This window comes from Drosophila mojavensis, unplaced genomic scaffold (genome assembly GCF_018153725.1).
Source record: "Drosophila mojavensis isolate 15081-1352.22 unplaced genomic scaffold, ASM1815372v1 contig_74, whole genome shotgun sequence".
NCBI classification, from domain to species: Eukaryota; Metazoa; Arthropoda; class Insecta; order Diptera; family Drosophilidae; genus Drosophila; species Drosophila mojavensis.
The window spans coordinates 23706905-23778993 of NW_025318899.1; the positions used below are offsets into that span (position 1 = coordinate 23706905).

At 44.6% G+C, this 72089-nt stretch overlaps 2 protein-coding genes across 2 annotated transcripts; one reads left to right on the plus strand and one right to left on the minus strand.

Annotated features, from left to right (window-relative positions):
• Positions 1-6632: 6632 nt before the first annotated feature.
• LOC6583447 (transcription factor mef2A) lies at positions 6633-37087 on the plus strand. The gene is made up of 3 exons (XM_044009772.1): positions 6633-7646; positions 23670-23720; positions 34355-37087. Exon 3 carries the CDS (start codon positions 34469-34471, stop codon positions 36836-36838), a length of 2370 nt encoding a protein of 789 aa, XP_043865707.1. The 5' UTR covers positions 6633-7646; positions 23670-23720; positions 34355-34468; the 3' UTR covers positions 36839-37087.
• Positions 37088-45766: 8679 nt separating this feature from the next.
• Positions 45767-46752, minus strand: LOC6583448 (histidine-rich glycoprotein). Its single transcript, XM_002009080.4, has 2 exons — positions 46667-46752; positions 45767-46604 (listed from the first exon to the last, which is right to left on the minus strand). Exons 1-2 carry the CDS (start codon positions 46670-46672, stop codon positions 45948-45950), a joined length of 663 nt encoding a protein of 220 aa, XP_002009116.2. The 5' UTR covers positions 46673-46752; the 3' UTR covers positions 45767-45947.
• Positions 46753-72089: the final 25337 nt, after the last annotated feature.

Genomic DNA, 72089 nt, shown 5'->3' on the forward strand with positions numbered 1-72089 from the left:
ATGCTGAGCATTTTCTCACGTCGCTTAAATGGCTTAATAACCGAATGCATTTGTGGCTTAGCTTTAAGCGCTGGTAATCGCTCCCCCTGCCCCCAGTGAGCGGCTCTTGGAATGCCCACGCAGGCTGCGCTGCCGCTTCCGGTCGGTCTGCGGTCTACACCCCATCAATGGCTCAACACAGCAAGCTAATGAATGAGTCTTTTTCTCTCTCTCTCTCTCTCTCTCTCTCTCTTTGCTGTATTAGAAATGCCATAAAACTGCTGCAATTGCGTCTGCTGAGCGCATAAAATTGATTTGATTGCCTTTCAGGCACTACCAACACCCGCCCATGGAAATAAACTCGAAGATTGACTCGGCCACGTCGATGGCGATGCAGATGGAGATGTTGATGCTTGGGAATACTAACCGAAATACGCCTCAGCACTGGGCTAACTGATTTGTCGTTTCCTAGCAGGTTGCTTGTCGTAAAGCTCATATATAGGCCGACAATATGCAGCCGCATTGATGGGTCCTCTCTCTCTCTCTCTCTCTCTCTCTCTGATGAGGCTGAACCTGATGGAGCTGCTGGCCCCCGGCCCAGTCCCAGTTCCAGTCGCGAGCAGCTTCCTCAGCGCTCAGCACATTTAGAGATTAACTGGTTTTATTGCTCGATTGGCTATAATATCTTTTATTTACGAGTCTGAAGCTAATTTGAATTTTCTACGTTTTCTTTAGGCGCGTTTCAAACTCGGCTTCGAATTCGCCTTCGCAGTCGCCTTAGCCTTCGCCTTTGACTTTAACTCTGACTTCCAACTTCTATTTCTACTCGGACTTCGCTTTTTACCTTCCACTTTGATTTCTATTGATAGCTGTGAGGCCAAAGCTTGACCATCTCTCGATCTCGATGGTTTCTCGGTGGGTTTTTTTTTTCTTTCGATTTTCGGTATATGCATTCCCACACTTTACAGGTGAATGGGCAAACGCCAGGCGTGTGTGTGCATGTGTGTGTGTGCGTATGCGAGAGAGTGTTCATGGGATTGTGATTGAGAAAGAGTTTTATCGCATGATTGTTATATTTTATTATACGGCTTATATATTGAAATGCTTCAGCTCGGACCGATTGGAGCGATTGGGCCTTCGTGTGTGTTTTGTATGTTAATCGTTTATGAGCTTAAGCTCATTTTTTTTTTCTTTCCTCCATGGGGAGATAAACAGACGGACTGAGCGACGGGCCCAATAGTTTAATTTGTATTTGAATGAACAGTTGATTTCATGCCAAAGTGGCAAAAGGCGGCATCAACAGCCGACAGCAGCAGCAGCATCAGGCAGCATCAGGCAGCATAAGCAGCATCAGTTGAGAGAATGTCGACAGCATTTCGGAAGCAGCATTCACTAAATTTGTATAGTTTGTGGGAGTTGTTGGGCTTCTAAGACTTTAATGCGTGTTGTACAACAAAATTAAGCTGCTTTATTGTCTGGGATCGAGGCATGAGCATAAATTATGCATTGGCGTTGGTGTCTCACTAGCGCTGCAAAACGAAAGACTTAGGCAACAAACTTGATTCCAAAGAAGATTTCGTTTAGCGTTCTTAACGATAATTGTTATGATGCTTAGGTTGAGGTATTTATAGAGAAGCAAGCTATGAGGTTCTATATGGGGCTATCTCTATGCCGTAGAAAATGTGTCAAGTATATTCGATTGGAAATTAAAAGTTGACATATTTAAAATGTAGATGCCGAAAGGTATTTAGAAATATCTAATACAAATTTTATTCCATATGAATATGATGATTATATATATTTGTTGCTTAACTATTTATAGAAAAGTTTCACTAATGCGAATATAATTAAGCCAGTTGCGTATGATTATTATGGAAATGAAATGAAAAGTTGACATCAAAAGTATTCAAAAACAAGTAACTGTGGATGAATGATTATTATTATTTGTTATACGTATTTGTAAAACAGTTTAATTGTTGTGAATATAATAAAGTCTGTTGCAATTATGGATGTTGCAATTAAATTATAAATCTTCATAAATTCAGAACAGAAAGGCAAAAAATGATGATGATGATTATTATTATTATTATTATTATTATTATTATTATTATTATTATTATTATTATTATTATTATTATTATTATTATTATTATTATTATTATTATTATTATTATTATTATTATTATTATTATTATTATTATTATTATTATTATTATTATTATTACTATTACTATTATTTATTTTATCTATTTATAGAACACTTTGTGAATTAAGACTGTTGCAATTATAGAATATAACTTTTATCAGAAATCCTCATAACTTCCTAACGAAATCTAATCGTGAAATCAGTTCTATAAATAAGTTTTCGACGATAATCAAATAATATGTCAAGAGGTCAGAAAAGCCGTAACACTTAATTGAACAGGTTGCAGTTGAAGCCGGCTTTTATTTACAGTTGCTGCGAGCTGCGGGCCATTCACTCATCTTCATTGTGGCTCTTAACTGTTTTAATTCAGTTGCAAATAATTGCTGCAGTGATCTCTGATCTGTGATCTCTGTTCTCTGGGACGCAGCAGCTGCTTATGATAAATCATAAGCCACACGTGTTTTCATTAAAAAAAAAAAAAAAAAAAATTCAAATGCCGTGCAGTCAGTCGCTGGTTATCCGTGAGAATCGGAGTCCGTAGCTAAATCTTGACTGCGCATTCGCATGCAAATTAGATTTTTTAATTGGCGCATAAAAGGCGGCGACAGCGTCGAGAGACGGTAGCTGCTAGCTGTTCAGTGGAAGCAGGGAAGGGTGGTCGGGCGGGGACGGTGCTGGTGCCGAGTGCTGAGGGCAGGCAGTTAGAGCATTCGCATTGCAATTGACCCCCAGGCTGGGAATTTCGCGAAAAGCGGCAATGGCACAGCTCTCCATTGAGCCGTTGGCGTCGTCGAGGTGCCACAATGCCATTTGCTTTTATGGTTATTGCATCGGGCTGGCTGCCTCTGCTGCATCAATGCAAATCAATGCGCCAAATTGTAGTCAACACTGTCGCAATGTTGGCGTTTTTAATTGAGAATTCTATGGCGGCCTCCTGGCCGAGGCTTAGTTTTAGTTTTAGTTTTGTATTTCGCGTGTTTGGGAAAGTCAAAAGCAGACGCCGCGGCGCAGTTTCCGTTGCCCTCCCGCCGCGCTGCGCCACGCCAAGGCCCGGTAGGATAGATGCTGTCGAGAAAGAATGAGCATCATTAAAATTAAGGAAAAAGGAGCAGCATGACATGCGAAGCGGTGCTCAGGTAAGGCCATTCAGGGGTGGCTGCTGAAATCGCTGGGCTGGATCCGATCGCCTTGGGTTGGGTTGGGTTGGGCTGGTCTGGTCTGGGCTGGCTTGGGTTGGGTTGCCTGCGGCTTAGAATACGCTCCTTGACAGGCGGACCGCGGGCGGCTTGCTTTTGTTCAAGAAAAGTTTGAAAGACGTTAACCGAGATTGCAAGATTGTCGTTTCCCGCCAAAAGTTAGGGGGTTGCACGACAGGGATCGGCGGTGGTGGGTTGCTGGCTCGGGTGGTGCCGGCGGTGCCGGCGGTACCGGCGGTGGCAGTGGTAGTGGTGGGCCAGCGACAACAATGCTCAAGCAGAGAGGGTGATGCCTGCCCAACCGTGGGAAGATTTCCAGCACAAAAAGCCGAAGCACAAACAAACTCTGAAGGCATTTTCAATGGAACATTTCGATGCAGCTGCGCAAAAAGATGCCAAAAAAAAAAAAAGAGAGAAAAATAATAATAATAATGAGCTCTGCTCAAGATCGCCGTCGCAGACGCCGGGGTGTTAGTGTTTGGATTGCCGTGCTGCATTGCCCGGCGTAGGCAATTGCGACACTAAAATGTACTCAAGTCGACTCCAAAAATATGCATAAAACAAGCAGCGCAGCAGCTGCGACGACTTCATCAAGAAGAAATCGGCAAATCAACAAATCAGCGTCGCGCCAACGCCAACGCCAAGAAATGTTGTTTGCTGTGTTGGTTGATTGGTTATTGGCTGGCTGCCTCCAGAGCGTCGCGACGGAGGCGTAAGACACGAATAGTATCAGCACTCGGATTCGTATTAATGCTGATGTTGCTGTCGCGAATTGGCTGCCAGCTGCTGCTGCTGCCACCTTCGCGCCGGCCAACTGGGCCTACACCATTTTGGTTTTATTTCGCGGCTCGCGGCTCGCGGCCTCGTCAGCGTAAATATTGTCGTTGTGCTTGTCGCTGTCGTCTCATTTCAATAACTTATTGTTGTAGTTGTTTCACACCAATCAACTAACACTAATAACTCACACACACACAGACGCACACAGATCTATCTGCATAGCTACACCTACAAGCGGATTGCTGTTGTTGTTGCTACACGAAAAATTTTTGTACGAATCGCGTAAACGCGTTTTTGCGTTTCGTTTATTTTCCCTGCCCACAATTCACACACATACGCAAACACACACACACTTAAGCAGAGCGCTCACTGGCATTGCTGTGTGTGTGAGTGAGCGCTCTTGTGTTGGTGTGCTACTATTCGTTCATTCACAAAACGTGGCCACTGGCTGTGTGTGTGTGTTTGAGTGGCTGGCATGCTTTTGGCTCGGCTCTGTTTCATTTTGGTGTTTGTTTTGTAAACACACCGCACACACTCACACAGTCACACAGTACCAACACAACAGCAGAGGCCGTCGGCATGCAGCTGCGTCGCGTCGTCGCTCACTCACACATCTAGAACTCTCACACACACGCCAACTGAGAGCACGCGCTCAGCTCAACTCTCACTCGCTGCTGCATCGGCATTTCAAGTTCAGACGCTCGACGCTGCCGCTGAAGTTTGCCGGCATTTGACTGAGCTCTTTTTCTGTGTGTGTGTGTGTGTGTGAGGGAGGCAAGAGAAGAGCAAACAATGAGCGACATATGCGTGTGTGTGTGAGATAAAGAGCGAATAACTATGAGAGCATTTTGCTGTTGTGTGAGCGTGTGTTATTTTATCCGAATGAATTTTTATCCGGCAGTTGATTGTGATTTAAGAAAACAATAATTTTGATTTTATTTTCAGCTCTTAATATGCTGCGATTGTCTTTTTATAGTGAGATTATCATATTAAATTAATATTTTATTTTCAAATATATAACTAGGTGATTTTTGTATTTTCAATTTAAACCTGAGATATACTTATTGAATATTTGAATTAATAAATAAAGATTGAATCTTATTTCAAAATTATATATATTATATATGATATACCATGAAAGCATGAAATAAAAACATTTGAAATAATTTAATTATTGTTTGAATATAAGTCGAATTTAGATGTAAGTAACTTTAAGTAAGTAACTTTAACTTTATCATTTAACTTGATAGAGATAAGAGCCTCATATTGAACATATGTGAATGTATTTCAATTTATGCCCACATAATTATAATTATATTAATTAAAACTTTCATTTTGGTCTTGTCATATAATATTTACTGTTTATTTTTGCCTTAACCGCTTTCACAGAATGTTAAATAAATTTGTATATATTTCTTGGTTAAAGTACATAATCTCTAGTATTGAATTGATTGGCTCGTTTCTGCTCTCATTACGTAATCTGTACTTGACTTCTATACGCCCCCATCCTCACCTTTATATCTATGAGCCATTCCCCAGCCAATCCAACTCCAACGCTTGGAACGCTCCAAAACAGCGAAGCAGTAACAACAATGGAAAAGTGGGAGGCGCCTATTCGGAGCTCGCTTTCGCAAAAGCGAAAATGCAACGAAGTCTCCTCATTGGTATAAAGTTTGAGCAATTAGAAACCCACGCAGCCATAAATAACAACTACAACTACAACTACAACGACTTGCGACTAGCGTGGGGGCAGCAGCAGCAGCAGCAGCCAAAGCCAACGCCGCAGCAGCAGCAGCAAGAGCATGAGCACCACCAACACCAACAATGACCAGCTGCTGTTCCAACAGCAGCAGAGACTCGCCAGTTGCAGCCACAAACGCCAACAACATCAGCTGACAGCCACGAAGTGGAGAGATAAAAATGCAAAAACAACTATGACAAAAATCAGCAGGCAGCTTTTATGTTGTTTTGCACGTGCTGCAGTCTGGCTGAGCCAGTCTCGGTCTCTCACACTCGCTCTCTGGCGCGCTCTCTGGTTCGTTTATCCGGCGAATGAGACGCCAACAAACACACACAGACGCACGCTTCTGTGTGCTCGCTTGTAGCTGTGTGTGTGTGCGGCGTCGGCAGCACAAGCAGCTGCGACGTCGTTGGCAGCCAATTCTACTTAGAAAGGCCGCTGGCTGCGCCAGTGTCTTGCTGGGCAGTGTCGGTTCAGGTTCAACGTCAGAGCCCCGCACGAGTTCGCTGTCGCCAAAGTGCCGCAAAAAGTTAATAGAGTTTCAAGCCCGGTTCGAAAGCAAGTTACCAAAAGCCCCGCGAATAGCTGCCTCACTTTTTTTGGTTGGCCAAATTGTGCGTGCAATTGCAATAACTCCCTCCAACGCCCGCTCAGCTGCTTTGGCTGTCGCACATAGACGCTCGAGCTCTTGCTCTCTCGCTCTCTCGCGCCCTCTCTTTCTCGCTCTCCTTCGCTGTCCCTCTCTCTCACACTCTCCTTATTGGTGATGTATGCGTGCGTGTTGGTGGTGCAGCCGAAGCCAACGACGACGACGACGATGCCAACGACGACGACGACGACGCAACGACGGGAAAATCTCTTTGCGTTGCAGTGAAAATTTTTTCGTACGTTTTCGTTATTTGTTATTTGCACGTTGACGCGTCGACAACAAGAAACGGTACACGGTACGTACGAAGTGTATTAAACGAACACGCGTGCAGCGGCTACACTAACAACAACAACAGCAACTACAATAATAATAATAATAATAACAACAAGCAGAACAACAGCGAGCGTTAAACGTTAACACGCGTCAGTTATAAAAATAATAAATAAATTAAAGAGAAGAAAAAGAAAAGCAAAAACAAACAACAAAATATTACCTATTTATTGATATTCAATTTTTAGTCACTCAACTTGCTAAAACTCCACTCTTAACTCAACCTAACTGCGATTCACTACAACAACAACTACTACAACTACAACCAACACAACAACAACAACAAAAAGTAACAACAATTTTTAATCTAATCAATTTTTGCTCTCTCATTCAACTAAACTTGCCAAATTTTTCTAAGTAATCAAATCACAAATATTTTACATAAGAAATTCAAAGGAAATATAATAAAATCATAAATATATAAATAAGTGCATAAAGTCGCAATTGAAGTGTCTTAAAGAAATATATATATATATATATATACATACATATGTATATGCTATAAAGAAGATTTATACATGCAAAGCTTGCCAAGTTTGAATTATAAATAACAACAACCACAGCAACAACAATAAAGTTATTTAACATAATTGCAATTCTTTAAAACACAACACGCGTTCAGCATATAAGCAAAAGTTTGTGATATTTTTTATGATATTAGCAATTAAAGTATACAACATATAAATAAAGAGAATTTTGCCTAATAATAATAACAATAATAATAAATGTGCAACAGCAACAACAACAACAACAACAACTATAAGCAACGGGCAGCTGCCATTGGATAATGCTTGGATAATGCTTGCCAAAGCGCCCTAAACGAAAGAGGTAAGTCTCATCTAACTATAGCTAAATGATTTTTTTACTATAACTTTCAGCTTCGTTTTATTGTTGTTGTTGAATATTTTGTTTTTTGCCGACGGCAACGTCTTTTAGGCTCAGGCGCCAGTCGCTGATTGCCTCAGCAGAAAGTTGTTTTTGTTGTTGTTGCTGAAATGTGTCAAAAATTTATAGATCTAATTACATAGCCAATTGCGGATATTGTTGTTGCCGGCTCTGTTGCTGTTGCTGTTGCTGCTGTTGTTGTTGTTGTTGCCCTGGAATCAGTTAACAGTCAAATTGCAACTGCAAACAACGCAATATCAGATAGCACCAGCACCAGCACCAGAGTTGATATATGGAGCTGGCAAATAAATGAGTGTATATGCGTGTGTGTGTGTGCATGTGTGTGATTGTTGAAGTAGTATAAAATAAATCAAAAGGAGTTAGGCCAGTCGACATTGCAACACCTACAACATATTGCAGTGGCCTCACTGATAGCGGCTGCTATCAATAAACCAGCCCCCAAAGATGGGTCTTGCGGTTGCCCCCGCTGCTATTGCTTGCGATTTGATTTGGTTTGACGTCAATCGTCAGCAACAAACACTGGCAATGACAACGACATTGTGTGGCCAGCAAATTGACGCACAAAAACAGCATCAGCAATGAACAACAACAGCAGCGATGTACGCACATAGGCAGATGAGAGAACCGGACGTGTTGCTGGCGTGCAACAGCAACAGCAGCAGCAGCAGCAGCAGCAACAGCAGCTACAGCAGCAACAATTCTTGCAGCCCTTGAATCTTACGCACAATTAATGCGAAACACTTTTAATTGCCATCAAATGCCATAGGAAAGAGGAGTGAATGTGAACTATGCCAATTGGCTACACCTTCGGCATAAAAATGGCCAACGGCCGACTGACAAATTTGTATGCACGCGCTTCTAAAGTGCAATATTAATTAATTCCAGCGACAACTGCTCGATGCACGGTGCAACAGTATTTCTGCTGCTCTGTATGCGGCAGGAGTTGCTGCTGCTTAGAGCGGGCAATTAAATTGTATGTCATTCATTGGTAATTTATACCATTTAAAGGCAAGCAACAACAGCAACAACAACAACAACAACAACAAGAGCAGCAACAACAACAAGAGCAAGAGCAACAACTCTCTCGCTAGGACGCTGCTTCAATGCAGCTGCTGATCGTTTTCCTAGGTCCTTTAGCTACTGTTCTCTCTCTCTCTCTCTCTCTCTCTCTCTTTGTCGACCTCTCTCTCGCTCAGGCAATTAGCATGCGTGCGTGCCACAGGTCGTATGAGTAACGATCGCAATGTTATGATACTTTTTGGTGGCTAAACAGTTGATCGATCGCCCGTTTGAGCTGATCGCTCGATAAATGCAACTTGCCATGAAAAGTGCAGCCCATAAATGGGCATTAAGCTATTGCACATTTCTCAATATGTCGCGCGAGTGTACCAAGTGATTTTTTCTCTGTTTGTTTGTCTCTTTTTTTTTTTTCTTCTTCTTCTTATTTTTGTATTTGTTTTTCAACTCGTCGATGTCGATGTCTGGCTTTATACGCACCGCGCCTTATAAGACAATGACGACGTCTGCCGGACAGTCCGACCGACTGCTGCGTCTGTTTGGCATATAAAGCAGCCAGCGGTGCGGCTAGCCAGCGGTGCAGCTAGCGACAGCGACAGCGACAACGACTGCGACAGCACCCGCACCACAGTCGACGCCATTTTAAAGTGGCTAAAAGTCGCCGGCGAAGCCCCCGATTGAAACCGCATTTAATACACTGCCACTGCCACCCTCGGTGCGTTTCATTGGCATTTTCGCATTTACATTTTTCACAAAAAGAAACAGAAACAGAATCGCTGCTATTCCAGGTATCGAATAGAAAATACCCTATAAGACGCTTTTCGATATCTATAAAAATATTTAGTTAAAGCTCAAACTGTTTATATCTGCAATCGATTTCCAGTTCATAAATTCCAGATTTATAGATCAGGATTATTGATTATTTTTTATTATTATTATTATTATTATTTTTCATTTAGATTAGTTTGATATATACAAAAATCTATAATGATATGTCATCTATGATACTTAAAATGAAGACAGAATCAGTTTAAGAAATCGTGTCCGAATATTCCTGAAAGTAAATTTCATTTGTATTTATAGAGTATATAATATTATTTTTATAAAATATAAATTTTATAGTAAATCATTCTAGACTCAATATTTTATATGGCTCAATCCATCAGAATTAAAAAATTTTTTTTTTTTATAAAGTTTTGCTTACCCGATTGGTAAGCAAGGTATATAAAAGTCTGGAGCTCCATTTCGTGAATTAATTTATTTAACGCAAAGCCTTAAATTCACAATTTTAATGCCCTTAACAAGAAAAAAACAATGAAAAGAAATTTATATATGTATTTGTATCTATATATATGTATAGTATTTATATGATATACAGGAATAACAAAAGCGCGCTTTGAAATTGAGACATCGGGCAGAGCAGAAAAAATAAAATAAATAAAAAATAAAAATAAAATGTTCACAATACACAAAATGGAAACAATTAAATATATATGAATGTATGTATATATATACAAGAAAATTTAGAAACGAAACAAAGGCGTGTGTGTGTGTAACTGAAAAAACAACAAAAGCCAGCAACGTAACAAAAGCAACAATAAATCGTAACGAAACGTAGCGAATACTGAAATTGAAGAACTTAAGAATGCCCAAGTTGAAATAAAAATTGTGGCGCGTTAATTAACTTTAAACGATTGAAAACGAATTGATTTGGAGAAGCCATTTGATTTGGATTAGTTGTGCTTGCTTGGCCGGACTCTGGGTTCACAAGTCGAGTTCGAGACCCTAAAGCACACGGTGCGATCCGCCGTATAAAGACTGAAATTAAAATTTAATCATCACGTGTGCGTTAAAAAGCGGGACAGACCCGACTCCGAGACGCTCGATCTGTGGCAATGTCTAAAACTAAAGTTGTTAATTAGAATGCGTTAAACAATAAAACAAAGACAGAGAGAGAGAGAGAGAGAGGGATAGGGAGAGAGAGACCCAATGGGGATTTGGATCTGAATGCAGAGCTGGTCTAGGTGGAGGTGGCGGTGGAGGGGACGCTGCGACAGTTGCTAAGAGATTAACACCTTACGGGCGGCAGACATTTGATAGGGCTCGATTGGAGCTTGGGCCAAGACTTTGGCCGTCGACTTGAATTCAGCTTGATTGTGGTCCATTCGGGTGTCATTACGGCATCCGTTGTTATCACGCATTTGATAAACGTTTTGTTTTTCATTAGTGTGTGGCCCGTAGGCCAGTTTCAGCTCCCAGCTCCCGCTCCGCCGCTCCAGCCGCATGGACTAATTCAGATCACACCCCTTCAATTAGCAGCCAGCGGCGAATTGCCGGCAACTCTTTCCAAATGTAATCTGAAGCAGCAATGTTGTCGGCCATTTTCTCGAGCGGGACTTGTGGCGAGTGGGGCGCAAATGTTCTCAAGCGGCCTGCCTGGTGGTTTTCGTGTTCCTCATATTTTATTTTCTGTCAGCTCCTGATAAGCAAAGTGGTGCGCCTTACTACGTCAAAAGCGTCGCGCGCTATCAGCGGCTCTCACTTAGCATATAAAAATATATACATTTGATTATAAAAATATACATATACAGCTCGATTTTTAATATGCATGGACTGTTTTTTTTTCGTATTTCTTAATGGGAAACCACACGCAGAAATTGTACTTGAACCGCACTGATAAACATATCTGGCTCTCAAAAATAATTCACATGCGATTTGTGCCGTTGTTGTTGGCTCTCATTTAGCTAAACGTGCCTCAGCCTGGAGGTGGACAGCTCTGAGGTACTTCAGCTACGGCCAGAGAGCCACATCGTCGGCATTTGAAAACAATTTTATTTAATCTCAAGTAGTTTCAATTAACGTCATTGGACTACATAGATTGTCGATTATGCGACGCGTTCGCAATACCAATTAAATTATACATATAGACAAATATGTGTATATATAGGAAAGGAAATATAAATATATTTGAAGAATTATATTAAAAGCTCATGAGATTGCGACCACCCACCAAACAGCAACAACAGCAAATTGAATGAAACGTTTGCACACAAATTAAAAATATATTGAGAATAGCAAAAATAATAAATAATAAATAATAACAAACACAAACATAATAATACTCGCTCTTGGTCAGCTTATCAGTCGATAGAGGACCATTTACGTCACAGCGACGCGCAGTTCATGAATTTAACAATTGATTCTTGAGAAATAATTTCTTGAATCCTGCGTTTGCAGTGTGTGGGTGGTGATAAGCCGCTGGCTGATAGGGCGACACCTGAGCCACTCGCCCGCTGCCGAGGTGGGGGTGGCTAGTCTCCGGGTTTATCGCGCGAGTGTCGCGGGCCTTTGGCGGGCAGCCCAATTAAGAAATTTACGATTGGCTCGTAAACTGCGCAAGGCGAGCGTTGCATAAAGCCCATAACTGACTCATAATATTCATGTGGCAAGTGGCAAGTGGCAGGCGGCAAGCTGCAAGTGGCAAGTGGCAAGCTGCATGCGGCAAGCGGCGCTTCATTAGGCCAACATTCAAACCTGTTGCTCGCACGCAATGCTCACCCAGTTGGTCACTCGGTTCAGTTCAGCTCAGTTTCTGTTTCTCTTTGTCTCTCGGTCTCTCGGGCTCTCGGTCTCTCGCTCCATCTGTCTATTTGTCGCTTAGCACATGCAACTGTCTGCACTTAGCGCTCGCTGTCGCCAATTTGAATGCTCTGCCCATCCCGCTCTCTCTTTCTCTCGCGCTCTGCCCCTCCTCCTGCTTGCTCGCTCGCACACTTCAGGCCAGGCCAAGCGTTGCTTATCTTTGGCGTTTTCTTGGCTGCAATTTTGTTTTTGGCTTTTCTGAGCGCTTCGCATAATATTTTAGTGCACTTTATAAGCACAAATGCCTGTCGCATAAAAATTAATTGTAATGTTTGTTTATGTGCTCGGTAAATGTTAAACAAGTTTTGTTTGTTTCCATTATTTTTCTTTTTTCGCCACACGGCGTATGAGCAATGCGCCAAATGCAAACTTCATAGCGTAATAAACATTTTTAATATGCAACTGGACAATAAAAAGTAAAAGCAAACGCTAAATTAAGATATGAACAAAACTAGTGTATTACATAGTCAAATAATCCAATAAATGAAATAGATAAAAGCTCGCGTAGACGACTTGAAGAAACTTGAGACTGAGACTTGATATGGGCGAACTAATTATGAAAGCCACATGAATATACCTACCTACTATTAATGTACCCATGTGAAATATATTCATTAGATAGCTGAAGCTTTTAAATGCCCAATAATATTGTTAATATATTGAGAAATTGATTATAAGAAATATTCCGTGAAGAAATATCAAAGTTCTAATTAATAATATGTGCATTACAAATCATTAATGTACTTTCTATCTATAGGAAATACTCCATAAGTGAAATGAGCAGAGAAATATGAAAGTCTTTAAAATTACTATATTATTATATCCCTAGGAAATATTCCTCCTGCTCGAGAGCAGGGGAAAGTCTTCTCTCAACTACGATTTGAGCACTAATCACATTTAGTTTGTTGGCTCGGCTCAGCTAATGTCATAGGCGCATGATTTATGATGAGTCAATTAGTTTATAATGCAAGGTCTTCCAATCTGATTTTCGCTCTGTCTGCGACTTACTGACTTCCTCGCCGCTAATTAAGTACATAAATCCTCGCAATTTCAACAACTTGAAATTTATATTGCTGTTACTGTTGCTGTTGCTGGTGTTGCTGCTGTTGTTGCTGCTGCTGTTGTTGTTGTTTGTTGATCTCTTAACAAAACACTGCAGCCGCTTAATTTATGTAATTCTCATTGTTGTTGACATATTTGACTTTCCTTTGCCGCCTCCAAAAAACAAAAACAGAAAGACAGAAAATAAAACAATAAAGCCCGGCCTTGCTTTTCTTGTTGTTGTTGTTATTGTCGTTGTTGTTGTTTTGTTTTAAGTACGCGCAAATGGCTGACAAAAATAAAAAATATCTTCATGCCAACAAATCCATTACAGTCAAGTGCGCACCACCACCAACAACAACAGCAAGAGCAACTAACAAAAAAAAGCTAAAAACAAATACCAAGCAAATAAATAAAAGTAAATGTGTGTGTGTTAAGTTAAAAAAATTAACCGAAATTTTATTAGTATTTGCGCAAGCGCAGGCAATGCTAAGGCAAATATTTGACAGGCAGCGGGACTGACCATAAGATGTTCGCCGAGCAGGAGGCACGCAGCGAGAGCGAGATAGAGGGAGAGGGAGAGCCGGCGAGTCGGCATGCAATAGCATATGCGGAGAGGGGCGGAAAGGGTTTTTGAAGACGCAACGCTCAGCGGCTGTAGCTGGAGCTGGAGTGGTCCATGACCAAATCGCTGTTTGAGTTTGTTCGAGGCGGGCAAGCCAAGCAAAAGGCAATTAGAGTTGACACTTTTGGTTTTGGTGGCTGCGGCTGTGGCGGCTGCGGCGGCTTGGCTCGAAAGGGCTCGCGACTCAGAGCGCAGACTGCAGAACGAAGAGACTCTGGCCAGTTTAAAGAAGTTGTCGCTGACTTGTGTCCAGCCTCAGCGGCTGACGTGCCCAGGGACAGTTTAATTCTCACTAGGCAATGGGGCACTTAAAAACCATTTTCACTTGAGACGTGACCGCTGCTGACGTTGTCGTTATTTTAGTTGCTGTTGTTGTTGTCTAATGCTGCTTTGTTTTGTTGCTGTTGTTGTTGCTGCTGTTGTTTCTGTGCTGTTGCTGTTATTTATTATCAATATTGACGCAGCCAACAGAACAAAAACACAGCCAAACTCCAGCAACAACAACAACAACAACAACACGAAATCTGTAAAATACCACGCAACATTGTAAACAAAATGTAAGCCGCTTTATTGTTGTTGTTGTTGGCTGTAGACGCGCCTAAAACCCAACAAACCTGAGAAACTGTCACTAAGCCATTTTCGTTATTCTCTTTGATTTGCTGCCTGCGAAAGAGCTAACAAAAAGATGGGCCTCCCCTTTGGCCACACAATGGCCAGCACAGCTCCAGCTGGCCAACAACTAATCATAAATTTGTCGCGCGATTATTTTACAGTTTGGCAGCCGCCTTTCAGTGATATTTCAATGTGTTTAGTCCGGAGTCCGGACTGAGCCTAGCTCTGCGCTGCGCCGCTGCGCCGCTGCGCCGTTGCGCCGCTGCCCTCGGCTGACTTATGGGCTCGAGAGATGATTGGAAACGAATGCCAAATGAATATGCAAATTATAGTTATTATTATGTTTATGTTTATGCATATCTCTATGGCTGTGGCGATGCTGCGGCTCTCTTCACTTTTGCTACTCTTGCTGCCGCTTTTGTGCGCTAATTGTCGAAAGAAAGACTCGAATTTGTTATATTCAAAGCGACTTTTAAATGCTGGCACGTGTGCATAAACTTGGCCATAAATAAATCACAAAAAAAAAAAACGAAAAAATTACTAAAAAAGAAAAACTGAAAAAGTCGAAAATTAAGCAAACGGCAGTTGAGTAGCCAAACTTTACTGTTTTTTCTTCCTTTTCCATATATACATATACACACACATACACATGTACATTTTTTAAATATTTATTTTGGGTCCCAACTGAAAGCTCAAGTTGAGCCGCTCGCAGTCGCCGCTGTCACCCCAATGTTTCAGAAACGGAGAACTAGAGCGCTATCTGCGCGGCTGGCCACAGGAAAAGGGAAGCCTGTTGAGTGGCAAACTGATTTCCGTTGACAATTTATACAAAAAGCAAAATACAATAAAAAAAAAAACAGAGAGACACTCACACGGCAACAGCAACAGCAGCAACAACAAAAAACAGCTACAAAAAGAGAAGAGAAGAAAAAGAACCCACAGCAAGAGCAACAACCACAGCGAAATGCGGTGCGCCAAGTAAAGTTTTAAATTCCAAGGCATACACGTTGTTTGTTTTTGTTGATTTGCTTGTAGAATTTGTAGCAACAACAAAAATGCATTGCACTGGGCCGAGGGGGGGGAGGTGGCGAAATACATTGACAAGCGAACAAGCGAGAAGAGCTGAATTAAGCAATGCGAGAGGCTGAGGCCAGCGACGCAGTCGCTTCTCACGCTCGCCACGACAGGACGGAGGACACGCCGAGCTCGTCCAAGCACACACCCACACCCACACCCAGAGCCACAGGCACAGTCACAGCTTCAGCCACAAGCCGCAGCTATCATGACAGCTTATAGCATAAATTTCTGACCCAGCTCGAAAGAAGAGCAAGTTAGCGCTGCTGTGGCGGTTGGGGCGTATGCGACTGGGGGATACGCTGCCCAGGTGCTAATGGCCGGGCAATCAGTAGAGAAACATGTTGCCACAGCGAGTCAGGGCATCGAGTGTCGTCGGTCCAGTCTTGGCTGTTTATCGGCTTTTTGGCTCTGCGGCTTTGGCTTGGCTTTGGCTTTGGCTTTTGCTTTGGCTTTGGCTTTGACCAATAAAGTCTTATTATATACTCATCAATTCAGCAGCAGATAAAAGTCAAAAACTTGAGATACGTTTGCCTCGATGTCGTCGCCGTCGCCGTCGCCGTCGCCGTCGAACCACCAGGCAGATAAATTATAATTAAAGCAGCCGCAGCTGAAGACCACTAAGTTGAAGACGCTGATTCTGATTCTGATTCCGATGCTGATTCCGTTGCCGAGATGCTGTTCTGATGTCAGAGCGTATTTAAAATACGAGTAGAACAACCTGCATTCAAACGCCGACGCCACACGACCAGCGGATAAACAAAACAAATAAACAGCAACAGAAACAGAATCAGAATCAGAATCTGAAACGAATAAGTAGACAGAGACGAAGACGACGCGACGTCGAATTGAGCTTCAGTCGGCGCAAGAAACACCTGTCAAACTGGTCCACACACACACACACACACACACATACACAATACAGACGACGCACACGCGGAGCTGTCGGAGGGCCCAAAATATCTGGCTGCGGCCAGGAGGAGCCCAGCTCAGCGAGTTGAAGGGAGAGCGGGGCAGAGCATCAGGCGGGGGGCACAAACGGCAGTTGGGATAATGACTTGGCAAGGAAGACGGCCAGTGATTTGGCTGGAACGAAACGGATATGCAATGCGGCCCATTAGGGGCCCTGATTAGCCGGGGCATTGATTTAATTGAAACTAAAACGGAAGTTATTACGCCTCGCCTCGCCGAGGCCGAGGTCTGATTTGATTAGATGATGCTGCAGAATTCGCGTCATGCCAGGCTAATTATGTAAGATTTCTGCTGCCATGACGCTGTTGTTAGCCAGTTGCCCGCCTAAGCAGGAAATGCAGCATTGCAATGCAGTCAAAGAGCCAAAAAAGAAAATAAAAATGCCAACTCAGTTGGGTTCTAAGCAGCTTTCGAGAAGAGATACCTATTGTACCCCTAAGATATTAGATATACGGCTGCCATATAAATGGTCGTGTTGCGCGCAATTTTGGTAAAGTCTTTTGGACAGGTCTGGTGTCATTTGAGGCTGAAGTTTGACTTGTTTCAATTAGCAAACACGCGAAAGGCAGCCGGCGCAGGGCTTACAACTTACTTGCCATGTGTGTCTGTGAGATGCAACGCTAACTAGCAACGTGCAACGCGCAACGTGCCACTAACAACTTACAACTGCGCGGCAATCAAATTACAAAACTTATCGCATGCAAGCGAGCAGAAAATCAACGAGCAACAAACAGCAGCAACAACAACAGCAAAAACAACAGTAAGGAGCAGCTCATGTCTCTGGTGTGGATTACCTGGCGCCGCAGTCACTGTTGCTGTTGCCGTTGTTGTTGGCGGCGGGGGTGTTGAGTAAAAAGTGAAATGCCACTGCCACTTGCCACTTGCCACAGAAATGCAAAACAACTGCAATGCGTGCGTGTGGCAAGGAAAAAGTTAACGGCAGCAGGCAGCAAAAGTTGCGCCGCCTTCGCCTGGGCTCGACCTGCAGGAAGTCGAGCAGAAGACGCCGAACGAGGACAACTTGGTATGTCTTGACAGTCGACAGGAAGTGCGCAAAATGCCACAACTTGCGAATGCAAAGTGCAACCCCCACACACACACATACACACATACACACACACACAGAGACACAAATGATTGCCGCATTATGCTAGGCTGAAAGTATCTTTAAAGTTGCATGTTGAACGCGTGTAAACAAGCTTGTCGCGCCGGCCTATAAAAATATTATTAAATTAAAAGTTGAGCCAGCTGCTGAGGCTGCTGCTGTTGCCTTGAGGTAGGCGGCCACATCGAGGCGTAACTCCACCCACCCGACGGCAGTCGAGCAGGAGGCATGCGCAAAAATGCAGCCTGTGCATAATTATGGAGTCAAGACGTTGCCAACGTGGCGATTGCAATGGCGATGACGACGATGACGACGGCGACGGCAACGGCGACGGCGACGATGATGGCTTGGCCAGGCTGCCTGGTCATTAGCTGTTGATGAGCCGTGGCCACTGCCGCGCAACAGTGAGAAACAGTAGCCAATGCCACTCGGCGGCAGCAGCAGCAGCAGCAGCAGCAGCTACAGCTACAGCTTCTCCTCCTCCTCCTCCTAGCCTTTTGGCCATCTCTGTCTGGCATAAATAATTATTAGCAATTGTGTGCAGCTGCAGGTGCAGCAGCCAGCAACAACAAGCAAGCCTGGCATAGTACTTACTGTTGATATTGCACTGCAATTTCAGCATTTTGCACTTTAGCTGCGCTGCGCATAAACAAAAGACTTAAGCAACGAACTGCGTCCAATTGGTCGAGGGCTGGTCGAAAATTTGAATTCGACTTGACCAATAAAATGGCCACCCAGATCCACTCGCCAAGCAGCTGCAGCTGCTGTCCGTCGCCTGTCAGGTAGCCCCAGCAGGGCTGGGACGCCGCTGCAGCTGGACGGACAGCGCTGGCCCACGTTGTAAACGTCAAACAGAAAATCCACTCAAAGTTTTGAAGCAGCAGCAACAGCAACAGCAGCCACAGCAGCAACACAAGAAAATTATTAACTGACATTTTAATGATGATAATGATGATGCCGTTGACGTTGGCGGCGGCGGTGGTGGCGATGGTGGCGGTGCTGGCGGTGGCTGCAACTGCGTCGGTGGCTAGACATTAAAGAAGAAGAAAAAACCCTTTTGCGCCCCACCAAAGCACAGGTAGAGAAAACCATTAATGTTGCTGCTGCTGCGGCTGCTGCTGCTGCCGCTGTTGTTGCTGTTGTTGGTTGTTTGTTGATGTAAGCGGCGTGATTTTTATCAGTTGGGGCTCTTGTGTTTGCCCAACTGGCGCCAGTTTTTATGTATTCTACTGGCCCAAAACAAAAGTCGAAAGTCAGATAACTTTTCAAAATGTTTGTATGGCTGAGTATGCCTCTCTGTGTGTGTGTGTGTGTGTGTGTATGCGTAAAATGCGTTTTCAATTGCAGTTTTTCAAGTGTGCGCAAATCAATTGGCTATGAATTTTAATTGATTTTTGCCCGACAGCAGCAGCAACAACAGCAACAACAACAGCAGCAACAACAACAACAACAACAGCCGGAGCAACAGTTGAAAGTTGTATTTCATTTTCTGTTTCGTTGCGCTTGTAAAGGCTCGCGCTCAAATAAAGCATGAAAATAAGTTTTGCCTGCCACACACACACACACACACACACACATACACAGAGAGATATGTTGTGCAACTGAAGCTGCAGGCGAATCGCGGCTAATTTCAGTAATCTGCAAAGAATGCTGCAAAAGGCACCCACAATTCGCTGCAGAGACTGAGACGGGAACAGAGCTCAGCCAGAGACTGACACAGACAAGCACACACACACACATACACATACATTGACAGACAGTTGGACAGACAGTCTGTCCAGACATGTGAGCGTCTGTTTGCAACCTGCTTAATGTCATGCAGCGGGAACAGCAACAACAACACCAAGAACAACAACAACAACACCAAGAACAACAACAAACGGCAACCATAAGCAACTACAACGCACTGTCACTGTCATGCATCATCATCATTGCAGCCCGGACTGGAGCCGGTTGCTGCTGCTGCGGCTGCTGCTGCGGCTGCTGCTGCTGTTGTTGCTGCTGTTGTTGCTGCTGCTGTTTCTGTATTTGAAAATTATTGCATGTCCAGTCTGCAGTCCGCAGTCCGCAGTCCGCAGTCTGTGGTCCGCCGTCTGCAGTCCGCAGTCTGCAGTCTACAGTCTACAGTCTGACTCTGAGATTCAGGCTCATGCATGCAAAGCCGAGAAACTGAGAAGGCGAAACACTTGCAGCATTGGCATGGCCAGTGAGTGATGCGATTATCTGCAAGATTCGCTTATCTACGGTGATCCATCAGCTGTGTGGCACTGAGGCACTTGCGAATGTCAGTTGAGTGCTTTGCCCCGCCATTGCCGTTGCCATTGCCGTTGCTGTTGCAGTTGCAGTTGCCGTCGTTGCGTGAAAAAATGCGTAGCCTGCGCGGGCGTCCGCCATATAAATTAGAATGTGCGTTGTTGTTTCTCGAGTATTTTATTTCTGCTCAAAAAAAAAAAAAAAAAAAAAATGTATATACAGATATATATTTACTCATTTTCTTGCTCCCACGGTTGAGCTGAGCAGCACCCGCTAGCAGCGGGTCAGCGGGACTGCTTGCGGTTGCTGCTGCCAGGAAGCGCTGGTGGTACAGTAAACCACAGTAGGGGTTTTTAGTTGTTTTTCGTTGTTTTTTGTTGACTTTGATTGAAAGTTGACACAGCCAAGCGTTGAAAACCACATCCGTGGTGGGCAGCAGCAGCAGCAGCAGCAGCAGCAGCAACAACTGCCAACTTAACAGCAACAGCAACAGCAACATCATCCATGTTGCTTGTATGCAAATGCAATTAGTTTTTGATTAAGTTGTAGTCCCCAAAAAGATGGCAGGGCAGTCTCTGGCTCACTGTATGCAGTTGGCACAGCGCACCAAAGTACACTTAAGTGCAAAAGCAAAGCGACAGACCGTTAAATTGTTGCAATTACCAAAGCTAGCTGCTGCTGCTGCCGCCATGTTTGAGCAGTCTCTTTGTGTGTGTGTGTGTGTGTGTGTGTGGGTGTGTTTGCTAGACTATTGTTGCTGTTGCTGCCGCTGTTGACTGGGCCAATTGTTTAGCACGCGCTGCTAATTTTGTGCTGCTGTTGCTGCGAGGCAGGCAGCAATTTCTAAGTTGCATGTACGCCTTGTTGATTGTAGTAGGTGGCTAGGCCGGCATGGCCCAGCCTGCCTTGGCTTGGCTTGGCTTTGGCTTTGGCTTGGCTTTGGCTAGCCACTGGTCATTATAGCTTCTCTCAGCTCAAAGTGCTGCTCCAGTTTGGATGGAGGGTGACCGAAGCCGCGCAATCATGTTAATAACAGCTTGTATTGCTGCCGTGGCCGTAGCTGTTGCTGTTGCTGTTACTGGTTGCTGGTTGCTGTTGCTGCTCGCTGGTCAGTTGCGAGTTCTGCATGTGTAATTTATGCCCGTAGCTAATTGCATTTGAAAGTTTAAATGCAAAAGTCAAACGGTTTTCAGATATGCACAAAAGCACAATCGCCCAAAACCGACTCTCACAAAGAAGCAGAAGAAGAAGCAGCAGAAGCAGAAGTGAACCGATTTTCCCTCTCAGCTCATTTGAAATTCCAATTTCAATAACGCTCAATGATGGTTATCGGCAGCGCTTAAGTATGCGTTGCCGTTTGGCTTTTCTATTTTTATGTTTATGATTTTTGAGTAGGCGTTGTCCGCAGCAGCAGCCAGAGCTACATAGCATTGCCTTGTACCAATTTACGCACATACTGATGCGCCGGGCCAAGGTTCAGGGCAGGGCACGGCAGGGCAGGGCAGGCCGGTTCAATGCCTAGATAACGCCATGGGAGCCATCAGCTTCATTGCGTGCTGCTGCTGCTGCCGCTGCTGCTGCTGCTGCTGCTGCTGCTGCTGCTGTTGTTGTGGGTGCGCGATAAGACAGGCGAGTCGAAGCCAGAGTTTATCAGCGAGCCGCGCACAGCTGCGACTGAAAATTCAAATACTGAAAAGCTGAAAACTCTCAAATGCCGAACATTGAAAATTGTTGTGCTAATAAATTCATGTCGCAGCGAACAGAAATCGGCGCGCTGCTGTCCGTCCGTCCGTCCGTCCGTCCGTCGGTCCGTCCGTCTCTCAGTCTGGCCGACTGCCTGCAACATTGCTGAGATATATGTTTAGAAACAAGTTTGTCGGGCGGCATATTTGTTAAGGTCGCACAGCTGCGCCGCCAGCAACTGTTGCTGCGGTAGTCATTCCACATAAATAGCTGCTGTTCATGTGGCACATGGTTTTTGTGCATATTTCTTGTTGCTTTTGTTGTTGCTTTTTGTTTTTTGGCTATTTGCTCACCCGCATTGGCAGCAACCGCAACAACATGCCATGTTGCATGCCTAATTGCAACAGGTGGCAAATGCCAGCAGCCGCACTTACACACACACACACACACACACACATACACAGTTACTGTTTGCGGTTACAAGGGTTGCTGTCGCTGTTGCAGCGGTGCCGGTGGGGGGAGGTGAGTGGGTGCAGCAGCAACATGTCGCTTTTGTGCCAGCAACAAGCCAATTAGCAGCAGCAGCAATTCGCAATTGTGAATTGTCAATTGTCAGAGGCAAAATGCAAATGTGGTGCGGCTCATGTTGACAGTTCTGCTGTGTGATTAGTAAATAATAGTACACATTAAAACAATTGTTTATTGTTCATTTGATGTCTCTCTGCTGTTGACCAAAAATGGGAAGAACAACAAGCAGCAAGCAACAGGCAGCAGGCAGCAGGCAGATGGCAGGGGGCAGGGGGAGGCGAGCGGTAAGCAGTTTATGTTGTCACTTGGCTCTGGCATTTGATTGGGCTTTGATTTGTTGCTACTGCAGCTCAAATAACTAATGAGTTAAATATTATAATTTATTTAAAACTGGCCACGATCATTAATCAGCCGTGGAACATGACTCTGTGGCTTGCGCTTGGCATTGGAGCGGCTTTTCAGGCTTTTGTTGTCTGTGCGCGGCCACCGTTTTGGGGGCTGCTGCCACGCCCCACTAATTGGCACTAGCAACTGTTTAAGTATATTGGCAGTAGTTTCTTTTCCTTTTACTTCTTCTGTTTTGTGGGTGGCAACGCTTCTCAGTTCTGCTCCATCAATCAATGTCCAGTTGCCAAATTTGTGGCCCAAAACGGCGGCAATGTTGCAATCGGCCCGGCCCGTCCCGGCCCAGCGACATCTCTCGCAAATATATGCAGAAAGTTTGTTAATCAATAAAAAAATGATTAAAATGTAAAATTCATAAACGACTCGCAAATCTAAGCCAAAGCCACGCAGTCTGCGTTTTAGCTTAACTAAAAAAAAGTCGAATAAAAAACCATAAAAAAGCAAACATCATTAAAAACTCACAAATTTGCAAAACCTATAGAGAGTTGTTTGTGTGTGTGTGTGTGTGTGTGTGTGTGTCCGGCTGGCATAAATATTTATACAGCTCCGTAGAACTATTCAGTCATAAGTATTTTCGAGCTTGATTAATGATGTTTGATTTGTTTCGAGCTGCTTTAATTACTGCGGCAATTAGCAGCTAAATGCAATAGAGTTTTGTCGGCTCCGACGATTTGTCATGAGCATCAGCGAAATGTTAACACATTTCATGTTACACGCGGCACACATGTCTTTATGGCCCAAGCATAGGCATCAACATGGACATAAACATAGCTATGCACATATATGTATATGTGTGTATGTATATGTGTATATTAAAAATGAAGCTGGCTCGTAAAGTGCCCATAAAGTGGGCAGCGCGCTGTAAAAGCCATGCGAAAGTTTCTAGAAAGTTGTACCACGATTTTAGAGCAAACACTTTTATAGCTCAGCCGAATTACAGTTGTAAATGAAGCGTTAATAAACCAGCCTCTTTCACTCTTCCTTTCAGAATATGCCCGAGGCCATTGCAGCAGCAGTCGACACATCCTAACTCAACGAGGTAAGCACACATCAGAAGCTTCCAAGCAGCAGCAGCAGCAGCAGCAGCAGCTGCTTTTTGCTTTGTTTTGTTTCGTTGTTTTTGTTGCATTTGTATTTTGGCTGACAATGGCAACCCTGGCCTGGCCATGCACAGACAACGCTGGCAACCTTCGCAAGCTCAAAAACAAATACAAAAAAAAAAAAATGAGAAAATATCTGAAACGCATTTTGAATTTAATGCGTGCACTGCAGGAGCATAAAGTAGGCAGCTGACAAGATGAGAAGGCGGCGCAGGAGTCGGAGGTGGCTGAAGCGAAGGCGGGCAGGTGGAGTTCTCATTCGTATCGATCATATGCGCCTGTCCGGCCAGCAACATTCAAGTGTCGTCTTGCGTTTCGCATGAATTTCGCATCGGCAACGGCCGCGTCTCCCCTCGCCCGATCGCCCGCGCCTCTCGGTCTGGCAGTTGTCTGCGTTCAGAGTCTGCGCCTGCGCCTGCGTCTGCGTCTGCGCCTGTGTCTGGGGCAGCTTTTAGTTGCGGGCGTTGCACGGCAGGCGACCTTCTAAGTCGGCCGCTAAGGAATTGCAACTGCCATTGAAAATGAGTGAAGTTGAACATTTTAGACAGATTGCCAAGTTTTGTCATAAAAACGCGGCAACTTCGCTGCAGCAGCAGCGGCAGCAGCTGAAACTCACTCGATGTTGTTGCTTTTTGAAGATTAATTGCTTGCGACAGTTTGCAAACGATGGCGACGTTCAAATTGTAGCAACAGCAACAGCAACAACAAAAACAGCAACAGCAACAACTATTGCAGCTGCCCCTTCGAGCCATAAAAATTGGCATTTTGTGGCTAAAATGAACATGACGTCAATGCGAAACGTTGTCAATTGCTTGGCTTAGAGTGCGACCTTTGGCTGGCTGGGCGATTAAGGCCGCGCCGCAGCAACTACAACTTAATCTCAGTCGTCGCTTGTCGCTCGTTGGATTGGCGCTTTTTGCCCGCCAGCTAATTTTTAATTTATTTGTTGAAATTTCTTTTGACACGCCCTAACAAAAGCTACGCGCTTTTGGTGTCATCACAATTGTTTCTTCTTCTTTTTTTTTCGTTTAATTTAAAACCGTTTTTTGCAACAGTTTTTGCTTTTGTGTCTCAGGTGGCTTGGTCGCTTTTATTCATAAATGTATCTCGGCATGAAATACAGCTTAATTAACAAAAAATCTGAAGAAAACCTGCAGCCGCTGGCTGGCAGAGCGCAGTTCCATTCATGCATTCACTCCATTCAGACTCTCAAGTGATATTCAGTGCGTAGATTTATGTTGACTAATTTGTCATAATATTGTTTCCCATAATCGAGTGAGTCGAGTTCGAGAATTTCGTTAACGAATCGTGCAGCAGTAAAAGCGACACAAATTACAACAGCCCAATCAATGATAATCAATTAACACCTGCGACTGTCTGATACAATAGCAGCAGCAGGAGCAGCCACGAGTTGAATACATTAAAGTCTCCCATCTTTAGGTCTTGGCCGGATTGGAAATCAGTAAACAAACACATTGAAATTAGCATATCAAATACAACATAATTGCGCGATAATAACCAAACATGAAGCGAAACCTGTTCTATGGGACTTCTATTTATCGATCTTCATTATATTGTCTTCACATTTCTCTATTATATATGGATGGAAACATATCGATGAAATATGTTAAAGAACTCATTATTCAAAAATAACATTGTTTCATTGAATTGGAACTCGGCTGCGTCTCTCCGCTCCCCCCGACTCCTCCGACTGCGCACCGCACCCTGCTCCTCCAACTGTTGGGTAAGCCAAAGTGACAGCGACAGCGTCTTGTAGGCAATCAAAATGCAGCATGAAACATGTGCAACTCCCAATAGTTGAGAATATGCGTTGAGTGTTGTTCTTGTAGGTTGCCAGTTGCCAGTTGCCAGTTGCTGGTTGCTGTTGCTGACTGCAGCCGCCTTCCACCTGGCAGGCTGAACTGCGAACGCAAATTGAAAGAACTTGTTGGCTGCTTTGCCTGTTGCCTCTTGGATGTTGCCTCTTGGCTGTTGGCTGTTGCCGGCTGCCTGCTGCACGCAGTCGTCGACAAGCAAATTGAAAGCTTTAGTTTTGCACTTGCTTTGCGGTCAAAACCCAATACGCCAACAACAGCAACAACAACAACAACAACAGCAGCAACAGCAACACTAGTGCACGCTTGTGGTGTTGGTGGTGCTAGTGCCTGTTGGTGGTTACAACTATTGATTACAAGTTGCCAATCGCTGGGTCTCACATTACCCAATACAACAAACAGGCAACAGTCAGCAACAACAGCAACAGGCAACAGCAACAGCGACCTCGATGCGGGTGTTGCAGACAGGCGCAGAAAGGCTCCAATAACAGAGAGCAACAGCACCGAGTGGAGGCTGTAATTAATGCGGGAGCCTGCGCTGACATTTTGAGAAATTTATTGCTCCAAGTGGATTTATAGTCTGCGACATTTTATAGTTTTGCCTTGTGGTCGCTGCGATCGATCGGAGCAGCGAGCGAGTAATGTTGCCAGCAACATGTTGCCCGTTGCTGCCGTTGGCTGGTGGGAACTTGTGCAGCAGCAGCAGCAGCAGCAGCAGCAGCAGGAGCAGCAGCAACCCTTTAATGCGCATCATGTGCGCGCGCGCATATATAATTTGGCTACCCGATAATGATCGGCCTTTGGCATAATAAATTTACAGCACCGGCACATAGCGCTGAGGCAACTTTCAAACCCAAATTGTTGGCGGAGTCCAGAGCTGGCGAACTCATCCTTAAAGTGGGCAACGGCCAGCCGAAAGAGTCGAGAGTCGAGAGTCGAGAGCCGATAGCCGAGTGCTGAGTGCCAAGTGCCGAGTATTAAAGTACCAACGGATCGGGCGAGCATGTACCTGCAGTATCGAGGAGTATCTCTACCCTGCAATCTATATTAATTTTTATATAGCCCGAGACTGAACGGCCTGCTGGCTGCCTCCTGCCCAGTGCCAGTCACGCTGCATACTTTCATAAATGCCAAAAATTTCACCTGCTTTCACAAAGATGATTAAAAATAAATATGCAACGACGTCGACGTCGCTGCCGACGTCCGCCTCGCCGCTTCGCCGCCTCGAAACGAGTGCAGTTCTTGTGCCGCCGCGCTGCATGATATACGATAATTTCGTTCTGATAATGTGACGGACAGCGGGCGAATGTCCAGCCTCAGTCGCCATCGTCGTCGCAGTCCCCGTCGCAGTCGCAGTCGGCGCAGCAGTTGCAGCCTCACCTGACCTAGATGGCAATGCGTGAGTGTTGAGCCAAAAATCGTTTAAGGCTAATTGCAAAGATCGCTTTTGGTTGATAAACGAGCAGCGCAGCGGCGGGGGGACGCGGGGCGAAAAGAGTTGGCCAGCGATTGAGATGCCTCTCGGCTGTGACCCAAAACCTTTACGAGGCAGCACACAAAGCCCAGCTAAACAAATACGAAACGCGTAGTTAATGATGATTGCCGGCCCCCAAAGGTTAAAATTAAATAATTTTTAACTTGCTGCCAACTCGCGTCTCTGAGCCCAGCTCAAAATGGCGGGCGGATCGCCGCAGCAGACGCAGCAGACGCAGTCGAGTAACCATTCATTCATCCATTCATTTGCCTAGCCATGTAATTAGCATGAAATGAGTAGGATTTCGGAGATTTTTAGTTAAATATTTCAAGAGTTCGACTTGCTTCGCTTCTGGCGATCGCGTCAGTGGTCTATGTTAATTTTTCTTTTTTTTCCCCCTTTTTTTTTGGCGCTTTGGCAATTAAGCAGAAAATCGTGTAGCTAATTATGATAAACATTTCACAAAGCTGAAGCTGAAGAAGAAGCAGACAGCAAGGAGGAGCAGCAAAAAATGGCAACAGGAAATGAAAGATAATAGATGAAATGCCAGCAACACAAAAAATTAAGCAAATATTTGAAAAATTCTAATCAGTTAAAATATTTCAGAATTATTGTCAGAAAAAAAAACAAACGATGAAATAATATAAATGTTATCAATCATTTGGAGATATATATAAATATTATATGCATAAACTGTATATATATATATATATCTATATACAATACTTTAATTATTTATATTCCCAGTATTTTATTTAGTAAAACTGAAATTTTTAAACTTGTTTAATTTTTGATATTTTTATATTTCATTTGCTTACTCATTTATTCTCTCAAGAACACTTCGTAGAGTATCCCTCCTCGCTTTTAATTATTTTAATGAATGATAAACATAAAGTAGAGCAATATATTTATAAGAATATTCCCTTGGAGACGCACGGACTTTCATCACGAGGAGCAGAAACTCGCCTTAGCATTGCGCTGCGATTAGGGTCTATGAATCATGTTTTGTAATTTCGAACTGTTTGAGGTTGCTACCACATTTATGGGGCGTTTAGCTGGCTTAGTGCATGGGGAGTGCGAGGGCTTTTTGCGGTGTGTGGAGCTGGAGCGCTTAAGTGGTTGCAAACCGGTTCGCAGTTAACCCTGGCCAGAGCCAGGGCCAGCACTTGCAGCTCCTTTGGCCCATTTTATTCTCATTTGGACGACCGCAGGCGCCGCAGTTACTTTGGCCCTGGCTGCAGTCGTCGATAAGGCGGCAATGGTTTAATTTAGCTGAACAGGCGATCAGAAGGCAGCTACAAAAAATGCAACGGCAGCAGATGACGACAGGATCGTTGGGCCCGGCCCACGTGCAACTTGCCTACTGCAACTGCAACTGCAGCCGCAGCAGCAGCAGCAAAAACAAATGTGTCTGTATATCGTAACTAAATTGACTTTGATCACGCGATCGCCCGGCCTTTGTGGCAAACGGAAGTATGCTAAGCAACTTGTTGCTGCCACGCCGGCAACTTCTAGCAGCAGCAGCAGCAGAAGCACTAGCAGCAGCAGCAGCAGCAGCAGCAGCTGAAGGTGTATATTGCAAAAATAATTACATTTGATTGTAAAAGGCCAGCATCTAGGCCGGCGACTCGGGCTCGGACTCGGACTTGGTTCAGGCACAGGCACAGGCACAGGCAGCGACCCCGCCGTTGCTGGGGCTTTGCGAAAGAAAAATGTGCAACATGATTGCAGTTTACAGCGATGGAGAGTCTAAGCAACACCGGCAGCAACAACTGAAAACCAACAGATAAAATGCATTTACAATTGAATTTGAATGTAATTTTATTTAAGCTGCGGTCAGCCAGGGGCACATGCATGCATGTCTGTGTATGTGTGTGTGTGTTGCTGTTGCGGCACGGCAGCAACAATTGGCCAAGTGGCAGGAAATTGCCATTATCTGGCATTATCCACTTGTGCAACAGTAGCAGTAGCACTAGCAGCAGTCGGTGCAGGCGGCGTAGGCCGCACGTCAATCTCTGGCCGAGATCAGAGGTTTCAATGATCCTCCCCTAATTAATGACACCAAGCCACAAAAACAACAACAACAGCAGCAACGGCAGCAACGGCAACAATTAGCATATCGTTAGCTCGCATATTGACGTCAAATTTGGTCTGGCATTTAATGATCAGCAAAATCAATCCGTAGTCGTATGTACTCCAAATTACGGTGATCATTTTAATTGCAGTGCGCCAGACGAAGCCAACAGCTCAATTTCCAATTACAAATGAGCGAGCTAAAGAGCAACAGAGACAGAGACAGAGAGAGACATGTGTGTGCGTGTGTGTGTGTGTACATTTTAAATCAATTAAAAAGAGCTTTCTAACAAGCTTTGCCCGCCCGTTAAGTATGTTTGAGCTTGCGCTGGAATGGGGCGTGTTTTGTGAGCATTGCAACATGTTGCTGGGCTCATGTTGCTGGCTCAGCTCAAATGTTGCTGGCCGTCAAGTGGGCTCTGCTCATTGGTTCGTGCTTAGGCGTGGGCGTATGAGCAGCTTTTTATTTTCTTTCCTATGTTTTCACTTGATGCGCACTTCATTTTTCATTTCATTTTCATTTTGTATTTACTTTAGAGCGCTTGCTGTTGCGCTGTTTAAATGGCGTTTTATTTTATTGGCCATATTTGTGCTCTGTCATGCATTGTTTGCCTTTGACTGAACAACTCTATACACAACTGGCTTAGCTGCTCTTTACTCAGTTACTGTTGCTGTTGCTGTTGCTGTTGCTACTGCCACACTAAGCTGTCCATTATCAATGCGTATCACGTTGTTGCTCTTCGTTGTTGTTGCTGTTGTTGAAGTTGTTGAAGTGTGCTTAAATGGCGTCAGCAAGACATTTGCTAGTTTAATGTGTTGGGCTCCAATCCAACACACAAACACACACACACTCACACACACACTCACACATGGGCTGCATGGCGCAGCAACCAAAATGAAAGCCAACATTTTGTGCAAATAACAAACAGATGGCTAATAAAGAAGTCCACTTCAGGTCGCTCTCTCTGTGTGTGTGCGTGTGTGTGTGTGGGTGCACTGCAGGGCAGATCAGGGCGTGGCTGTGCACACAATTTGTTTACACTTGAATTTCTGCAATTTTGTTTAGTTAACTTTGCGAGCGCTCGCCGCAGGGACGCCCATAGGCACACACGAGGTCTTATCGCTGCGGTGACAACTGAGTTGATATAGCTGCCCCAGGAGGAGCAGGAAGGGAGCCGGGGAGTAGGGGCGCCACTTTAAAACTCCATCAGCTTTCAGTGTGTCTGTGTGTGTGTGAGTAATAAGCGTGACTAAAGTTAAATAAACAATCACAATCACGCACACACACACACGCACACGCACACAGAGTAAGACTGGCGCCCATTGTGACCGCCATTGCTGCAACTCCCCCTCACACTCACTCGCTGCTGGCTGCTCGCCCTCACCTATTCCCCTCTCCCTCTCCCTCGCCCTCTCCCTCACCCACTCTATCATTCTCGCTCGCTCTGCTACGTTGCATTTAATACAATATGGCAATTGTTATTGTTGTTGCCTGGCTGTTGGTTTTTGTAGTTCACGCTTTTGTTATTCGCATTGTTTTATTTGGTGTTAAAACGGTTGTCATAATTATGCAGCTGCAAACAAAAAAACAAAAAAAAACAAAAAACAAAATGAGAAGGAAAGAATGAACAAAAAACAAAAGTGTCAATGAATCATATTTCCACTGGCATTGCACATTTTCAGTTTTCACAGTTTTCTTATTTTACAGCTATTTGCATTTTGCATTTTAAGCTCACAATGAACAGCGCTCAGCACTCGGCGCAGCGCCAGCAAAAAGTGTCCGACTACAGCGAATGAGCGCCATTTAATAATGCTTCCTCGTCTCGTTTATTGTTTAATAATGTAATTAAGCATATCGCACACACACACACACACACACACACTCTCACACGACTTATCTGCCATCTCGCTCGCACCCATTTTCGCTTGCCTTGCACTTAATTCTTTCTGGCGCGTATCTCATAGATACTTTTGCTGTATCTGTATCTGTATCTGTAGCTCGCAAATGACACGGCGCTGTTCCAGTTTTTCCAAACATTTGCTTACAAGCATGTTTCGCTGTTTCGCAGCCCGTAGCGCCATGTTTAGGTTTTTTGGGCGCTGCTTGGGCCCCAAGTGCCCCCTCCCCCTCCCCCACCCCACCGCTTAACAATAAGTTGGCTTGCCAGATTTTTAATTTGACGTCTAGCTTCATTAATGAAACTCACTTCGTGCTGCTGAGCCAGCAAATGAATGGCCATAAAGTGCTTTGCCGCAAAGATGATCATAAAATGTTTGATTTTTTCTTCTCTTCTGCTATTTTGTTTTATTTTGTTTTTAGTAATTGCACAAGACATAAACGGGCAGCTATTAGCACTGGCTAATTCCACAGGGTTGCCGAATTCACGACGCGACGCTTGTTTCGTGTGTTGCAAGTTCTGAGTCTCATCAGCGCTAATAAAGCTGTACATTTTTCTATACTACGTTGCTTATATTAAGTCTTAGAGGCAATTATTAGGCAATTTTATATGTAGTCTACTCACAATAATCGTGCCAACATCGGCTCAAAGTTCTCTCCCACTCAAGGGTCGAATTAACACTTCATTTCATATGAATTCACTTCGACTGCATCGCTTCTCTCTTCCTTAAGTGCCTTTTCCTTGTGTATATAAAAAATATATGAAAATCTCTAGCCATAAATCATAAATCTCTTTCTCGGCATTTTCTGCGCAGTTCCTTTTCGCGTGCTAACGAGGCGACCCCACTTGGAGCCTTGAGCGGGCGTCAAAATTTATGTTGTTTTTTTTCTGATATTTTTTTTTTGTTATTTTTATTTTTAATTTATGCAAAACCTAAAGCCCAATGTTTGTTGGCACAAAGAGCAAAAAAAAAAAGAAAAGAAAAGGGGTAACATTGCCATGGAGCAAAAGTTTTTCGCATAGTTGTCAGCGCTGCGTTGTTTAATTACGCTAATTAAGAATATTAATTGCCCTTCCCCGTTCTCCGTTCGCCGTTCGCTATTCGTTTGGGGTCTATTTTTTCTGGTTCTGCTGTGCAACAGAAAATAGAACATGAGTTATGATTGTATGGCACATAACGAGTAAAGTTTTTAGCATTTCCATTTAAGTTGTAAAATCGAAAAAGTTAATAACAACTTTAAGCAGACAAAGGCCGGCACACGCACTCCATTAAACGAGTGCGCCAGACATTCATACACATGCGACAACAGCAACAATAACAAGCCACTAACTGGCGCAGTGTTTGGGCAGGAGGAGGAGAGTCGGGGCCTCTGGCAGGCGGCGGAGGGGGAGGCTGACACAGGTGTCCATGTCGCTGGCACTTCAACACCCGAGCAACTGCCTGCCACAACTCGTGCGGCGCGCTCGTTCGTTGGACTCTTTTCATTTTCTCAACACGTAACACAAACACGTGACCGTTAAGGACACGGACACGGCTCCTGCTCCAGCTCCTGTTGTAGGCGCAAATTGCAAACAGAAGGACAACAGCAGCGACGACGACCCACCATAAACTGCCAGCTTATGTCAGATACAAAGCCAACTCAGCCAACTCAGCCAACTGGCTGCCACCCCATAGTGCTAGCCAAAAGGCAAGTGAAGCGTGCAGCGTACAAGAACTCGTAGTTCAGGCAGCGCCTCCACGCTCCGCCCTCCGCCCTCTGCCCGCTGCCGGCTGGGTGCGTGTGTGCACAATATTCATATATCACAAGGATAAGCGCAATGCAGCAAACGTCCTTCCAGACGTGCCGTCGCTGCCAGCCTGCACTGCCGCTGTCCTGTGCCATCCAGTTGGCACTGACCACCGACCACTGGACACTGGACACATTGGCCACTGGGCACGGGAGCTCCACTAAACTTCATGTGTGTAACTTTTAATTATTTGCGAATGTTGGCGCCAGACGTCGGCTTAGGATGCTGTGTGGCCCTGTTACCAAGCGACCATTCATTGATTTCCACTTGCCTTTGAATGACCAGCGGCGTATGGGGAATGGCCAGAGGAGAGCGGAGAGCAGCTAGCGTAGAGAGAGAGAGAGAGAGAGAGAGAGAGAGAGAGAGAGACGAATGCGACGACAGGCGGCGGTCAAGGCAATGTCATAAACTTGAGCACCATAAAATTTGCTGGCAGCGCAATAAAAAAAGCCACAGCGGGAGATGGAGATGGAGATGTAGTTGTTGGCGTCGCCATCGCCAGCGCCAGTTGTGCCAGGTTTAAGTCCAAGTCCAGGGCGTGACCAGGGAGCAGCAGATTTAGCGACAAGCGACAAGCGACAAACGGCAAACGGCAAACGCATAAAACTAACGCAGCGTAAACGACGGCGGCGACGTTGTCTGTTTTGGCAGCGCCAGCGAAAATTTATCTTATTTATTTGTTGAGCGAAAGCCAAGAGCAAGTGCAGCATTTTGATGCTTGACTGATTGGACTCAGTTTATGGGGCGCCACGGCTCTGCCAGCTGCAGCTTGCAAGCGGCGCGCTGCCGGCGTTGCCAGTCGAGCGAGCGGCGGCTGCAGCGGCAGAGCTGACAGCTTTAAGGAATGCTGAATCCAATCACGCTTAGCACGAAAATCGGGCATCAGGAAAGAGGCGGGGAATCAACTATACATTGAGTACATTTGCAATTATTCATATTTTGTATTGCAGATTCTATTCTATTTGCTGATTCTATTTGCTATGAATTATTGTAGCTGAATTAGCTTCGTTTAGCTTTTATTGAACCAATGTCTTTTAGCTTGTTAGCTTGTTACTGACTGCAGTTTCACGCTAAACAGAAAACGGCCAAGACTTTAGGGTGCAGTGCTGCCAGACCGTCGCAAGTGCCGTAGTGCGAGGAGGACAGCGATTGTCCGCTGTGCTTTGACAGCAAGAGATTGTTTTTCCTTAATATCGATGAATATTTTGCAGTTTGAAGTTTAACATTCAGTGCTAAAATCCTTGCTGAAGCACGCTAAAATATTTGAAAAAGAAATCATCATCTAACAAAAGCAATTAACAACACTAACTAACAGCTTGCTTACTGATTTTCTAATTGACTAACCAAAGATAAATAATAATTCTTATGCCGGTATGGCAACTATACAAAGCGAACAGCTTGCTCATTAATGAACTGTTTCAACTTACATATCGAACTACACAAATAGATTTACAGCTATGCAACAGTTTGGTTCAATTTCGCGTCTTCTTTTTGTTTACTTGCAGCCGAATCGCACGCGTCAGGTCGCCCGCAAGAATCCCCGGCCGCGCAAGGTTAGGCAGCTGAATAATCGCCAGAAGGTTGCCAGCAGGACGCCCACGCCACAAAAAGTTGACCTAATGACGATGGCAGAAGGCACCGACCCCATGGGGCATCATCATCACGCCGCCGGCTCGCACAACCCCCACCACTATCACCACCATCCGCATCCGCACCCACATCCGCACGCGCACCAGCACCACCACCCGGCGCAGTACCACCACCCCAGCCAGCACTACGCGCCCGCGCAGCAGCCGGCGGCGGCGGCGGCAGCTGCTGCCTCCCACTATGCGAACTACGCCCAGCTGCAGTACCGCCATCCCATGCCCCACCAGCACCTGCCGCTGGCCCTCAGCCTGCACCAGCAGGCGGCGGCGGCTGCCGCCTCCGCAGCGGTCGCAGCTGCCGTTGCCAGCGCCGAGCAGCACAACAACAACCAGCCGTTCGTGGCCAACAACAACATCGTGCCGTGGAAGCAGCGCAAGCGCAAGCGCCTCTCGGCTGTGCTCGACAAGCTCCACCACAACAACAACAACAACAACAATAATAATAATAATAATAACAACAACAACAACAACAATACAAATAATAATAACAACAACAACAATGGCGTCGCCTGCAAAACGGAGCCCATGGATATGGACGAGCGGGACATCGAAGAGATGGAGGCAGATGGAGAGAACGAGGACAACGGCGATGCAGCGCATGATGCCATGCAGAAACACGAGGCTAACTACATTAAGCGGGAGCAGCGCGAGGCACTGGCAGCGGCCAGCGATGAGGAGCAGATCGAGGCCGAGGCTGATCTCTCCGCGGAGGAGCTGTCGCACTCGGACCAGGACGAGCAGGAGAGCCCGCGGATCAGCATGAGTCCGCTGCAGGTGGCCGCGACGCCCTCCTCGAAGCCAGCTCCCGACATGGCCACAGATGCCAAGGAGAACCCGCTGCACGTGGACATCAAGACTGAGCCCATGCCAAGCCCGTACGATCGCTACTTTCCCATACCCTCGCCGCTGTTTGGCTACTATCTGCACACCAAGTATCTGAACGAGGTGTTCCGGCGGCGTCACGATCTGTACCCCTCGCCGCTGCAGCACACGCCCTCCTCCATCGCCTCCGAGACGGAGACCTCGCCCACCAGCCAGGGCAAAACGCCGACCAGCAACAGCAACAGCAGCAGCAGCAGCAACAACATCAATGGCAGCCAGCAGCAACAGTTGCTGCCAGGCGTGCTGATCAATGCCTCGCCGCCGCCCTCGCTGCCCTCGCCGCCGCGCAGCGACTCCTCGGTGACAGCAGCGCAGCCCACGCGGCTCAGCCCGAAGCCGGCCAAGAAGAAGAGCTCCGCCTCCTCCGGCGAGAAGCCCATGCCGCCGCCGCAGGAGCGTCCATTGGACCTGTGCATGCGCAGCGACTTCTTCGGCGACCCGAAGAAGTTCAAGTCGGGCTCGCCGCCCCTGCACGCCGCGAATGCGTCCATGATGCCGCCTCCGGCCGCATCGATGAGCGCCGCCAGCAGCCTGGAGAGCATGAATGCGCTCTCGCCGGCATCGAGCACGCACTCGAGCACCTCGCTGACCAGCACCACGCCCACGTCGACCCTGGCGCCGCCCTCGGCAATGTCGCCGTATGCCATGACGGCAGCGGCGGCACACGCAGCAGCGGCTGCGGCGGCAGCAGCGATGATCAAGATGGAGATGCCGATGCATCCGCTGCACTCGCACGTGCCCACCACGACGGTAGGCGTGCCGGTGATCAAGGGGGATGTGGCCTCGCCCACCACCAAGGAGACGGTGGCCTGGCGCTACAACCTGGACGTGTCGCCGGTGGTGGAGGAGATGCCGCCCGGCTCGGACGTGGCCTATGTGTGCCCGACATGCGGGCAGATGTTCTCGCTGCACGATCGGCTGGCCAAGCACATGGCCTCACGCCACAAGTCGCGCAATCCCGCCAACGACATAACCAAAGCCTACTCCTGCGACGTCTGCCATCGCTCCTTTGCCCGCTCCGACATGCTGACCCGTCACATGCGCCTGCACACCGGCGTCAAGCCGTACACCTGCAAGGTGTGCGGCCAGGTCTTCTCGCGATCCGACCACCTGTCCACGCACCAGCGCACCCACACCGGCGAGAAGCCCTACAAGTGCCCGCAGTGCCCGTACGCCGCCTGCCGTCGCGACATGATCACGCGTCACATGCGCACCCACACACGCTACGAGTCGCGTGGCTCAGGAGGCGGCGGTGGTGCGGGTGGCGGTGGTGGCGGTAGCGGTGGTGGCGGAGGTGGTGGGGGCAACCGGGGCGAACAGGCCAAGTCACCGATGCCGCTGCTGGACATGAAAATGAACATGAATCTGCCACTGCTGCTGCAGCAGGAGGAGCTGCTGCAGAAGTCTCCCCTCGGCATGGGCGGACCCATGCCCATTGTGGTAAAGACGGAGAGTGCCTAACGGTACCTCTACGCGGCCGCGGCTAGACAGTTCATGACCTTCTAGAAGAGTCACTAGAGTTGCCCAGCTTAGTGCCAGTCGAGCCCATAGATCAGTTGTAGCTTCCCGCTACGCACAACTCTGAAAATCTCTCTGCGAAGACTGAGAACCTAATTACTACCTACTGTTAAAGGCTTAGGTTTACACACATACACACACGCACGCACACAGACACACGTATATATGTGTTTATATATATATAAATTAAAGTTAAAGATTTATTTTACATTTTACTCAAGCATCCCACACACACACACACACACATGCACGCAAGAGACACACACAGACACAGACGGAGTTAACTCAGACCACCTCCCAACGTATTAGCGTTTAAATTAGTTGTAGAGCAACTGGGGCTGGGGCGGGCTCAGTTGGTATTTCGTAGTATTGTATTTTTGGATAATGTTGTTTACAACGTTCAGATACAGCTAGCAATTCCATGTTCCACAATTTAGCAGTTAGTTAACGTCATAATGAACCGACACTCTTACGCATAGTACATATGGGCGCTAGCTAGACCTAGTTCGTTAGCTAGTTTCGTTAATTATGTTAGTTAGACACATAGGTGGGGAGAGGAGAGCGGCGTGAAGAGAGGTCGGAGCTCGGCCTCTGGGCATTTTTGAAGAACATTGAAATTATTAAGCTAGGCATGCAACCCATCTAGGCTACGTTCGCCATAGATCTTAACGTATTTGTATTTAGTAATTGAAAGCAAAGCGGACAAACCATAAACAAAACGTTAGCTATTAGGATTATTATTTATAATTTATTTGTAATTACGATTAACATAAATGTACGCTAATTTATTTTAGGCTATTCTACTCGGCAGCATTGCGCATTTAGCTATTAACGTCTTGGCGCCTAAAAGACAACGATTTGTATTAATTTAATTATAGTTTTACAATTTTACACGCAGAAAAAGACAAAGAATTCTCCCTAGGGCACAAAAACTAAAACATTTCAATTTCGTACGTGAGGCGATCGCAAAGCTAAATTAATAATTATTTCTCTATTATTATTTCTATTTTATTTTTTGTTTAACAAAAATCTCTCTTTTTATAACTTAAAAAAGAAAAATGTATCATTTTATATTTTTGGTTTTCATACAATGAAATAAAAACTTTCTGTTTTTTTAGTTCAATTTTATATTCAATGAAACATTCTTGGCCAATCCGAAGCAATGCAAAAAACAAAAAAGAAAAAAAAAAATATTATTAAAAATTATAAATTATAAATTCTATGGCAAGTTTCTGTTTTGCCAATATTATAAATTCTTTTTATAACTGTTTCAAGTTGAAGTTTTTGTTATTTATTACCATTTTTCTGAGCGCATGATATATTGATTATTAATTTTAATTATCCGTTTAAATAAATTATTAATTTATGTTGTAGTTCGTTATGATTAGTTTCAAAAGTTCAAATGTTTTTGAAAAATAAAACAAACAAGACAAAAAACAAAAAATAAAAAATAAAAACACAAAAAATACTATCAAATACAGACAAACAAAAAACAATACACATAAATCTTTATTTATTTTCTTTTTATGGCACACTGCTATAATTCTTATTTTGTTTATAGCAACTCGAACTTGAGGCGTAGCCGCAGACCCAACATAAATTATTGGATCAAGATTGCCGTAAGACAGATCATAGGTAAATCTGGGTTACCTTGGCCGCATCAAATGTCTGCTTGAGCATTCGACCCCAGCGACATCTTTCCCCTCGTCCCTTCCACTCCACCTGTACTCTTATTGCCGTGCGCGGCCGGGGGTGGGGCTGGCGAAGTCCTTTTGCCCCGGAAACTGGCTTACAAGCTTTTAGGCAATCGAAGGCGCTTACATGGCAAATGGCGAAGCCGCAGCTGGTCACGAAATTGCAGTCTGGCACGCAGCAGACGAATGGCCCCCAAATGGCCCCTCGCAAGAGTTTTCGGGCCAGTTTTCCCACGCTTTGCCACCTGCGGGGGTGCCCAATTTCCCCGTGCCTCGTGCCGGGGACGACGCGCAAATTTCTTTAGGCTTAATGGCCAAACGACACGAAGCCGACCGCCGGGTGGGCGGGGGCGTGGGCGGCCCTGGAGCCGGGTGGGTCCACCTGCGACTGCTGCAATGCAGTTTGCGGCTAATGTCTGACCTTGTTTTCCAATGACTAAATTAATTTCTTAATAAGTGCAGGGGTGCAGACGAGTCGCCACGCAAAACAAACACGAACTACAGTCATGGCACAGTTTAACTTTTGGGTTAATTGTGCCTGTGTGTCCCCACCCAGCCTTGCCGTGCCCTGCCTTGGCTTGTTTGCAATTAAGCAAAGGCAACAGTTTTTGGTGGCAGCTTTAAAGCGACGTAATTGAAAGACATTGCGGGATCGGGCCAAAGCTGCAACTGCAGCGACCCATAAATCACGGCCGCCGACTAAGTAGCCAAGCTCTAGTCATGTTGCACGCTGCACTCTGCGCAGTGCCAGGAGCAGGGGCAGGGCTCGAGGGAGTCTGTTGTGACTTATGGTTAGCCAGAGATTCGAACCGGGGGCACTGAATTATCAGGCGCACATGGCTGACGTCGCATTGCATAATCCATTGCGTACCCCACTTCCCACTTTCCATTCCCCTTTCCCCATTACCCATTCCCCATCCCTCAGTCGCTATTCTGTGGACCGTGCATCATTTTGGATGCCGCCGCCCGGTTGACATTATTTGCAGCTCGGCCTGGATTTTTGCACGCATAAATCTCTAAGCAAGCGCGCGTGTCGTGCGTTTATTATCACTTCCGTCTGGCGGACAGGACGGCCGGGCAGCCCAGCTAGCTGTTAAAGCAACTCCTTTGTCTTTTTGGGCATCGCGAAATTTATCGCCGTCATTTGTAATTGTAGCGCGAAAATTGAGTTTGAAGTTTGTCTGTTGTGTTGCGTGTGCGGTGTGTGTTGTGTGTGTTGCGTGTGTTGGTGCGGCTTAGTGAGGCTCGTTGTTGTTCGGCTCGGCTCGGTTCGGCTGATTCTGTGGCCCAAGTTTATTGTTTTCATCAGCATAATTCTTTGGCACTGCGCTTTGGAGCCAGTCCAAATGATTGTTAGCCAAAGATTTAGTGCTGGCAAAAAGGTGGCACTAAGCTGGGTATTTCCAGCTCCTAACACAGTTTCGCAAATGCCAGGCCATAAATAAATGTTGCAGACAGATATTATATATAGATATGTATGTAAATTTAGTATATTTCCGTCACACGGAAGTGCCTTAAAACCCAATTTTTGATACGCATTAATCTCGAATGAGTTATTGATAATGTACATATACAAATACATATACAAATACATATAGATATACATATAGATATACAATAATATATAAATATCGAGGCATTGTAAATTATGCGGTTTTTTGCAGAGAAATCAACTTTTTGACTAATACTAATTACATAGATAACTATTTACCAAGCATACGTACCATGTTTTAAATAAATATAAGCCTAAACATTTTTCAACTGCTTCTAAGAAGTTTAAGATTTAAGCATTCAATGCTGCTTTATAAGCATACAAAAAAAAAAAAAAAAAAAAAAAAAAACTAAAACGAGTCAAGTATTTTTTATCAAAATCCATTTACTCAAAGTGAACAACTCAATTTCCGAGATAAATAAAGCAAAGCAAAAAACTTTTTAAATGTAAAAATATATAAGTAATCCTAAAGGCAAAAAAAAAAAAAAAAAAGGACAATTTATGAAATTAAAATTTTACTCGAATCGCTTCCACACATATTTTTATAGTGCTTTTCGAATTTTACCTTCAACGAATTAAAATTAAAACTAAAACTTAATTATAGAGCAGAGTTTGTAAATTATCAACAATTAAAAGACTTTTTCAACTCTTAGCTTACATTTGCCTTCTAGACCTAAGAATGCAAATCAAAGATTTATGCAACGTAAACCAAATTAAATAAAAGACAACATTAATCGAAACAATTGTATTAGACTTAAGGACATTTAGTTTATTTTAAGCAACGCAATAATACATCAAAAGGAGAATCAGTGAACAACATTGTGATATTAGTTGACAACAAAATCAAATTACTTCCATGCCCTTTCTATATCATTTGCCGATCAGGTCTGAGCCTTATTGTTTGACGAGTTAGCTTGTTCTTTGAGGTGCTGCATTTTGAGGAATGTTTTATGGTGCTATGTAAACTAATGCTTAGCTAGATTAAGTTAGTTCGCCGACCTGTAGTTGTGGTTTAAATCGACAATCCTTAGCAGCCATAAAAACAAAAATAAATAACTCTAACTAGAAACCAGTCAAGTACTTATAGGAAAGGAAACTAACTCTCTTTGAAACTAGATCCATTATTTAAATGCATGCCCTTTCGTAAGGTTTAAATTATGAATAACTATTGTAAAAATTAGTTTTCTTTAACAACAATTAAACGAAACTAGGATACTTTTCAAGGACTCTCAGCCAGCCACTTCTTAAATAAATAATGAGAAACGAGAAAATAATAAAAATAAAAATAAATAAAATTATGCAGCTGAAGTTTGTGGAATGCGAAAATAATGCAAATGCCTTTGGCCGCCGGTGTTTGCCTGAATGCAATCAGTGCAGATTATGTGGCGGCTGTGCAGGGGGCAGGCACGATGGAGGGGGCAAGCGGGGGGCGAAGGGTTGAAGAAATAATGCGCGTAATAACAAACTACAGGCGTAACTGAAATGGCAGGCTACTGCGCATTTGTCCAGCCGATGGGCGACGGCGACGGCGATGGCGATGGCGAAGGCGTTGGCCAAGACGGACGACGGGAGGCGCAACTGCGGTAATTACAATTGCCGCCGGACATGTACAGCAGTAGCCACAGCAGCAATGGAAATAGCAGTGGCAGCAGCAGTGGCAGTGGCAGTGGCAGTGGCACAGCTGCGTCCGTGTTGCATCAACGCAACAGATCTTGAAGCATCCTCGCTCGCCCAAGACAATTATATGCTGCCAAAGACGCATGCGCAGCTGAAGCAGTAGGAGCAGCAGCAGCAGCCGAGGCAGAAGCAGAAGCAGAAGCAGCAACAGCTTCCTGACTGCATTTTGTTTTTACGTTTTTATTTGAGCAAATTGCTGGCAACTTTGCGGACTGTGACTGACTGAATGATAGACTCACTGACTGCTTGACTTTCAGACTTTCAGGTTGACTAAATGACTGACTGTCTGACAGTTGCTGCTGCTGCTGCTGCTGTAGCTGCTGCTGCTGCTGTAGCTGCTGCTGCTGCTGTTGATGGTGGTGCAGTTTCGCTCCAATTGCAATTTGTTGCTGCCCTGTTGCCTGCAAGAAAAAATATGCCAAAATTGCTACGTGCGGGCGTTTTGCACAAGAATCTCGGACCGGAGACCAGCCGGCAACGATAATGATGATTGCAGCTAAATTATGATGCCCCGATGCGAGTGCAGAGCTCAGCAGAGAAAGTGTAGCACACACACCAACACACACACACACACACACACATACATACACATGCACACAGTTCACACAGAAGCTGACTGCAACATCATCAGGCCACGGCCATCGAAGGGACTTAGCGGCTTTATTTAGCATAACTCGCATCGCCATTGGGGCCGCAACAGCAGCAGCAGCAGCAGCAGCAGCAGCAAGAGCAACAACTTTAGCAACAACAACAACAACAACAAGATTAGCAAAACGTAATAATTGCAAAGCAGTTTGCCGCAGGTGTGCCACCCGCCTTTGTCCAGGACCCGCACCCGTACTTAACCGGCTGCCTCACAGAGATGAGCACGCCCGATAAAGCAGCAACAGCAAGGTAGTGCTTTTTTCCCTGCTGTAGCAACATCGGATGCTGGCAACGTCGCGTATTAAATGCATTTGATCCTTGATGCTGTTGAAAATGAACTGAGCTCGAACATGCAATCAAGTGGCCCCCGCGCGCCCCACCTGTGCGCCTTGGCCATCAATATGGCCAATTTCATGAATGAAAACTTGGCACAGACCGTCTTGGCCTTTTGCATGTACCAACAACACGCACACCCACACAGACGATTGAAGTGTGTAAGGAGCGAGCTGCTGTTGCTGCATGTTGCTGATGCTGTTGCTGTTGCATGTTGCTGTTGCTGTTGCTTTTCTGGCAACATTATGAGTCTTGGCGACGCTTGTTGCAGCTGTAGCGCATTAACCTCGTTCACTCTGCTGCCGCTGCTGCTGCCTCACAAGCAAAATATTTACCAAAGTGATTAAGATGCCTGAGTAATTTTTAACACAATTACGCTGCCAAGCAGACGACGGCACTCAGTAGTCAGCAGTCAGCAGTCAGCAGTCGGCAGTCGGCAGTGAGCAGTCCCGGGTCTGCAATTGTGAGCTGCTGCCTGCTGCTGCCTACCCCGTTGAATGGCTACTGTAGTTACACTGGCTCGGCGTCAGTTGCAGCTGCATTGCTGCTAATGACCAGGCCGAGCGACCGACGCAGCCACTTGCAATATAAACTGTGGCATTGTCTGACCAGCCAACTCCAACTCCAACTCCAGCTCCAACCCCAGCTCGGCTCAGAGCTTCAGCAACAGCCAGCGCAGCTCGCAGCAAGTGCCAACGGCAACAGCATCACGCGGACCCCCGAACTTTTGTATACCTTGGCCATTAGCGTTTCCACACTACGCTGACTTTAATCGTAGCGCAGCGTAGACTGCCGCCAGGTGGAAGGAAGAGGCAGGAGGTAGTAAGCAGGAGGCGGCAGACGGCTGGCAGCAGGCAGCGGGCGGCAGGTTGGGGGTGTTTTACGCATCAGTGTTTTTTGACAGCTTCTTCTCGTCCGGCGCAGCACAATAAAAAAGTTAACGTTTTGTTGTGATTTATTGTATATGCGATTTTTGGCAGGTGTTGAGCAGCGCCATCAGCGCTCATCAGTGGCTGTGTTTGCTTGCGGCATGACTGCAAAAGCGATTGCAACGTGTGGCGCATTCAATGCTCAGTGGCTACCCAGTCGAGGCGCAACGCACGACAAGGCAACAAAAACGTATAACGTTAACGTATAACGCACCACCAGCATTAGCAACCGAAGAGGCCAGAGCAAAAGCAAAAGTCGTGATGCGTTTGGTTTAGATTCGAGCGGCACGATTTTTGCCGGCGTTAGCCACATTAACAATGTTGCCACAAACAACGACATTGCCGTTGCCGTTGCCGTTGCTGTTGCTGCTGCTGCTGCCAGCTCTCAATGCGAGCTGTTGACAAAGAGCAAAGTTCGCGATTTGCGAATTTGTTGGCCATTTGCTAATAATATTTATACACTAGCATCGGGTGCAACGACTTTGTGTTTAGGCTTGACTTGTGAGAGCTGACTAAAGCTCAATTGGAGCTGCGAATATAAATATAAAGTCGCAGGCAAATTAAATATTAGTCTGAGTCTTTACTTTTCATTCAGACTAAAGTTACCTCTGATTTTTTCAACATCTATAGGTATATAAAAAAAATCCAAAATGATATAAGAAAATTTTATTACGACAGTTAATTTTTCGCTTATGTTGAGGACTTGGAAAACTGCATAAATATGAAATTAATTAAATAACCAAGCCGAGGACCCCAGCTGCCAGTACTTAAACTTAAGTTAGCTTAAATTTTTCATCAGGCCTATCTAAATAAATAATTAAATAACAAAAAATATTTATGGAAAAAGTAAATAAAATGATATTGATATCTAATTTTCGATGAGCTTGAGTTATGTCTTGATTTTTTGAATAAGCCAAGTCCATATTAATATCTGCGGTCTGTCAATAAAGTCTCTAAAGTTGAATACAAAATAAAATATATACGATTTTCATTAAGCTAAGCGAATATGATTAAATTTAGCTAAAGAGCGTTTGCCGAAATTCCACCTGTCTTAGCCATAATTTTCATCGATAATTTTCCCCAAAATTATGCACTTTAAATTAATATTCCATCAGCTAAAATATATCATTTAGGGAATTTTGGCATCAGCTTACCTGTTTGCTACGACAAAATCGAAGTTGTCTTGGGCTAGTCCGAATTTCCTTTCCCATTGTAGTGGAGCAATGAAAATGAAAATGAGCGCGGCACGCGCTTAGCTGCCGCACGACTAGAAAATTGCAGTGGTGAAGAGCTCCGCGCTTGGCTGAGCTCGCTGTGTTGCCAGGGGAATAGTAACTGAAAGGGGAATGGAAATGGGAACGGGAAGGGGAATGGCAATGGAGTGTGAGTGCGAGTGTTGCAGCCACGTGTTGCGCATGCGCTTTTGGCCCCTAGACATGCAGTTGGACACGACGCGACGCCCTGAGCCTGAGCCTGAGCCAGAGCCAGAGCCAGAGCCTGAGCCACAGCATTTGCGTTTGTCAGGGTCGACTGCATCGCGCGTTCGCTTCGTGCTCGGCACTTTGCAATTGTTCAGAAGCTCGTTCAGTTGTGCCGTTGCACGAAGCGACGCTTTGGCGTGAGGCAGAAGTAGCAGCAGCAGCAGCAGCAGCAGCAGCAACACCTTCACTCTCTGCGGTTGAGGCGATAGTGCGATGATGTATGGCCTGAACTTGCGCTGTTTATGCCTCTACTTCTGGAACAGGCACAACCACAGCCACAGCTAGAGTCGCAGCCCCTGCTCATGCCACTGCCACGGCCACGGCCACTGCCCCAAGCTCGACTGCTGCCTACTATTGTAGGCGTCAACTCACGTTTATGCTTTGTAGACATTATCGCGCCTGTTTATCTTTAAATTGCAAGTAAATTACGTTGGCTCGCGCAGCTTGATGTATTATGCTGGCTTGTTGAGTGGCCAGTGAGTGATTTGATGAGCTGAGCAATGGCCGTGGTGGGAATATGCCGTACTGCTCCAAGGGGCAATGAGAGCAATCGAGATGGATCGACACAGAGAGAGAGAGAGAGAGAGTGAGAGGGAGTGAGAGAGGGAGAGAGGGAGGGAGAGAGGGAGTGAGAGTTGTGCACACAAAGATCTTTAAAAACAACCCGTTTATTCGAGCACTAGAAACTAAACGTTGTGCGTAATAAATTAGCTATGAAAGCGTCGTCATGCAGTTGGATAAGTGTTATGTGTTATGTGTGTGGGATGTGGTGCGGTGGTGTGGCGTGGTGGGGGAAATCTCTCAGTAATGCGTCTCCGTGATCCTGACTTTGCCGTATTTACCGTGCAAGTGGTGCTTGGCAAAGGCCAGCAGGTTGGCGTGGCTGTGGACATCCAGGTGGGCGGGGTAGATGGTCTTGTGCACCACAGCGGCGTGGCTGTGGTGGTGCACCAGCGGAGCCGAGTGGTGGTGGTGCACCAGCGGAGCTGAGTGGTGGTCATAGTGGTGCAGATCGGCGTGGGCATGGGCGTACGTATCGATGTGCGCGTTGTTGTGGATGATGTGATGATCAACCACGGGGTTCCTGTAGTGCAGGAAGTGGTGTGGCTCATCGTGCACCACCTTGTGCACATGATGCACTGGCTCCACTTCATGGATGGGCTCGTGACTGACAATCTTGGCCGGAGCGTGAATGTGCTCCAAATGGCCGTGGTGCACGTCGTGATCCAAGTGCGCCGAGTAGCCGTCGTGGTGGTAGACGGGATGAGGCACAGCATCCACGTGGTGGTCGTTACCATCGATCACTATGGCGGAGCTGTGGCCCAAATGAATGCCATCGGAATGGTGAATATCGCCGTCCACGTAGGGTGGCAGCTCCTCGTGGTGCACATCGTGCTCCAGATGGGGCAGCAGGCCAGCCTGAGCCACGCCCAGCAAAGCCAGAGTGCAGATGAAGAACTAAAGAAAACTTCAACAGTTAGAAGGAATTCGGGAACCTCAATCTCCCGCCCCACACCCACCTTCATTGTGGAGATTTCACGCTTAATTCGAGTTATCCAAAGGTTAAGATTGACGGCGCGCCTGAGACACTTGTGCTGCTCTGCTGTTGTCGTTGAACTGTGCTCCAATCCGCTGCAGCCCACGCATTTTATAGAGCTGAAAGGCAGCTGCAATCGTTGGCCAATAGCACGTGCAGCCCGGCGGGTCGAACAGCTGGCCTGGTCGGTTGTCCCAGCCATTGAACGCTATCAAAATGGCCAAGCAATGAAAGTAATGCGATGTGTGCCGGGGCAGCCAAGTGGCCGGCGTGCCTGGAATGCCCAATGAGCTTTGTCGTCACACTTCCAGCAGTCCCGCTCATTATGTAAAGAGCGCGCCGTGGTCAATAAACCATTTCCAGCTGGCCAACTCGTCGACGCACCGGTCATGTCATAATTTGATGGCTTAATAGGCCTACCTCACCTTGCCAGGGGTTGCACCATTCTGGGCAGGTGTAGGCAAGGCCATCCGAGGCTTCGCTTCCACTGGCGCTCGCAGTGCATTTGGCAACCAATTTGGCAATCTGCTGCCAGTGAAAGCGTTAGCTCCAGCTGACCAACATATCATGCAGCATTTTTATAATGGCCAAAAATAATCCATTCACACAATTTGCATTGGGCACACACAATTCATAGCGCCTACGTGCGGAATTTGCCGGCGGCACACGATGTTCACGGCTTGCCAATATCTCCGTGTTTATATTGGCACGATGGTGCTAAAAACTAATGCTAGCAACTTGTGGGTGTTATCAGTCGTGACTTCCCCGATATTCGCGCCCTGCCAGCTGTGAATTGCCGCTTGTCAATAGGGAAACAAAACTCAGTTCAGATATAAAATAAATCAGCTCACCGAATAGTAAATACACTTGTAGTCGGGGCGTATTTCATTTATAGGGCAGCTAAACTAACATGACAACAGCTAAAATAATTTATTACTTTATTTTGTATATTTATTAGAAATTAGAAATAATCTTAAATTAAGGCAGACTTAAGCATTAAGCACTGGAAACTAGAGACTTCAGCTTGAATGTAATACTATATTTTAAGTTAATCCTGTGCTAAACATAAATGTAAGAATGTAAAACTTCCTGATAGTTGAACACGTTATTCTCGAGCATTGTGGGAAACTATTCAAATCTCTGTTAAATTTATTTATTTTTTAATCTAAAATTTATTTATAAAATTTTGTATAGATTCTGCCTGGTGAATCAGTTAAATAATAGAAGAGAATAGGAGAATAATAGAATTGAAGATATATAAGAAAAATGTATTATATAAGTATTTACAAAATATATGTAAGAATATCTGAGACCACTTTTTGAATTTATTATTTTTATTATTAAGAAGTTACAATTAATATAAAATTAACTCTAACTTAAGGCAAAGCACTGGCAGCAGGGGTCTTCGGCTGAATTTATTGTATTATACCGGATTACTGTGCGGGCAGATAATGCCAAATATAAGTTCAAATAAGTTCAAATAAATACAAATAGGCCAATGCAAATTAGTAAAGATGATATAAATCATTTCTTGTACAAATATTGAACTAAGGGATGACAGGATAGATTGCTTAACATTTTACAAGCCATATCTATTTTAAGCATGAGCACGCCATTTATTATTAATTATTAAGGTAAACCAAATAACTAAGTATACTAACTAGTTTGAAGCAACAGTCTTCTCTGTGTAAGTATTTTAATTCCTGATCGACGATACAAATTAGAAATTATATAGTTATTCGAAATTTAAGTGCATATCATAATATCAACAGACAGCACAATTAAGTCTGAGCACAAAAAAAAAAAAAAATAAATAAATAAATAAATAAATAAAAATAAATAAATAAATAAAAATTTTATAAGTTATTATGAGCTATTAATGTATAAATAAAACCATTATTTTTCAAATTTATTATTATTATTTTTTTATTTTTATAAACTTTTTTTCACAAGACATTATTTTTAGAAATATTTTTTTTAAAGTAATATTTAATTTAAACTAAATCTATTTAAAGGTAAATTAATAAATTTAAATTATTTCTTGGGTAATTGATTCGCATTATCACAAGACTGTGAATTGGAGACTAGTGACACAATTCCTGATTTTTTTAGTTTGAACATTATCCTTTGCTATTTAGTCTGAGCTTTATCCCTATTTACACTATCCTCTTAAAAATAAATATAATATAGTATAACCTTTTCTATGCCGAGTTTCTCTTACGCTGGGTATTGACAATACAGCAATTGTAATACAATATTTTAATATTTCCACTTGTATGATCTGAAGACATTAAAATTCGCATAATTTCTATAAAAAATTTGTATACATATCTAAGCATGTGTTCATTCGTCATGGCGATTGCATTTCCTGTCTAGACGGCAGACACGTTCCGTAGATTATGAAAAACTGAAGGCAGTTAGCTGGTGGAGCCGCAGAGTCAAAGCCAGGCCAAGATAAGTCGAATCCAAAGTGGGTCAGCCTGTGGCTAATTACATAATAATTTGGTCAACTTGATCACGTTGCTAATGAGCAGCGTTGTATGCAAGGTGGTAAGTCCATGGTGGCGGCTGGCAGCGGGGTAGGGGTCCCCACTATCGCAACTATCGTTTTGGGCGGCGGCGTCAACACCCCGAAAACTACATAGAGCCGTACGTGCGGCACATGTGCAATGGGGCCCAGAGTGGAACTTGAAAAGCGGCGATCGACTTAAAATGCCCGCCAGGTGCCCACGCGACGCGCTTGTCGTCGACCTGTCCACAGATTTGAGTGCGAATTTGTTTTGGTTTCGATAGAAGCGCAAACGCAATTTGTACGCCTGACAAATACTCGAACATTTCCAATGAATTTTGCGTACGAATTTGACAATTCTTGGCGCTGTCTTTACTACTCGCGCTCTTTTGGTCTTTTGGAATTGCCAGTTCCTGTCTGTCGGTCTCTCTGTCCGTGTGTTGCTCTGTTTGCCAGTCGTTCCGTGTGTCTTACACCTGCCCCAACAGCCAATTAGCTGCAAAAGTATCTCCGTCCCATGCAGCGGGCTGCGATCGCAGTTTGCAGCTCGCAGCTCACATCTCAAGGGGCGGCAGTGCAGCATTTGTAATTAGACGGGGCAGCTACAACGTTGACGGCAACTTATTTCAATATGCAAATTATTGTTAGACCAGCATAGAAAAAAATCTACATAAAGCAGCGCCGACGAGCAGCAGCAGCAGAAGCAGAGGGAGACAGCCACACAGACAAAAATCTGTATGGGAAAAGAGAGAGAAAGAGAGAGAAAGAATATACGAAAATAAAAATAATAAAAAAATCTGTAATTTATTTGCACAAAAATGACGGCAAAGTAGTTGGTGGTGCGGGTGCGGGTGGTGGTGGTGGTGCCTACTTGTAATTGAGTGCATCGTTTGCGGGGCAACATTAGCGGGGCGGTGGGTAGCAGGTGAGAGTAAGCTGTATTAGCGACGCTGCCAACAACTAATTTAATGCCAGCGGCAACAGCAACAAACAGCAGCAGCAGCAACAACAGAGACGGCAACATGTCAACGGCAACGCCTGCTGCCTGCTGCCTGTTGTCCGTCGCCTGCGGACTGCAACGAGGATGATCCCATTGATGGGGGCGCTTGACAGGCGGGACGGGCGAGGCGGCAGCACTTGTGCATATTTTATGCCTGCGGCTCTCCGGCTGCGGTGTCCATTGTGGGCAGCTCTGCACACGGGGCTGAAATAATTTTGCATCACATATTTTGTCGACCACAAATCAACGGCATGAAATATTTGATGGTAATTAATATTGTAAGTAAAACGTATTATGCTTTTGAATAAATGGCTCTGCTGCACTTAATAGCTCCTGGCTACAGAGTCATACATGCTAGCTGCAAATGACGAAATGGCATGGAAGGCGGCCAATGAGTAAGTTTTTAGGAATTTATTTTTTGAGAACTCAAGAATTATTTTTACAGCCAGAGCCCATGAACATTGGGAATTTTGTGTAGAATGATTACATATTATAATCCACACGTATCTAAAAGGCGAAAGCTGGCTTGATCTCATAATTTATAACTAAGAATATAGTTAAGAATAACAATCGTGTCGATAAAGTCTGTCCAGTTTGTCCGATTCGATTTTATAGGCTGTCCGGTAGATGTCTTTGTTTTCTACATGTTCGCCTAAGAAGCTATCAAGCTTATCTCGAATCTTATGTCTTTGGTCCTTAAAGCAAAAATCTCTAAATCGAAAATTTTTAATGAATTGTTTATTTTTGATATCAGCTTCAAATTTCATAAAATCAAACCATAGCTGGAAATAAATTTAATATAAAGACTCTTCTGTCATTGGACTCTATAATTTGGAGACTAGTTCAAATATTCAATATATATTTTATATGTTCAAGAAATCATTCACATATTCATTTAAAGAAAAACAACAGAACTTATTGCATTATTATATTAATATCAGAAATAAGTGAAAGTGCTCTAGATTTTTCTTTTGTGATAATCAAGGTATGCTATGAAAATACAATAGATATAACAGAAATATCCATTTTTATCGAATAAGCTATTGTACAAATAGAATTTTTCAACAATAGGCTCTACTAGAGCAGTATACGGAATGACGCACAGACAGACTGCAGCGTGGGTCTGCAGCGCCTTCGTCTGCAAGTTTACATTTTCGCAAAGAATTATACTCCGAATTCACATTTTCAACGGGTTCACGGTAAACAAAAATTAATAAGTTAATAAGCAATTCATAGATACATAATTGAATAAAAAATGCTGTCAATAGTTTATAGTAACGCGAATATTATTAATGACTATTAAGAATTTATAGAATGAAATTGATTTTTCAATAAGCTATACAGACTAGATATGTATGTAGGTGTCAATCAGTTAGGTATATATAAAGATAATAAATGATTTCTTCCACACTAAGACACCGCTAACACTTGTACTACATTAATTGAAAATAATTATTATTTTATATTGTGATCAAAGTTAATTGATATTCGTTTTGTCGATTGTCACAACAAATCATATCAAATGTCTGGCTATATATTTTATTTTTGGATAACGCTTAATCAAACAACAACGCTGAATTGCAAAATATTTGAGCAACTCACTCGCAACGTCATTAGCTCGCAATCACAATATTAATTTCACAATCATTACACTGACTGTGGGACCGGTCGACCCATTGGCCCCTGGCGAGCAATCGATCTGGGGATGTTATCAACGGTAGCTTCAGCTGCTCGGGGCACAGGTGTTTTTGGCCACTGTTCCAATTTGCAGTTCAGATTGCTTTCGATTTCTCATCACACGATTTTTAATCATTAGTTCGGGAGTTCGGATCGAGCCCCGATACAGGATGGTCAGAGAATCGCATATGCGATTGGGGGCTCTTCCCCCAACAGAAAACAGAAAACAGAAAACAAATTGCTCAGCAGTAGCAGTAGATCCAGTCTGGTCTCTTATTGCATTTTCGCCAGGTAATGAAGTTCAGCAAAAAGTTAATCGGAAAAGCAAGGCCCCGCAACTAAATAGACAAATGATACGGAACGGAAGCTGCCAAGCAGTTGGCCAATTGTGCGGTGGGTTTTGCTTGCACATTAGCGGCTATAAATTGTCTTAATGCACACACACACACACACACATATCCACGAATTCGCACACACGCTCAGCACATGCATATGCACACATTGAGTGCAGCCTGATCGGGGCCAGGCAGACACCTTGAACGGCGGCAAAGATCAGACCCAGAGGCCGCATCGACTCGTCGTGTGATTTTGCAAACTCTGGCAGCAGTCCGAGTCCAGGTTCGGCATTCAGATCTTCATATACGATCATGCATATGGCCAGGCGCGTGTTGTGTATCTGCGTCTGTGTACCCTCCGCAAGTGTATCTGAATCTGTAGCTGTGGGCCTGGTGTTGCATAAGCCGCTGCTGCTGCATGACCAATCGCTGTAAGATTGTGAAAATTGTAACGCTCGATTGAGAGCTCAAAGTTGCAGTTCAGTTGTTGTTGCTTGCGCCGTTGTTGCTGCTGTTGTTAATAATATTGCACAAAGGCAGCTTTGCGAAAGTTCGTCAGCAGCAACAGCAGCAGCAGCAGCAGAACAATGGCTCAAACTCAATTCAAGTGCTGCTGCTTCTGTTGTTGTTGTTGTTGTTGTTGAATGTTCTTGTGGCCATTGTTAGTTGATTTCATCTGAAATAGAAAGCATGCAATTTTCATGCCACGCTGCGGCGTCGATAGCGGCAGCAATTGATCTGCCGATCAGCGGATCGATTGAAGGAGTTATTACACACGAACAAAGCAACTGCAGCAGCAGCAGCAGCAGGGGCAGCCTCATCTTGAGGAGGAGAATCAGTGACCATTGGTCCATTGGTCCATGGCAGCTATTGCTCTATTAGTGTTTGGGCAACGGATCGTATGATGTGGCATAATGATTTTGCGGAATTTCAAATGGACCGTAGGACAGGTGCTAATTTCATAGAACAGCCAATTGAAATGCCTGGCCAATATCATCAGAGGCCGCCGACAATGCCATCAACAAGTGCGTGGCTAAAACTGACTTTAAATTACACTGAACAACCAGAAAAACACTTTAGAGCTGATTATGATCTAATTTCACACAAGCACATTATCTATAATTTTTAATAAACATATTTACGTCGGCATCGCATCCACAAAGTGTAGGAATTTCAATCGCAAATCGAATCTTTGCAATATTTCTAGTAGCTATTTATCATTCAAGATAATTTTGTACACTATGAAGAGTTGGGAATTCATGACTATTCGATACTATGGATACTCATCATAAGTGTTGGAAAATTCTTTATTTCTTGATTAAAATAAAATAAATAAATAAATAAAAATTTAACTTTCATTTGCAAAATATATTAAGAAAACTAGATAAATTAACTTTAATTGCTGTGTAAATTCTGAGTTAGTCCAAGCATCCAGCGACATTTTATTAACTTTCTTGATTTCTCTCTGCAATTGATGTCCTTCACATTAGCAACTATGTTGGAGAGTGTAAGCTTGTGAGTAATTGGCGAGTCGATTAAACCAATTGGTCAATCGTCTGTATCTTTGGGCACGGATAGCGGCTCGCTTCGGCATCCGCATTGACAAAGCGGCGTTTAATTGCCTGAATCGAAGTCAAGTTCGATTTTCGAGTACCCGAACGATGCCAGATAGCTGTAAAAACTGGGCAGGCGCTGCCTATTGAGATTCCCACGCACAGGTGGTGACAGGTAGCCAGCCAGGCAACCAGCCAGTCGTTTGGTTGGCCGACCGGATAGAAGTCGTTTGCCACCATGAAAATGAAATAAAATGTGACCTTTGGCAGAAGGATTCTCAATGCCGGTGATAAGGATGCGCAGAGCGGCTGCAGTGCGAATGCCGCAGCGCGACACCGAATGACCATTTTATGTCGGCACATAAATTAGTTGCACTCTGAAGGCAGGTCGTGAATGAAATCGATTGAAGTTGAATGAGTTTAACTGTAAATGCATTTTTAAGCGTATGTTTTGCTGTGTTTTGTTCAAGATACGACGATGACGACGACGACGCTGCCGCTGCCGCTGCCGCTGCCGCCGCCGCCGCTTCTTATCAAAGCCAAAATATCTAAGTGGCTTTGTAGTTCGTTTGTATGGCTGCAGGGCCACAGGGGCTAGCGGAGAGCAGAGTGTGGGCCGAGGCTCTTTTATGGTCTCCGACTGCTCCGGCTGCGACTGTAGACATTTATGCATATCGATGCCGAGACTTGTAAATCTGTGCGTATGCCATTAATTTTTTTTCTTTCAGATATTTCGACTCTTTCACTCCACTCCAGCAACAGCGAGAGCAACAGCAACAGCAACAGCCACAAAATCTTGTAAAACTGTAATTTTAAATTAATAGGCGCGTATTACAAGCAGTTTATATGCACAGGCGTAGGAGGCGGAGGCCCGTCCGCCGCCCTGCCCCTGCACCAGCACCTGCCGGTGCTTTTCTGTTTTGGCTTTATCAAGCCGAGCTGTGGGCCCCATGAAGGTGTTGAAATCAACAGCTAGTCCAAACTCTATAAGAATTTATAGCGGAATTATGTGACAGCTGCTGCCGTCGTCGTTGCCGTCGTTGTGGCTGTCATTGTTATTGTTTTTCGTTGTTAATGCTGTTGTTGTTGTCGTTGTTGTTGCTGTTGTTGCCGGCTAGCGGGTGTTCAACAATAACAATAACAATAACAATGCGTTAGTCGATAGTCAAGTCAAGAGTCTCAGAACCCGTCTCCAGCTCCATATTCATCTCGATCTCCATCTCCATCTCCATCTCTGTCTCTTTTTCAGTTACTTGTCTCTGGTTTCAGGCGTTTCTTACGGCATTTCGTTTCAACGCATTTCATTTGAAGCCATTCGCTTTGATTTCTTTTCTTCAGTTGCCTTTGGGGGCCTCAAAGAGAAGCTGCTGCTCTTTAATTTTCACCTTTTGCCCGCGCTGGCCGAAGCTGGCTGAAGGCCTTAACTAATTTATGCAAATGTATATTTAATCGACGTTGACAGTTAAGGCGGGCGCTAAAGAACACAAGGGCCCACATCAGCCCCAGCATCGCCACTGAGAGCATCAGCATCAGCAACAGCAATAGCAACAGCAACAGCAACAGCATCGCCAGCAACATCAGCCTCATTGTTGCTGCTGCTGCTGCTGCTGCTGCTACTATAGATCGCTGTGCTCTTTTGTGAGATGATAGATGTTCACGAGGCGGCAACACCCACCGTAGATGGAACTTGCAGATGGCGCTGATGCGGCCAGTGTAAATTTGTTGACGGCGCATGTTGTGCATTTTAAAGAAGTCCTCAATAGAAACTGAGGAGGACAATCAGCCGCAGCAGATGAGGAGTCTTCGTCTATCTCCTCTGAGAGTAAATGGCAAAAATTGAGAACTATATTTAACATAATCAACGAGAGTGCAAAATGTAAGACCCTTCAAGCATATTTATATGTAGTTCTTGTCTTTAAGCTGAATATCTGCAACAGCAATCGAGCTATGCATAATAAAATGACGTATAATAATAATTATATTTTATTTTAAATGGAGTGCAATATCATTAAACCAAGCACTTGCAAAATAGAGTTAGTCCTTGAGAAAATGTTTAAAATTCTTAACATTTATGAAGCTTAATTATTTTTTGTTAGGGGAATCGATGCAGAATAGAGATTTTAATGTCGAATGACGATAAAGTCCTTGTCTTAAAGGCCAACTTCGAAGATTATGCATATATTTCGCAATTTAGACTTTAAATTTTTATTTTGCTATAGGTCAGCTCTTCATATTCCATACATCAGTTAAATTAATATGAATTTTTCATTGAATAATAGAACTCTGTAAATAAAAGTTTATTTTTAATATACTATATTTATGTAGCGAAGTCTTGGAGTACGAATTGTCTCAACAAACGTTTCCCTATGATATTTTTCTCAGTTCTAAAGTTTTCTTCTAAAGTCCAACTCATAATTGAGGACATTGAACCAGAATAGAGATTTCTATATTATGAATCAATTGGGCTTTTGTGTTCAGGTATAAGCGCAAAGAAATATTGTCTGCAACATGGACTCCGAATGTTTATGGATCAACTCTTCGCATATTAAGCACTAATAAAACTGTTATTCATCGTTGAATATGATGACATAATATTTTTAAAGGACCGCTCATCATGAGTCATAAAATTCTTGATCTGAGAACTCTCGTCAAAGGCTTCCTTAATACCTTCAACATTTTTAAAGTTTTTTACTGAGGTAACAGAATCAGAATAGTAATTCCCAATAATAGAATAATGATTTTGGTATTTTAATACAACTTCTATAATAGTTTGTTTTTCAGCACTTCCAATCTTTATTTTATTATTTGTCAGAGATCACCGCAGTGTTTGCCAAACAATATTCAAGGTTGATTCTTATTCAAGTTGAGATCTTAAAGCACCTCGGATTCAGTTATGTATATCGGCAGGCTAATGAGCTGGAATCTTAAAGAGCAATTTGGCATTGTGAGGAAAGTCTTGTAAGCAACAGAATTGCATTTTGATTAGCATTTCAATGGACTGTTATATAGGCATTTATCATTCAGCTCTTAATGAAGCTGTAAATTTCTCAGTGATTGCTGCCAAATTACAATTAAATGCCGCGCATAAATCTCGGGCAGAGTCGTGGCTATCTAGTTGGCTAAGGCTGGCACCGGCCAGCAGCCCTTGAGGGCGCCAGCTATTGATATAAGCGAAATATGCCCCAACACATGCGCATTAAAACAGAAATTACTACCTGAATTCCGCAAGTGAATATAACAAAGCCAGCGACAAAGCGGCCAGCGGAGCAGTGCGCAAACTGTAACTGAGTCTCTATGGCAGTCGTGTTTATAAAGCAAATCATAGACAAAAGCGGACTGGCTTAACGGGCGCCATAAAAGAGATGCTAAGATCTGTGTGCCGCATGCTGCATGCAGCTTGCCGCTTGAATGGCCGCAAGTGTCGTGGACAGGATGCAGCACGCGCTGCGATGGACGATGGGGCTGGGGCAGGGCAGGGGTATGGGCACGGGCTGGGGCTGCAGCAGAAAGCAACTGGAAAGGGGACCGCGCCGGGCCAGCCACTCGCTAAATATCAATAACATTTTTATTTATTTTGTTTGCGGGCATTTTGGCATTTTTGAGTGCATTTATTTTAGCGTCCTAAGCCGAACGTTTTGTAAAACGTTTTGTCTGCTCCCGTGCATAGGTACATATGTATGTGTGTGTTGCAGGTTCCCCCAGTTGCCTGTTACGTACGAGTGCACGCCGAGATTTGCAGTAGCCATTGGCCCATTGGCATGTCGCGTGCAACTGCAGCTGCACTTGTCCCGGGCTCCGTGGCTTCATGGCTCCATGGCTCCATGGATCCATGGTGAGCCGCACCATAGCCGAACACTACTCCTGGCAACAATAAATAATAAACCTTTTGTGGATTTTGGTCTTGATGGCGGTGGCGTTGGCCTGGCTACCGATCGGCCAAGATCAAAGTCCAATTGCCGCCATTGTTTGCTGGAGCCGAGCGAACGCAAAGGCGAAGGCGAAGGCGAATCAGACGCCGATCGAGTAAGCAAATAAAAATGTCTGCAAAGGAGCCAGGTCGAACACTTGGAAAGTAGATGTGGCTTGTTATTAGACAAGTGCTAAATGCGGCATTATATTCCATTTTAATTAAAAAGGGAAAATCGAGCGGAAGTTGACCTACAATAGCAGCAGCAGCAGCAACAACAACAACAACAGCAGCAGCCTTGGTTACATGTAGGCATAAAAGTGAGACGGACAAGAAAAACCGGTGGCAATAATTTTAATGCCGCTAAAAGGCAAAGTACGGCCACGCGGACAGACGGACCAACGGACCAACGGACAGACGAAGAGTGGCGGCATCGTAAAATTCTTAAAACATATTTTATGAGCAGCAACAACAGGCAGCAGCAAGAAAATACGAAAAACGCTGCACGTTGACAAATTTGAAGGCCCGAAAGAGGTCGGCCAGGTCGCTTGGTAGGCGCCCAAAAGGAAAAGCAGCCTCATAAACGCTGGCGATTTAATTTAACGATTGTCATACTCATACTCAAAGCGAAAGGGTAAGAGACCAACAGCAGTAACAGCGCTCGCATGTTTCTGGTCGACTTTCCGATGAGTTAGCTGGAACTGCCAGTGAGCCGTGGTCATGGAGGAAGCCACCCACATAAAACAACAAATGCTGCGCCATTGTCTCAGGCGCTGAAATTCACTTGAAAAAATCTCATAAAACCCCAAAAAAAGCAAAAACAAAAAATAAGGCAGAACAAATAAGAATGCCTTGCAGCTGACTGAACGAACTCGAAATACGCTTAAGTCAAGAAAAAGAAAAGTCGACAAAGGCTGGAGCAGAACTAACTGCAAAGTGTGTGTAAGATATGGCTTGGCTCTGCACACTAATAACCGGCCCAATTCATCAGTCAAGTGGCGTCAGTGTAATGCTTCCGCACCATAACTTAGCGAATATGCCTCAGGTGCAGGGCATCGGCTGAAAAGCTACATTCGAATACACAAAACGGTATTGAATAGCCCTAAAACGAAAGCGGCCTGCGCTTCGGCTGTTCGCTGAGCACCCAAAACGACATGGGCCCAGTTACTGATGAGGCAGAGAGAGAGGAGCAAGCAGAGCCACAGAGGCACAGATCAACAACGTTGATCACGCGCATGCGACGACATTCAATGTGATTTCGTTTGAAGCGCCGCGCGCATGCGCGGGAGCAAAACAATCGCTTGACAGAGCCAACGTTGCCGGCGACGGTGACGTCTACGCCGACGTCGACATCGCAGTGGCGTCGGAGCTCAAATTGGGTCGCCAGGCGCTGTTTCGGCATATCCCTTGGCGGCCACGCCACTGTCGGCGACAGTAGCTGCGCTCCTAGATGCGCGCTGCTAATGTTGCCCGACCGTTCAAAAAGTCAAAAGTGAGCCAGTGCAATCTGATAATAATCTGACAAACTGTCGCTGGCGTTTGACGGCGCATAAAGCGCACAAAGGCGGCCAGCGAGCAGGAAGAAATCAAATTTAGCCGAGCGGTACAGGGAGACGGGCCGAACCGAGCAGGCGAGGGGCTGCAGCAGGGAGCGCAGGGCTGCCGCAGAGAGCGGCACCGACTGCCTATTCCTAATGATGACAATTTGAGCTGTAGCTGTAGCTGTAGCTGCAGTCGCAGAACACGTAGAGCTCAACACTGGCGACTGCAGTCGCCGGCAGTCGCTGGCCTGTATTGAATTTTGAATGATTAGTTTGATTCGCGAGCGATCGGCAGATTGAGCCTGACTTTTAAATGTCGCAGTCGTTGAAGTTGGCGACGTCTTGGCCGCTTATTAGCCGCGCTAAATTGCACTAGGGACCCAATTTTGCAAAAGCCACGACAACGTCAGAGTTGGAGTCGAAGTCGGAATCGAAGTCGAAGTCGAAGTTGCAGTCGCTGTTGAAGTTGGACTCAGAGCCAGAGTCGAACAAAATGTAACGTGTGTCAGTTTTAAGGCAAGCGTCAACTCTAATGAACTCTTGTGTGAATTTAGCTGAAGTCAATAAGCCAAGCGCTGTATATCAATTAAACTGGCAGACATTTGTTGCAGCTACCTGATCGTGGATCGTGGCTCCGGCAGTGGCTCCTTGTGACGCCCACTTGTGGGCAACGCGATGATCAATGAGCTGGAACTGTAGCTAGTTGGAGTTGGAGTTGGAGATGGAGTTGGAGTGGCCTCGGTCACATTGAGGCACGTAGAAATATGCGAGCTTTATGTCCATGTCAAGTGCAACAATTACCACAATTGAACGATCGTGTGTCCGGTAGTCGCAGCAGCAGTAGCTGAGCCGCCATAATACCCTGTGCCAGCTGACCAATCCCATTGCAAATTGAATAAGAACATTATCACTGCCGCAGTACAAGCCGAGCCAAGTCACAAGGCTACAAGACAATAATAATCAAGATCAATTGCAATTACAAGCACAATGAATGCATTGCCTTCAACTTGACTCTCCGACTATGACTTTCAATTGGATATGGACTTGCCTATCGATCTAGCAGACAAGGCAGACGAGGCAGACGACGCTGCCCACTTTGGCCAGTGCTCGCTCGCTCGCAGGAAGTGAGCCGTGTGTCCGTTCGTCCCTGGCTAGACATGGATCAGACATCTGGACGTACACTATGTTTGATATGATTTGCTGCAACATCTCGCTGCCCAGACGGAGACACAGAGACAGGCAGGCAGGCAGGCAGGCCAGCTTACTAGCCTCGTTGTCGTTTTCATCTTGTGGCCGCTCCTGTTGCATGACGCGACTAATGCGCAAAATTCACACAATTCATCATCATGCTACAGCCTGGACACTAACAAGCCCAAATTATTTTTACCGCTAGCGCTCACAGTGGTTGCGCGCGCAATAGCTGATCGAGCTGTGATCAGGTGCGTCTGAAAATAAACATGTGATCAAATAATTCATTTATAATTTAATAACGTTTCATATGACATAGAGACAGTCGATCCCAATCATTTTTTGTCCAAATATTGGACTTATTCGATTATATTATATATCGATATACTTCATACTATAATTGCGCAATCTATGTATCTCATTTATCTACTCTACTAATTCTCTACTTTAAAAAATGTTTCTAATAAATAAAAGGTTATCAAAATATTTTAAAATTTTTAACTTGACCACTTCAATATTTAATAAGCAAATGAAATAAGATTCAGTATCGATATGTTAAGCTTCTTTTGCAGATATGAATCTGGAATATAGTTGAGGATCTAAAAATATATTTATATATTTATTTAAAACCATATTTATATGGAGTCCATATTAACTTAGTAGTAAGCTTTATTTCCTGTATAGGTTATGCATCTGACTTTAAGCTTCTCTTTAAGCATTATATATCTATGTATGTATGAATATGTTCAATGTATTTTTTACTCTTAAGAATTTAATATATTATATTTTTCTCTGATCTAAAATTAAGATTTAAGTATAAATAATTTTTATATAAATTATGTATATGAATGTAAGCTCCTCTTTTTTCACTTTTTTCACCATTTTAGATTTGTCTCATAACTCATAGTTTTTAATTCATTAAAACATTTCTTATCTCCGATCATGGACCCACTGTGCACGAACGCTGGCCGATGTATCTACTTACTTAAGCGCTATAATTGCTTAACGAGCGTTCAAAACGCGGCGACTGCAGTTGAAACTAAGGCGCCTTTTTATGGCAAATGTGCAAGGTGATTGACAAGCAATCGGAATGGGTATATCGGAAGGTAATCTATGCAATATCAATATGACTTACATAGCGAATGCTGTGCACTAGCTCCTGTTTAAGTGTATGTGAGTGTGTGTGTGTGTGTATGTGTAAGTGTGTGTACGTATGTTTGCGCTATTGCGTGGGCACTTGAAAACGCAGTTCTTAACTGGGATTCGGTTTTATTACACGAAAATTTGTAGCATTTTGTGATTTCCATGGAATAGATACATCTATGAAGCGCGTCTATAAAGAGTTACGCCCGCCCGCCCGCTCTGGTCAGAGCGACGAAGTCCAACTCTGACTCGGACTCCAGCGACGACGGCGACGCCGACGCCGCGGCTCTTGATGTGATTTCGTAGAAGTGACCGCTGATGGACTATTGCGTATTGCTGTTGCGCGGTAGGTACGACAGCAATAGCAACAGCAACAGCAACAGCCACAGCAACGGCAATACCATTGGCCAACATGCTACGGTGGCGGTCTAAACGACCTACAGTCAAGCCAAGTCCAAGTTGTAGTTGGAGTCGGAGTCGGAGTTGGAGTTGAGTCTCGAATCGAGCCCGTCATCATTTCATTGTTGCCATAAACTTGCATTTATGATGACTTACGGGTCAGTTTTCCTTTTGTTTTTCAGTCGTCGTCAAACCAAAGCACTTAATGTCGCACATGAGCTACAAATGCGATGGCAATGGCGATGACGACGACGACGACGACGACGGCGGCGATGGCTCCTCCACGCACTTGAGGCGATTCTCGCGTCAACGGCGCTGGTGGTGGCAGTGGTGGCGGTGCTTGTAGTGGCGGTGGCGGTGGAGGAGTTTCAGTTTAAGTCTATCCCCGGACCTGGGCCTGGGCCTGGGACTGGGCCTGGGCCTGGTCTTCTGCTGAGTTGGAGCTCTTGTCTTTTCGGTAGTTGCGGCCAGCTCAGCCTGCCAGTTGTTGTAGTTGTTGTTCTCGTTGTTTGTTCTTTTATGTTAACCTTTTGTTTTTACCTGATTTCGGCGTCGTCGACGGCGACGGAACAAAAAGTTACCAAACGCATTCGCCCTCAATGTCACAACAACAATCACAACAGCAACATATCGTGGCTCAGTCTTGTGTTGCTGTTGTTGTTGTTGTTGTTGTAACATTCGTAGAAATCACAAGTGCCAAGCGCGCTTCATTGTGGGAACTGTTTTTGAAGTTGGCTCGCTGTCGGTTCAAGTATCTGCCCTTCGACCCTCCCTCACACACACTCACACACACACTGACTCATAGCTTCCTCTCCCGCTCTCTCTCTCACACTCACTTTTTCTCTCTCTCTTTCTGTGTGTGTGTGGTGTTTTGGGCCACTTCAGATCTCGACTCTAATATCCTTTCGAAATTGATTTGATTAACCTTTTGATGATCGATGATAATGAATATTTATTAACTGATCGCCGGGTGCCACAATTTCCCACACTCTGTTGTCGAAACATGTCATAAAATGAGCATTATAAACATTAATTAATTAATTTTTTTAATGCAAATATATCGATGGATATATTTGTTTTGAATAAGCATCGAGAAGACGATTTCCTGCGACGGCAGTTCTCATTTGGAATAACTGTCATTAAAACTAGAAAACATAACAGATTTTTTTTATTATAAATAAACTGTGGCTAATTGGGTGTTGCTTGGCCGTGGATCGAAAATAGAATACTAATACGATTAATTAAGCGCCTTAGTTTCCGTTTTATTGCTCAATTTGGTAGTTGTACGAAAGCCGCTACGACAACTACAACTACAAACAAAAACCATAAACAAAATATAACAAAAATGACAATTTATGAAAAAGAAAAAAATCCGATCAAAAAACGAAAAATACTCATAATAAAAGAGCCCAACCCGAATCCGTTTATTGAGGGTTTCGTTGCTTTAAGGGGCCAGCATTTGCATAGATTCGTTAATTAAATGTTTGTAGCCCTGATTTTTATCAGAAGCAATAATTAAGTTGCATATGCCAAAGGAGCGCTCTGCTTGCCAAGTGATAAAGTTTTTATTAATGAGATTTTATGAACCGAATCTAAATACACGAACCCAAAATCCAACTGCAAAAAACTTGCTTAAAGCACCGGGGGAAAACACATGTTGAAGCCATTTGCCAGATAGAATGGGGGCTGCGCTGCGCAATCGAAACGCCGAACATGCCCAAGGTCTTAAACCATTAAATATGGTAATCGTCAGATAGCGATAACAGCGAATGCTGCCGATTGATCCACTTAGATTGAGATATCAGTGCTCGCTCTGAAGATCGAGTCTTAGAAGAGATCGTGTAATCTTTACATTTGTAAGAAAGAGGAGTGCCAATTGGCTGGGTTGGGACTATGTTTGGGAACTGATTAACACATGTATCATCTTTTATTTTATTTGTTTTTTCTTTTCTTTCAGCACATATAAAGCTGTAGACGAAAACGATTCAGATGAGATTCACCAGATAAGCGGACAAGCGTAATCAAATATGTTTATCATAAATATTTAAATGAAAATAAAGACAATTTCCGATATTAATCTGAGGCTTTTGTTCGACCAAGCTTATCGGATCGATCTACTAGAGATCTCAGTTATAACACCTGCCGCCCATTAAGCATCCCTAATGCTCCATAGATAGCGGGTCATACAGCGTGGCATTACCCCAAAAACCGCCGGATATATAAGTTAAACACTTTATTGGCAGCCAAATCGTCGCACGCCGCAGGTGACCAAAAATCGTATTGCTAAACGTAGATGGGGCTATCGAGTTTTAGACACACGCAGCTCGCCGCGGAGAGCGTTGGGTGGCTTTCGGCTTGGATATTGGATATGAATGCATTTGCATAAATATGAAATTTATCAACGCTGTGCGCTGAAATGGATGCTGATTGAACTCATTTGGCTATTCACAGATTCAGCGCATTATGTTATAGGCCGATGCCACATCATAATAAGCAGACACGCACTCACACACACACATGCACACACTGGGTTCGTTTATTTAAACAAAGCAGTTTTGATAAATCGACATATGAAACACGACAACTAACACCATTAGCTCCACTTTAAATTGTTAAATTATTCAAACACTAATATGGTGCAAAAATAACACACAACAGCAACAGCAACAACAATGTAGCAACAACAATGTAGCAACAACAACAACAACAACAACAGGCATGGCTAACGATAAAATACCAATTTGTCTGTCATTTTTGGTCAATTTCATACAATATTTTAATGGTCAGTTGGCCAGTCTCTTTAGCACAGAGTGTAAGTGTGTGTGTGTGTGTGTGTGTGTGCGTTTGCTCTATAGATGCAGCATGGACGACTCATTTGTGTGGACATCAAACAAATTACTTTATCAACAGCAACAACGAGCCAAAAGCTGTTGATGTGCTGTTTATGCATCATCCATCGCCCGGTCCCTCGTCGACATGCTCTAACCCTCTCAAACAGTCGCCCTATCTAGCCCTCTCCCTCTCACGCTCTTTGGCATACACCTGCCGCTCTCTCCCTCGCAATTAGCATACTGCGGCGGGGTGTGGTTGCCTAAATGACAACCAGCTAAACAAGCAGGCAGCCAACCGACCAACCAGCATCTGGCAGCCAGCCATAAAGTGGACCACCAACAGCAGCAGCAGCAGCGGCAGCAGCACCCGACGTCGCGTCGCACCACCGCACCGCCGAGCCACAGACAAATTAACTTTCAGTTATTGTCGTTTTAGTCTTGGCTTACAGTATCGATAGTGAGAATTCCAATATATATTTTTTTATTAACAAGCTAGGAAATTAGCGAGGGAAATCATAATTTAATAGCTAGTCTTTTATTTGTTTTTATTTGATTGTCCACTTTTGAATGTTTAGCTTTGTTTCGGGCTTATAATGTGTATGCTTCGGGTAACTTGATATGCTGCACACTCGCACACTCTCCAACTAGCGAATGATATATGCGATTGATGAGCATAAATTTCCATTTGCCGTCGTAAAATGTACCCCCATCGATGATGGCAGAGCTCAACAATTTTGACATTTATTTCAAAATTAGTTTTAGAAAGCAAGCGACACAAAAAGATATCGTATTTTATTTGATGCCCCATCCAAATATCATATTATTATAGCCATGCGCAATGTTTCAGCCCAAAACGCGCCCATTCAGCTGCTAATTAGACAGATAAGCTCGGCTTAAATACACGCCACTTAACTAGATCCACACAATGCGCGCACGAATATGGTATATCTAATCCAAATTCTTATGAGCTTACTTTTATTTTGAGTTGTGTGTTTATTCGGCACACACGCTCCAGCCCCTCTCTAACTAGCTGGCTAGTTGAGATAGGTGTCCCATGTCTCGTGCGCTGGCTCGGTTTCAATAATAAAGACATAGTCATATATTTATGCTTTAAATCGATTTCACGTTGTGCATATGTATGCGTGTGTGTGCTGTGGGATAAATATATTGAGAGTACCACATACAACCAGTTCTTTTTCCATTGAATTTCAGTCATGATGATGGCTTGAAAACTCGTTGTAAAAGCCAAACTATAATTTTGTCATTTTTGAAATTTATTTTATGAGCAGCAACTTTTTTGTTTAAATAATGCCCAAGTAGTCGCATAATTCATGCAAAACTCTCTGCCACAATTATGCTAATTTTAATTGAAAGATTTTTGTTACCGTTGCCGCCGACGCGTCGACAGCGCAGTCGCAGTCGCAGTCGGTGTCGGCGTCGCAGTCGACGTCTTGAACTTGTACAAAGAATTTTTCAGCGTTTTTTATTTTTTTATTTTTGTTAATGTTGTTGCGGTCCGTTGTTGGCTTATTTATTATATATGATATTGTTGTTGTTCTGTTTTTTTTTTTTTTCTTTTTCATAGTCAGGGGCAGCTTTCGTTGTTCTGTTAAAAAATCAAAGCATAGCCTATAATTAAAGTATCATATAGCACTCGCGGGCTGCGCATGAAACTGTCAAAATATTTCCCTGCCCCCTCCAGTTGACCGTCGTTATCTAGCTTAGCTGAGCTTAGCATTGCTCGGACCTGGCCATAATGATTAGCCGGTCATTAGTTGGGTCAGACTCGGTCTGAGTCTCAGCTCCAGTCGAGGGATTCATTTGAAAAGCCTTTAAGCCAAAACATATTCCGTTTTGTCTGTTCTCGGCTCCGCGCTCCACTCTCCGCTCACCAATCTCTTTTGGTATGCACACATTTGTATGTATGTTAGTGTTTATGTATTTGGCCGGGGGTGCAGCCTAATGATGCCACAAATTTTTATGCACACATGCCCATAATTATGTGAAGGCCCGGCACTTGGCCGGGACTCGGCGCGCAGCACGCAAATGCACCCACAATCAGCCCAAGCTATTCAAGTCCGATTCGGTTCCAGTCGACAACAATGGCGTTGGCTGGGGTCTTCGGCTGAGGCTGGGACTGGGGCTGGGGGCTGGGGGCTGCCAGTTTTGTATAGATATCTGCAGTTCGCATCTATTTATGTAAAACAAGCTGAAAAATGCTCGGCACTTTGGCTCGTGTGTTGTTCGCTATGTTTTATTTCGTATTGTTTTGATGGTCTGTGTTTTCGACTGTTTTCAGATTTATAGCGCCAGGCATTCGAAAATCAATTAGGCGGCTGGCGGTCTGCGGCTCAATGGACGACACCTGCTGATAAGCAAGTGACAAAACGAGAAAATAAGTTCATCTTGAAAGAGCCCAGAGAAATGCTGAAGCGCCGATCAAAAGCCCGCCTCATTGGCGGATGCTAACTCTGTCAGTAAATAAATTTGCATTGTTAGCTGTTAGCTGTTAGCGGGCAGCGGCGTCGTCTCAGAGGGGGTGGAGTAGAAGGCGAATAGAACACCAATAAAATGTATATTTATACCTTTTATACGCAATGCAGCTGCTCTTCTTAGACATTGCTCACCTTTACAACTTGAGCTTTTAGTTCTATGGAACATTCACTTGAAGAGTCTCCGGCTGAGCCTTTCACTTGTGCTGCGTCTCATATGAAAATTACTTTCTACTTTTTGTTTTCTTGTTTTGGTGGTTTTTTAGGAGCCCTGCTAGTCACGCCTCTGTAACGATTATTGGTATATATAGTATAGTGTGCTACGCTCTTTTGGAGCTATCTCGTTGTGCATATCAAATTTCATTCATTTTGACCCGTTAGCCGAATTTCGGGCTGCTTATGTAGAGATCGATCGAGAAATGCGCGCCTGGGAAGTCGCGACTATTTAAATCGAAATTAATTAATGATCGGAGAGATGCTGACACTCCTCCCGCATAATGAGCCACAAATATGGCCACATCTCCGATAGGCTTATATACAAATGCATATTGATATATATATGAGTATGTGTGTGTGTGTATGTGAAGAGGCTCTAAGTGATAGACACATATTTAAATCGAGTGTTTCTTTTCATGTCGTAGCTGCGGCAGCTGGTAAGCTGCGAGTTTATGGCTGTGTTCCCAGGCTTGTTTCAGAGGCTTTTGTTAATAATATTAAATTAAATTAAAATATGTATATACATATATAGATAGATATATACATATATTTCTGTTGTGTTCAGCCTTGTGACTACCGTTAGGGCTAAATGAATTTTCAGACACATCGAAAACAAAGATACGGCGACTGGCCAAAAGCCAATCAAACCGTGATGAACAATTTATATGCTCTTATGCAAATTCGCCCATATAGTTTAGGCATGTGTGTATCTCTGTGAGTCCGCTTCGTCTTTAGAAATTGTAATTTATTAAATAAAATAAATGTTTATGAGCTTTTAATAAAACGCGACACAATAAAATACTTAAAGTTTATATAAGCTGTCGAACAACCGCGAGCCCCAAGCCCCAAGCCGCGAGCTGCGCCACTCGCCAGACATTTTGGCAACATGTTGGGAAGGGGGATCACGTACACACGATCCGCATCCATTTCTAGAGATATTTTTAGCCCAGCTCTCACTCTGAAGGAAGCGCTTTAACTGGCCAAAGGCAAAAGCCGGCGGAAATTCACTGTCAGTCGATCAAGTCGCTGTTGCTGCTGCTGCTGCTGGAGTTGCACTTGCCACGCAATTCTATAGGCGACACTGGACCACGTTGGCTCGACGTTGTCAGGTGTCAGCAACAATGCGACGATTTCATCGACGAAGCGACGATGCGACGTCGCTGTGGCATGCAAATGCCCAAATAGGCGTTTGTGCTTGTGTGTGCGACGATCTCTCAATCGACCAATGCCAGACCCCATCCCATTCCCAATCTGAATCTCTATCGCAATCGCAATCGCAATATGCCAATCTGATGGCCTTGATATCGACGCCTAATTAAAATAATAAGCCTACTCAGATTACAATTCAATTCAAGTTGTTCTTGAAATCGCTCGCTCTCTTATTATTTGGCAATTGCAGAAAGAGCGAAACAGAGCGAGAGAGAGAGAGGGGCTATGCAAGCAGAAGGTGCAACAACTTTCGCAGACGACTTCGCTGTGTTTACGCGGACGCGCCACATATTCACATATGTATTCGAGATGCCACATTAATTATGAAAAATTATGTACGAACGGTGGCCTGGTTGGGGGCTGTGTGTGCCAGCCAAGTTAATTACAAGTTGCGCCCACTATAAACGCCGCACGGCTGCGAGAGAAGGGCGAGCACCAGATAGATCGAACCCAATCAGGCAACGCACAATGGACTTTTCATTTTTTTCGCCAGCGACAAATAAGGCGGGTAGACTATCTGATAGACTAACAGATACCCTGTACTAAACATGATTTTGTTGACATATAATTGAGAGAATCTACTTCTGTCTACGATCTTTTATGGAAAAGTGAAGTTAATAGATCATACAGATAAGCAATTGGGATAAGGTAAACAGAATCTGCTCACAAGTTGAACACTTATGATCACAATGGATAGGATGCAAATGTAGTACGGAGTCTCATATACCCTACACATTGCTCAGACTGCGGGGCATGAGGTCTTTTGTGTCCGAGTCAAGCAGCGTCTCCGATTAACTTACAAATTGGGATTAGCGGGACACCAAGGTAGCAGCAGATGATTCCCACTCCGACGCCGACTGCGTACATGAAACCCTGTTGGGGACCTTGGAGGCCGACGGCTTGCAGCATTGGCACAATTAAAAGCGCGTTCTACGCATTCATTTTTCATAATTTAACACGCTGCCCCCGCAACGCTGGGGCAACAAAGGGTTAAACATGCGGAGTATTGAGCGTGCAGAGAGCAGACTCATTAGATTTTCCATATCTAATTATGTTTGAGATATTTGATTAATTATAGGCGGCTTGATTGATTGAGCGCGCTGGACAAAACACCTTGCAGCCACAGGCTCTGAAGTGGCCAAGAGCCACCGATCCACCGATCCACCGAGCCATTGAGCGAGCGAGCCACTGAGCCGCTGAGCCGCTGAGCCGCTGAGAATGCCGAGTCTCCCGCCTGGCAATGAAAAATGCAGCGGCAAACAGTACACAATAACAACAAAAACCAACGACAACAACAACAACGACAACAACAATGTGTTGTTGGCGGCATTGTGTTGTTGTCAGTTCGAGACGCCACAGCTTGCGGTGGCAGCAACTGTTGCTGCTGCCGCCTGGAAGTTGCTGCATGTCAATGTTGTGTTGTTGCTATTGTTGATGTTATTGTTGTTGCTGTTGCTGTTGCTGTTACCGCTGCGCAGCTGTTTGATTGATTGCCAATTGAATATTTGTGCCTTGCGTGATGTACGCTGTGCTGTCTAACAAAAGCCTCGCATGTCTTTGAGACATGGTCAAGTCCATTGATAAAAAGTAAGAGAAGAAGACTTAAAATGAAAACCAAAGCCATATGTTTTTCGGCTAATCAATGCTGGACAGATTTGCACCGCTAAATGCAACGATTTCCTGCCAGCAGTAGCAGCAGCAGCAGCAGCAGCAGCAGCAGCAGCAGGAGCGGCAGGAGCAGCAGCAAATTCGTTTGACAGTTTTGCATTGCCGCCGCACACACATAAATAAATAAATAAATACGCAAAATGTGTAGCGCCTGACAGGCGGGGCACTAAATTTATGGCGGCACAAGGACACAGACGTCACACAGCGGAAGAACCAGCCAGCCAGACAGAAAGCCAGCCAGACCAAGAGGATGAGGCAAAAAGCATTGCTGACATGTTAAACGACTGTGGCTAAACGGAAAGAAAGAGACGGGGAGACCGACTGAGAGACCAGCAGAGCGGGTGTGACAGAGAGTAGGGCAGGCCGAGAAAGAGAAAGAGAAGGAAGTACGGCAAATCGAAAGCATTCGATTTAGCCAAAAGATACGAATTAATTAAGCAGCATGCGGCAGATACGCTGACTTAATCCATTCGCGCTATAAATCAAATTGCCAAGCAGCAAGTGCTGTTTCGGTCGCTCTGGCTGCCAGGAAGGTGGTTGGCTTGGCCAATTGCAATTGGGGCTCAAAGGTGCCGGCTACAATTTGCCCAACGCCCGAGCCACTTGAGAGGTGGCTGCCTGGCTGGTGTGGCGGTGTCTTGTTCGAGTTAGGAATCGCATAAGAAGTCCATTAATTATCAACGGGTTGGATAGATACACATATTATTAAGAGCGACCCAAGCATGTTTCAGCGACATCATCATCGTCATCATCATTACATCAGCATCATCATCATCATTATCATTACAACATGACCCACTCTCTTTGGATGGTCTACGCAACATCACGCTGTCAGTCAGCTGGCAACATGTTGCTGCCGTCGCAGTCTTCGGTGTCTGGCAGCAACACTTAGCGTTTGTTTATCGCACCAGCACGAAATGTTGTTGCCAGGCGCTGTTGCTGACGCTGCTCCTGCTGTTGCTGTTGCTGCTGCAGAGCCGCCGCCCACTTTACTAGACCGTAAACCGTTAGTTTTGCCACCGCCGCCACGCATGTTGGCCACTTCACGCGTTATTTACAGTTGGTCGGGTGTGCGAGGGAGTTGCAGCCGTTAGATGCCTATTGCTGCTGCTGCTGCTGCCGCAGTTGCATGTTGTCGCTGTTCTCCATCACATGAATCACGACGCACTCGCCTGGCAGCCAACAACATTGAAATTGAGGCAATTTGTTTGCTGTTGTCGCGCATCCTGCGGGTAATTAAAAAAGGCGCAAGAACAGCAACAGCAACAGCAACGCAACAGCAGCAACAGCAGCGGCAGCAGCAGCAACAGCAGCAGCACCAAGATCAACTACGAAGCCATAGACATGACATGGCCAATGGCTGTGGCAAAAACTGGTCACTGCAGTGGCAATTTGTGGCAATTACATGCGGAGCCATTTACATTTAGATTGAAGGGTATTTATCTTAGCCAAGTTGCACGGTGCATGGAGCACGGTACGTGGTGCGTGGTGCGTGGTGCACGTTGCACGTTTACCAGTGCAGTGGCACGTCAAAAAAGACACAAGTTGTTTGCCGAACTTGGCAAACATTATCAAAATGTTGCACTGTTCAGCTGTGGCTCTGACTCAGACTGTGGCTCTGACTGTGGCGCCCGTTAATGAAGTGCAGCTCGCTTTTCGAAATGTTACAAAATGCTAACAAGTTGTTATTATAAATCGACATGGAAATTAGTTTACACTTGAAGCCGTTTGCCGTTTG

Coding starts and splice junctions, on each gene's coding strand:
- LOC6583447 (XM_044009772.1), top strand. CDS start 34,469: ATGACGATGGCAGAAGGCACCGACCCCATGGGGCATCATCATCACGCC.